This window comes from Malania oleifera, chromosome 9 (genome assembly GCF_029873635.1).
Source record: "Malania oleifera isolate guangnan ecotype guangnan chromosome 9, ASM2987363v1, whole genome shotgun sequence".
Classification (NCBI taxonomy): Eukaryota; Viridiplantae; Streptophyta; class Magnoliopsida; order Santalales; family Ximeniaceae; genus Malania; species Malania oleifera.
The window spans coordinates 27444094-27516182 of record NC_080425.1 but is presented as its reverse complement, the minus strand read 5'-3'; the positions used below and the strand labels follow the sequence as shown (position 1 = coordinate 27516182).

The following is a 72089-nucleotide window of genomic DNA, read 5'->3' as shown; positions in this document are numbered from 1 at the left end:
CTCCTCATTGGTGCCTTACTTGGCCTGCGTTTGAAATGCCTTAAGCATTAAGACGCTCTCACTTATCTTATCTTCTATCATTTCTATAGCTAATTTATTGCAAATATGTTCATTTCTTAATTTATCCTTTAGTGTTTTACTACTCATCCACCTTAGCATTTGATTTTTGGCAATTTTAACTTTTTGAATATGCTGTTTCTTAGTTGTCTAACATTTTGATCCATATAACTTGGCTGGTCTTATGGCTGCTTTGTAGAACTTTTCTTTTAATTTTAACAGTATTTTACGATTACATAGTACACCTGAAGCGCTTTTCCATTTTACCTATCCTGCATTAACTTTGTGTACTACATCCTCTTCAATTTCTCCTTCTTGTATAATAGACTCTATATCGAAATCTACTAGTGATGTTAATATCTTGATTATCTTAATCTTATTATTTATATTCCTTAGAATATGGGTGAAATTGCATTCCATATATTGTCTTATTTCTATTAATTCTAAAATTTCTAGACTCAAAAGTTGTTTGCCATAATTCTAACTTAGATTTTTTTTTTTGTTGCTAAAAGAGGGCGGCACCTCCATTTATTTATTAATAAACCATCACTTTTGGCGGAAGAACACCGTGGTTACAAGTTAAAATCAACTAACCAAACTAGGACAAACCAAATTAAACATAACTAACAAAGGAGATAAAAAACATAAAAACAACAAAAAAATAAAACGAAATACACCAAACGAAACTTTAGAGATGAACTAACGACGAACGGAAACAAGACCGCACCTATCCATCAAAAGGATACCTTTCAAATAACGTGGTAGAAGATGTTGTTCTTCATAGATTACATTGTTTCCCATTTCTCCTTCTTTAGCAAGAAAATCAGCCGCACTATTGCCTTCCCTATACTGATGCATCACCGTGACATTCACTCCTTCTAACTCTGCCACGAGCTCCTCCTAAAATTCCCAAAGATACCACAAAGTACATCTACATTTCGAAGCCTATCAACTACAATTCGTGAGTCACTTTCAATAATCACATTAACATAATGCAAACATTTACACAAACGAATTCCTTCCCTGATTGCTTTTATATCCACACTATTATTCGTCCCATTGCCAAAATAACTTGACAAAGCCGCTTTTACCATGCCATGACAATCCCGAATAATTCCTCCACCTCTTGAAGTACCAGGATTACCCTACAACTCCCATCACAATTAAGTTTTATCCACCCTACTGGAGGTTTAACCCATGAAATAATTTTCCAGGCCTATCGCAAACTCTTATTCAAAATCTTAATGTTCGACTTCTTCAATTTTTGAAAAGAAATTATGCTCTCAACAATAAAACTAACCCATAATCGAACACTTCTCCACATCTGATCTGCACTTTGATAAACTCCTACCATTCTCGCTTTACATTTTCGATTCCAGAGGCACCGCGTAATCAAACATGGAATCAGCCCGATTAAAATACCTTTAATAGACGATTTTTTTGCATAGTGGAACTAATTTGCCATTTTATTTTTCCAAGGAAGAGATCGTTGGAATGGAATACCCAATGCCACACTAGCCCGACGCCAAACCTTTGAAGCCACCTTTTCTAAAGAAAGAATATGATAAATGTTTTCTTGACTTCTCTGAATGCAACAGTCACAAGTCGAAACCATCAATATTCCTTTGGTCTGAAATCTATCATCTACAGCCAAGCATCTAAACCAGACTCTCCATAAACACATTGAGATTCTTCTAGGCAATAAAGAATTCCAAAACCAATCATTCCACAAAAAGTTATCACTTCTGCTCCTCATTGCCTCCCAAGCTATTTTTGTAGAAAAATTACCTTCCAGGGCAGGCTTCCAGATAAAAATATCCTGCCCACTTTTACCCGCCGACACCTGTTGCAAAATTTCCCTTGTTTTATTAGCACCAACCAATTCGGGTACTAAATCAAAGTTCCAATTATTATTTAGCCAGCAATCCTTAATATACAGTTTCTTGTTCAAAATATCCTCAGTGCTCACAGATAACGGGTCTGATGACAGCCACCTGTCGAACCAAAAAGAAGAGTTCCCACCTCTCACCAAAATTTTAACATTATCCATAACTTCTAGAATAGTGGCCATAATTGATTTCCAAAACCAAGAGTCATTTGGTCTCCCCTTCCTTGTTAATAAATTCTCATTTCTGCAATATTTAGCTCTGAAAAAATATGCTCACAGATTGTTAGAAGTGAGCAATCTGAAGGCAAATTTCATGAGAAGAGATTTATGAACTTCCTTAAGATCTCTCAGGCCCAGACTCCCTTCTGAGGTAGATTTACAAAATTTCCCCCAAGAGCGCCAATGAATCTTCCTTTTATCTTTCACCTCTCCCCATAAAAAATTTGAAAGAAGAGAGTTAATGCGAGAATATGTGACCTGCGAAATCTTAATAACAGACATCAAATGAATAGGCATGTTCGACAACACATGTCTTAATAAAATCAATCTTCCACCTTGCGAGAGCAACTTAGATTTCCACCCTAGAATTTTCTTTCTAATCTTCTCCACAAGAAGCTCCAATGTCCTGAAAGACAATTTTCCCGACACCAAAGGCGCACCCAAATATGAAATAGGGAATTTATCTTCCGTGAAACCCGTGATTTTTAATAAATCACGCTTCCTAGCGGGAGTGATGTATTTTGAGAGGAATAATGTTGACTTAGTCTTACTGATTTTTTGACCCGACCACTTCTCATACCTTTCCAGAACGTAAGCTAAATTTCTTATAGACCTCTTCCCACCATTCTCAAAAATAAGAATATCATCCGCATATAACAAATGCGAAACCAATGGGGTCCCAATCGGATGATTAAATTTACCAATCCGACCAGTCTCATAGTTTTTCCTAAGCAACCTTGTCAAAACCTCCTCCATTATGATGAATAAATAAGGAGATAGTAGATCCCCTTGCCGCAAGACTCTCGTAGATTGAAGAAACCCCTTAAAAGTTCCGTTCATCAAAACAGAAAACCATGGAGACTCTACACAATTTTTTATGAGCTTGCAAAACCTCTCAGAGAAACCAAAAGCCTTAAGTACCTCCAGAAGAAAATTCCAATTCACTCTATCGTAAGCCTTAGCCATATCTAGTTTTATCATCACATTGCTGCCAACTATTTTTTTGTGCAAAGACTGAACCATTTCTTGAGCTAGTGTAATATTTTCAAAAATACTTCACCCAGGAATAAAAGCGCTTTGTTCGTGTGAGACCAACTTATCAACAACCTCGGTTAGTCTAAAAATAAGAATCTTGGAAACAATTTTATAAGCCACAGAGCATAAACTAATTGGCTGAAATTTATCAAAGCTAGAAGGATTATCCACCTTCGGAATTAAAACAATAAATGAAGAGGAAAAAAACTTGGAAAGAGTAGTGCCCTAAAAAGAATCCATTGCTGCCTCTTAGAGATCTTTTTTTACAATGTCCTAGCAAGATTTATAAAATTTAGATCCAAATCCATCCGATCCAGGACTGCTTTCTTTGGGAATAGAGAACACCGCTCTTTTAACTTCTTCTTCTGTCGGATCAGTGCAGAGTAAATTATTATCAACATTTGAAATTTGCTTTTGAATTAACTCGGAGAGATAGCATGGTTCAACTGCTGAAGACTTTGAAAGAAAATTCTTGAAAAAAACAGTTGCCTCATTATGAATTGCTTCTGCACCCTCCAATATCCTCCCATTGTTCAGAACCATACGATCGATACGACTCTTATTCCGCTTTTGATTGATAACTGAATGAAAGAATTTAGAGTTTTGATTCCCCCCAGTTAACCATTTTTTTTTTTTTGTAATTTGACCTAAGCAAGATGCTTCCCTTTTCTCCCACACCTGAATCTCCACCTTAGTAGTCAAGTAATCAGCTTCGACATCCTCAAAAAAATCTGCTTGTAGTTGATTTTCTAGATATTCCATCATTTCCTCAAGAGCTTTTAAATTTTCTTCCACTCTCCCAAAGACATTTTTATTCCATGAGCGTAATGCAACTTTAGTTCTCTTAAGGCGAATAGCAAGTTTCAGAAGACTCGAGGCCAAGTCATCCCTGATCCAGACATCTTTAACGTATGACAAAAACTTATCATGCAAGCTCCACATATTTAAGAACTGAAATAGGGTAGGGCCATACCGAGAGAAAGACATATTTGTATATTCCACCATAGGGCTATGATCTGATGATTTCCAACTCAAATATTTGAATTGAGCCGAACCATATAGGTTGGAAAAACCATTATTAATAAGAACACGATCAAGCTTAGTCCAACTATGAGCCACCCCTTCATGACCATTGCACCATGACATTCGTGAGCCTGTGTTTGATAAATCAAAGAGACCACAATGATGTAAGCAGTCATTAAACTCCATCGTAGGTAACAGTGGTCTTGGATTTGCACCAATTCTTTCAGTATCCATTCGAATTACATTAAAATCACCCATGACCAACCAAGGAAAATATGATTGGCACTCCTCTAGTTGCCTCAATAACTCTATTATTTCAACATAAGAACATTTGGCATAGACAAAATGATTACGCGTCAAAACTGCGTAATTGGACAACTTAACCCGAACTTTACTGTTTATATTTATAATTAAATTTCTAAAATTGTCCAATATTTTAATAAAGTGCCAAAATTATCATTCTTGAACTTTATTGCACTATTTATGAAGTTTTGGAAATTTTTTGTCGCAGGAAAATTCCCGGGAACCAAAATCGATACCTGTTTGTATTTCATGCATAACTTTTCTGTCTGAACTCCGATCGAGACGATTCAAATTTCTAGAGAAAGAGGAAAGGATTATCTACAATTTTTGTGTTTTGAGTTTCGTGAGATACGGGCTCCAAAAGAGTTAGATTTACGATGAACAGAGAATGAAAAAAATGAAAAAATATAACAATACGGGTCAACTCTTTCCGAACGGGTCGGGTCGTGGCTTCAAGGATCCTAGGGCACCCAATTTCCCCTTTTTATTCCTCTTTTTCTTCCCCACACACAGCAGCCCACGAGGGCTTCCCCCTCTCCCTTCTCTTCTTCTTTTTCAATCTTTCCTTCTCTCTGCATCTCAGTTATTTCTTTACTTCACCTTATCTTCCTCTACTTTTCTTCTTTCTTTAACCTCTCTGTTTTTTAGCCTCTCTCTCACTCAGCTTCCTCTTCCCTCTGCAACTCCCTACAACAAATACCATTACAGTCGCAACAGCTTCACGGCACAGCAGCAATACTAGCCGAGCACTCTGCTGTTGCCATAGCAGCAGCCCCATACCAGCACCCACAGTAGCAGCCCATGCACCAGCTTCCCCTACTCCAGCTCTCCTTCAGCAGAGTAGCAACACAGCAGCTCCAAACTCACACACAGCAGCTGCATCTGCTACCATGGCCGCCTCTCTCTCTCTCTCTCTCTCTCTCTCTCTCTCTCTCTCTCTCTCTCTCTCTCTCTCTCTCTCTCTCTCTCTCTCTCTTTCTTCTTTATTCTTTTCTTTTCTTTCTTTTGTTTTCAATTGCAACAATATATTTCTTCTCTCCTTTAGTTGTTTGTTAGAATTTTGAAAGATTGTTTGAATGGGTGTTAAGTTATTTTAATTTGTTTAGAGGAGTTTAATATTTATTTATTTATGTTTCTTTTAATTAATGTTATTATTAGATTGGATGGATTTAATTTAACTCCTTTTATTTATTTATCATTCCTTTAGTTCCTTTTATTTATGTTTTTATTGTGTTTTATTTTCATTTAAGTCAATTGATAGTTAAACTTTGTTTCGAGTTCTTGGTTCGTAATTCTTAGTTCATGTTAAAGATTTGATTTTTATTCCGCGCGTGTGTGTGTTTGATTGAGTTTCCATTCCTGCGTGTTATAATTCCTTATTCAAAGTTGTCATCTTTAATTAAGCGTGTTTCAGTGTTTCCTTAAGTAGACTAGGATTTCCGTTATTGTTATTTAATTTAGTGCGTGCTAGTTTTAGGACTTTAATTTGCATGTGTATTTAATTTGTTAAATTAGGTCTCCACAATTTTGAAAATCTCGAATCTGAACTGAGTTCAGTACCTTTTTAATTTCGATTGGAAGAACGTAAATTTTGAGATTAAAATGCATTCCCTGAGAAGACGATCTAGCCCTTGGGCTTAATATTACACGACGTAACTCCTATACTTGGGATAGCTTCCGAGCTGCTCATTTTTCGAGTGAGTCACAAAACTCACCAAAATTCTTTATCCATCCTTAAAAAGCCACCCAGAAATCTTCTGAGTCGTGATTGAAATCACCTCAAAGGCATCTATATCCTTCCAAAATAGCCACAATTTACTGTCTTAATTTTCAATAGATATAAAATGGTGGTAATTCAAAAAATTACCTAGCATTACCATCCGCTCCTCAGCCGCGAACGGTTCTAAAATAGCAAACAACCCAACATTAAACTTTTTAGTTAGCATCTTTAACCTGCCTCTAGACCTACCCAACCCCTTAATATTCCAGAAAAGAATTGTATTCATCATAAATTTAATCTATGCTGTCGGATGAGAACCCTCTGAGATTTCCTCACTGAATTTTTTACGGAAATCCATCCATGCCCTGTATCAGACTCATACATTTTTTCTTTACCCTTTAAAACTGATATTCCACCTTCCTCCCTCTTAAACGAATACCCCGAGCCAATTCCTCCTGTTGCAAACCTTAGTACTGACCTTCAGTCAATTTAGAACTATCCATGTGATCCATTTCCTCTTAAGATAGAGGTTCATCTTTTGAAACTCGAGGATCATCATCATATCTGATTTCTTCACACTCCCCTTCATTCCTCTCTATTGAATCTTCATTCCCACTATTTTCTAATGCTCTCTGCGGTATATCAGATTTTTGCCTTTGATGATCCCCATTTTCTTGAACTCCAGGAGTTTCCGCTATTTCAGGGCCCCTACCATTAATCTTTTTCGTCATATGCACATTACTGGGTCCTGCTTCTTGCACCACCTTCTTTGCTCCTTCATCCACGTCAGAATTGGTTTCTATTACACCGTCATTTGTCTTTGATTTCCATATCTTTTTTTCTTGATATTTTTCCTCCTCCCTTCGCTTCCTTCCTACCCTGTAAACAATCGAGGTATGTCCTTGCCTGCAACATTTAGAACAGAAAAAACCCATCTTTTCATATTTGGCCTCTTGCCAAAGACATTGTTTCGAAGATAAAATAAGAGGAATTCCCTTTACCGGCCCTATTGTTAGGTCAACTTCCACGCAAATACGTGCCCCCGATGCTCTCGTATGATTAATTGTTACATTATCAGTTCCAAGATAACAATCAAAACGAGTCACTATTATTTGGAGAAAATTCGTTTGGTAAAGATGCATTGGTAACCCTAGTAAGAAAATCCATTAAGAAGCCAATGGGGATTCTTTTTTGGTATCAAAATCTTTGTCCACTTGAACATCCGAAAAGATTTGCCTTCCATAATTCTACCTTCCCTTGCCCAACCATGCAGAAAGTCACGTTCGTTTTTCATGTGAATTAACACGTGATAATCATCCATAACACTGACCATTGGAATTTCCGTCAAACCCCATGTTTTCACAATCAAAAGCCGAATTTTATCAATAGATGACCGATTCCTTAAAAGTTTCATTACTAATGCAAAACAAAATTCTTCCTCAGCCTTATTATCTCTGCTTCTGAGAAAATAAATCCAAATTCCCCATTGATATTAACGGACAATTTCATGGAAATTTTGAACACAGGCATCTCCACTTTTTGACTCACAATTTGCAGATATGACTGCACCTCGGGACTAGCCTGGACAGCATTCCCCGTCGACGATGCGGCCATCGATGGGGGACGACACTGTATTGCAAAATATTGAGATTAAAGCCAAACTTTTCTAAATAAAAAATAGATTGACCTGCATTGTTTGGCGACTCCTTGAGCAGTAACGGCTTTTAGTTTTTGTGATTTGTCCTTGACGGCGATGGCTCACGATTTTTGGCACAGCTCGTTGTTTTGTGTTACCCCTCATGTGTCTCCTCAGAAAAAAAAACAAACCTTGAGTCTTGGCATTTGCTTCGTAGGGAAAAGCAGTGACGGCGACGGGAGAAACACAGCGGCGGTGCTGGGAAGCGGCAGAGAGTTGTCGAGCGTGGAGACTGCTGTGGCTAGGGCTGTGGTGGCAACGAAGGGCGCACTGGCAGCAAGGTAGTGGCAGGCCGAGAGTGGATGTTGGCGGCCGGAGCTGGAAACATTGGAGAGGATGGGGGTTCTGACGAAGCTGCAACAGAGGATGCTTGCTTGGGTTGCTTGAGCAATGTCTGGCAACGGCGCTGCAGTGAGGCTACTTCTGTCGGACCTGCAAGAGAGTTCAGATGAGTAGAGGCTTGGAGGTGAGGCAGCTGCAAGGAGAGATCCATGATGAAGATTGAAGATGACGACGATTCGCTGGGTTCGACAGACAAAGGGCGATTGTGTGGCGGCGATGGAGTTAGTTTGACGGGCTGGTGGTGGCTATGGCTGGTTGTGTTGGTTAAGGATTTGTGGTTGTGGCCGGAGACTTAAGCAGAAATGGCGAAGCACCTTTCGAGTGTGGTTGGCTTATAGAGGTGGTGATGACGGTGAAGATGGGACAAGGGAGGGTCACCAGAGGACAAGGACGAGCCGCGGGAATGAACAGATCTGGTCTGACGACGGAGACGAACGACATGGGTGGTGGCGACGACGACGAGGGGCGCTGATGACGGCGACGACGTTCTGGCTATCTGGGTTACAGGTTGGAGGTTACTTGATATGGGGAGCTTTGCAAACAGCGATGACGGCGAGAGCGAGTGACGGAGCGGGGAGGCAGAGCAGGGAGGCTGCTAGGTCTAAACGTGTGTTCTAACTTAGATTTTAACTCCTACTTTCATCAATAAAAACAATATCATCTGTAAGTAGCGTATACCAAGGGATCTCGTTTTGGATATTCTCAGTAAGTTCATCAATCACTAAAGAAAACAAATAGGGGCTCAAAATTGAACCTTGATGTACACCTATTGTGATTGGGAAATCTCTAGACTCTCCTTTTGCAGTCCTAATGTTAATTGAAACTCCATCATACATATTCTTATTGACATCAGTATATTTACTACATACTTTTATTTTCTAAACCCCACCATAAATTCCCTACGTATTCTATCATGTGCTTTCTCTAAGTTAATAAAAACCATATGTAAGTCTCTCTTCTTTTCCTTAAATTTTTCCATTAACTTTCTTAGAAGATAAATAGCTTTTGTAATCGCTACCTAGCATAAAATTGAATTGATTCTATGAGACCCTTAATTCTATTCTTATTCGTTGTTTAATTATCATTTCCCACAATTTCATCGTATGATTGATAAGTTTTATTTTGTGATAGTTTTAAATTAGGTACCAAGTTTACTTAGTTTTTTGTTAGGTACTAAGTACTCTATTCTTATGCACTGTTATAATTTTTAATTATTTAAGTAAATGTGTAATTTTATATCTAATTTAATGTTGCAAAACGTATTAAAAATTTTAAAATAATTAATATTTATCAACTATTTACTTGGAGTAAATAGCCTTTACCTGAGCATCACATGGGATTTTAGCACAGGCAAGTTCACAGCTTCATGCAAGTTCTAGCATCGAGTATTTGGGAGTAGGCACTGTGGATTGCTCAGGCATTTAAACCATTTTTTTCTCCTTCTAAATTTTCTCTATTTTTCTTGAGATTTGCTTCTCCCTCATTTGGTTTAACGACATTAGTATATGAAAGCTTAAGACATATGTGGATATTTGATGGTGTGATACTATAGTTACGGTATTTAGATTTTAAGGTTGTCCAAAAGCTGAAAAGCATATGAATTCTTGTTGCATGTCTTCACCGATGTGCTTTGATAAATCTGTCAATGCATTTTCATGATAGGTATCGTATGTGAAAAAAAGAGCACGACCAGGGTTGATCGAGTTTTTTTGTACTCAATCCCCTCGACATTTTGAAGGAAGTGAATGGGACCAAGGCGTTTCATGTAAACGCTTGGAGCCTTTGTCGCCTGAGCAGGTGAGTGACAAACGTGTTATTGTGAAGTTCAATTTCATTGATTACGGTGGTGGAGGTTACATATTTAATCTTGAACTCATCCTTTTACATGCTTTTTTTTTAATGGCTAAATAAGCACAACACTACAAGCACACAAACTTCCCAAATGAGAGTCGAACCTTGGCTTCTCCCAATGAGGCTAGGAGACGAATCATGGAGCCATGACTCACTTGCTTCTACATGTTTAATTTCGCTATAAAACCCTTGCTATATTGCGTGACTGAGCGATCATTGTTTCTGCTGGTGTATCGTATCTCTCAGATGGAGGAGTTATTCTCTTTGAAAAATAATGGGACAAATGTGGAGGCACGCCTGGCGAACCAGGGCCAAAATGTCGAGGCTCACCAGGAATTACAGATACTTGGAATGACTTGTTCGTAGCTCACTTAAACGATGTTAAGGATCCAAATTAATATATATTCTTTTTCCCCCCAAAATGATACTGCATTCTCTTTTTCTTTTTATTTTATTTTTATTTTGTAGTAATAGTATATTAAATTAAGCTATTCCTAAAGGACTAAAGCCAAAATCATGTTAGTCTTCAAAGTGACAAAAAACATAATGTCAATTCTACCTTTTATTATAAATTCTTAGAACTTATAATTTACCATTTATCTCAAAAGCTAAAATTGAATGTCATCTCTTCATATTTCACTTGATTAATATATAATATCAATAGTCTCCTAACCTTTTGTGATTCTTGTTCTCCAAATAATTTATAGCCCTTTCCAAATTCTCCTTTTTCTTTTTCATTTGATCTCTTTCTTTTCTCCATGACCTTCAATTTTTCCTTCAAAAAACCTTTCCCCTTCTAATTTTTAACCTTTAGTGGACACACCATTGTTGAAATCAAGCGATTTTTTGCAATGTCCGAGTATCATAAAACAAAAAAGGAAATTCAAAGTAGACTTTAACATATATTGGTGAAATCCATTGGATTATTTTTGGGGGTGAAGGGGAGGGGGGATGCCAAGGTGAAGTTTGTGTACTTAATGTAGTTGTCATGTTCAAATCTCTAATACAAATTAGAAAGTCTTTGACTCAAAGATAAGTGACAAACCACCAACCTTATAATACGAAGCAACCCGAATATCATTACCGGTCTTAGCAAGCCAATAGCAATGATGCCTTTTAAAGTTGTTTTCACGGTGTAGTAATTTAAAATCTAAGTGCTTGTGAGATGGCGGGAAGCATTTGAGGAAAATAGAGAATACAAAGTGTATTAAAGATGCATCACTAGACGGTGGAAAATTGAAAGTACGAAGTGTATTAAAGATGCATCACTAGATGGTGGCATTGCGCAAAAAATAGGGTGGTGAAATTTTAACAAGTGAGAGCTAAACAGTAAGTGAAGATGAAAAGAAGTTTAAATTTGAGTTTTGGACACATAAAATTTTTATTTTAAATAACTATATGATTAAGGGTAAGATCAACATTTTAAATTTTATCATTTGAGGACTATAATATATATATTTTTTACTTTACTTTTAAAAATGCTTTAATTTGTAGCATGTAAAATTTACCATATACAACATATGTGGGCGTAACTAATATTTTTAGATATGTTAATGAAACAATTTCAACCATTAGGTAGCACCATCTACCTTTTAAAAAAGGTTAGAAACTGATGAGATTTTTTATTGACACAAGCGGACAAAAGAAGAGAACCCCCCCTCTCTCTCCTAGCTAGGTTGTTGTGTAGGTCATTCTTTTTTCTTTTTCTTTTTTTCTTCTTTTTTCATTGGAGTCTTTTCATGATGGAGCTAGTTTTTTCTTTTATTTTATATCTCATACTCTCGAGTTTTTCCCAAATTTAAAATTATTTTAATTTAAAATATTTGAGAAACGTTCGGGTGAAACTTTACTTCCAGAATTGACGTGTCCAAAAAACGTTGGATGGTCCAATGTTTTTTAAAGAAAAGATGCTGGACCATCTAGCGTATTTTAATAAAAGACGCTACACCAAGTAGCATAACAAAACACTTTATAAGTAAAATCCAGGAGTGTATAATTAATTTGTTCTTGTAGGAGAAGAAAGAGTACTTAGTATTGGAAACAAGAGAAATTACCCAAAGAATGAGATGGTGTGAGGTAAGCTTATCTAAAGGAAACCCTAACAAGAAGGAATCGCCACACAACACCACTTCAAGAAAGTTTTAGCAAGTCAATTTTCCTTTCTTTGCCTTATTCCGTAGGGGCATAAAATCATCAAATCTAAGTTTAGTGTAAATCAAAAAGCTAACACCCACATTAAGTTCAGGAGAAGGACAAATTTATGATCTTTCTATGGCAATCCACACACACTCTCTCTCTCTCTCTCTCTCTCTCTCTCTCTCTCTCTCTCTCTCTATTAGGGTATCTTCCCTAGTCACCAAAACTTCCTGCCTTGCATCTTAAGACCTAGGCTATATTCCAACCCAGTCATATGGGACTCCACCATGGTAAGGTGAACAGGTGGCAACCAAAATGTTCTTTAGGTTTAGCAAACCTTTAAATTGGGACATCTAGTAGGGGCTAAAAAGCCTTCTAGTTTAAGACTTATTATCAACACTATTTTTGAAAAGCACTTCTACATAAGTGGTTCTAAATGATCCTTAATTCACATGACATCTTCTTGTATTGTGTTGTTCCATGCCTCACCTAAATAAATATTGGTGGTGTTTAGAGCCTTAATTTGACTATTCAAGCGGTTAGGGTCACACATGCCTCCATATTTTAATAATTTTTGAATAGTCAATTATTTTTTAGTTTCATATTTCATGTCTCATTCTTTGTACTTCCTGTCAATTTTGTGCCCTTGTCTTTCTTCAATTTTAGTTTCATTAAGTAGGCGCATGCACACATTTACTCTTACAAGACAAATCTTATTATACTTTGGCATGTGTATATGTGGGTATGTTTGTAACTTGATTTATTTGAAGAAATTTGTCATTTGATACTATTTTCAATTTAATAACATTGATCTAATAGCACTTATTGTTGATTTATCTTTGTTGTGCCCTTTTCAGTAGCAATTACTCCTAAATGCTTTCAAAGAATTCTCTTCCATTGTCTCCAATTTATTTATTTATTTATTTATTTATTTTGTAGAACAACCATTTTTCTTTGAACATTCTCTGAAGAAGCCATTAGAAAAATCCCAAACAATTGTGAGATGGTCGGTTTGTGGGTGAAGCTAGACAGCTACTTGATTACGCGTCTAAATTGTGTAATTAAGTGTTTTAATTTATGCATTAAAGATTATTCTCGGGACGTCCCGGGAGCGCGTGTGCCCCGGGCGGCGAGGTTAAAATCAATTTAATATTTTCATGGAACAACATGGATATCGGAGTCGCCACTAACCTTTAGTGCGGTTAGAACACATGATTACTACCCCGTTAGGGGTAGAATCGGTCTACATTACCAGAGTTGGGGTCGGGAGTTCGGTTACGCGAGGGGAAGGTACGAGCACCCCCTACGCGCCCGTTCTTACGAACGGTACCTAATTAATTTGAAATTATCCCTAAGTTAATCTAATAATTCTTTAAATTACTCATTTTTTATGAATTTATAAATACATGTGAAAAATAAATAAATAAATAAAATAATAAATAAATAAAGATGATATATACATATATATTCCCTCAGAGCTTAGGGTACGTGATGCCCGAAGGCTCATACCCCCGCAATAAAATCATAGGGATATAATTAAGAAAATACACTCCCAAAATTTTGAAATTATATATAAAATTTTTATAGAAAAATACTAACATGGGAGGTTTTTAATATATGGTAATAGAATAATAAGCCTCACATACCTACTAACATATTATGAATGTCAAAATAAGTAACTAAATACTATATATATTAATATATTAAGGATACTTAATACTAAATATAGTAAGATTCTAATAATGATTATTACTAAACATATTTATATACTAAAAATAGCTGATACTAAAAATACTAGGATACTAATAATTAATACTAACTATATTAATATACTAAAAAAAATAAATAATTGATGCTAAACATGTGATTAAAATGCTAATTTACTAAACATATAATATCCATTAAACCCTAAATCACTAAATATATAATATTAAAAAGAAAATACAAAAAAGGCTAAATATGTAATATTTACCAATATGCTAATATGTGATATACATATAACTAAAATTATTAATTTACATATAATGTCAATGAAACACCAAGCTATGAAATATGTAATACCACATTATCACAATAATAAATTTACAATATTATAAAAATGCTAATTAATATAATAAATATATGATATCAATAAAAATTCTACCACACTAACATTAATCGTTTAATATATATACAATAGATACCACAAAAATCTAACACTACAATATGAACATTAACATCAATAACCAAATTCAAACTTTGAATGTTAAAACGACAAAAAATTCTACAATAATAATAATAATCGTTCAACCATAAACACAACAAAAATGTAAACATGAATATCAACATTTAACGAATATTACAGCGTTATAAACCCTACACCATGAATATTAATTGATGTATAACAACAAGACAAACAAAGCATATATATTAAACATTAAAGCAAACATTACAATCCTAAAACCTTACAATAACAACCCTAGAGTATATGTACACATTATCATAAAAAAAAACTTTGAAACTACCCCAATCAATTAATAATCTCAAACCCTAGATAAATATAAACAAGAAATAATGTGACTAGTTCAACACCGATAAAAAAAAAAGTTTAACTTAAATAAATCAAGCATACTAAACATATAAATAATAAAACATACTAAAAAAAAAACTCAAAATATTATCTTATCAATACTTGACCCTAAATAATACAATACCAATTCAATGTATATATACATATACACACACACATGATACAACAACAATTATACAATAATATTAAATGTTTAATACGTACAACGAATACAAATATATGACCTTTAAACACAAACTCTAACGATTAATATTTCATAACAGTAATAAATTTATTAATAATAAATACAACAAGAAACAATATAAACATGAGTATCAGCTAAAAGATCTCACCACAATATTATATATGTAACAAATATGATAAAAAATTTAAACTTTAAATATTAGAACAAGTTCTTACAACAAAAATTCTATAAATACAACAATTATAATATAAATATATAGTAACCATATAAAATAACTAGTATTAATCATATAATATACATGTATAATTTAAAAACTTAAAATTTTAAATGTTAAAACCCAAACAGTGTGCGTGTGTGCGTGAGAGCAGGGAGGCTTACAGCGGGGGAGCGTGGGCTTTTTGTGGAGATCTGGAGAACAGGGGGCTGCCGGAGAGTGCAAGTGGATGGCCGGAGAGGGATCACTGGAGAGACTAGGAGATCAGCCAAGCGTGCCGGCGATGACAGAAACAGAGGAGGCCGTGATCCGGCTGTGCTGGCGTGAGGGCGGTTGCAGGTCAAGGTTGCTCCTCGGGTCGTGGCCGTGAGCAGCGACGGGTGCGGCCGTGGGAGTCTGAGTGCTGGGGTAAAGGGGCTGGCGGCAGAGGTTGCTTGAGGCGCCGGGGTTGGAGCAGCTGGAACAAAGGGGGCAGCCGGGTGGAATCTGTTCGGGTTGGTGGTTCTGCTGAACTACCAGAAAGATGGCCGGAGGTTGCTGTTGTTGCAGTGGCCTGGAACAACGAGAGAGAGGCGGGAGGCTACTGCGGTGATGGTGGCGGTAACGGGGAGCTGTGATGAGTGATGGTATGCGGAGGATGATGGGAAGGAGATGAAGGAGCAAAGAAAAAAAAACAGAGGGAGAGACCGGAGGCATGGGAAGAAGAAGAAGAAGAAGAAGCAAATTTTTTTCTTTTTGGTATGAATGGCCCCCGCGCCGTTGTACTGTGCGCCCCCCCCACCTTATAAAAATAATTTTGAAAAAAAACCCTAAAAACATTTCCTTTTTTGGTTTATGGTATTTTTCTTTTTTTTTTGGAAATAATATATACTACTATTATGGTAATAAGGAAATAATAATAATAATAATAATAATAATAATAATAATAATAATAATAATAATAATAATAATAGTAATAACAAAGATAAATAAATAAATAAAATAATAATAATAATAATAGTAATAATAAAGGTAAAAATACTGATAATAATAATAATTAAAAATAATGTCAATAATAATGAAAATAATAAATAATAATAATAATAATAATAAACAAAATAAATAAAAATAAAAATAAAAGTAATAATAATAATACTAATGAAAAATAATAATAATAATAATAAATAAAATAATAGTAATAATAGTAATAAAAATACTAATAATAATGATAATAAAAATTAAAAAAAATAATGAAATAATAAATAATAATAATAATAAAATAGACGTAAAAAATAAAAATAAAAGTAATATTAATAATACTAATGAAAAATAATAATAATAGTAAAGAAAATAATAATAATAATAATAAATAATAATAATAAGATTAGTGAGAAATTAATAATAATAATAATAATAATAAGAATAAATAAAATAATAATAGCAAAATAATAATAATATTTAAATAATAATAATAAAAATAATAATAATAATAATATTGGGCCTGGGTAAAAATGGGGTGTCTACAATTATATTTTAATTAAATACCTAATTATGCTCAATATTTTAAGATTGAGTTTTATTTATAATATTTGGATTTTATTGAATAATTTATGAATTTATGGTATTTTATTATTGCAGGGCAACTATTGGACGTTAAAGCCAATGGTACTTCGTAATTTGGGCATAATTCTCCCATCCAATCTCTAATAGAGGTGATTCAAAATTCTGTGGAAAGTCGAGAAAGTGCTCTACAACTTTTGTGTTTTGAGCTATGAGAGATACAGACTTTAAGAAGGTCAAAATCCTCATTGTGCACTGGAAAACAAAAAAAGAAAAAAGAAGAAACAAGAAAATTAAAGAAAAGAAAAAAAATAATAAAAAAAATTATGATTTGACCTGGTCATGCAGCTGGGTCCTCCTTGCGTATGCTGGGTAGGGTTGCTATGCGAGGGGGTCTTTGATTCCTTTATATTTTCATTTTCTTCTCAACTGGCCACCTTTCTCTCCATCTCTTCTCTTCCTCTGTTTCTCTCCTTTGTTCCTTTCTCTTCTCTCCTCCTTGAGCTTCACTCTTCTCTCTCAACACTCTTCTCGGCTCTCTTTTTTAACTCTCCCTCTCTCTCTCTCTCTCTCTCTCTCTCTCTCTCTCTCTCTCTCTCTCTCTCTCTCTCTCTCTTCTTCCTTTCTCTCTTTACTCTCACTGCTGCTGTCCTAAAACCCAAGAAGTTCCCCCCTTTCCTGCTACTGTGCTCTTCCACTATCCAAGGTGCTGCCCGTGCTGCTGTGCTGTCTTACCTGCAACCCGAGAGCCTTGCCAGACTCTCCTTCTTACTATGTTGCTGTTGCTTGTTGTAGAGAACTACCTTGCCGAAGCCTCCTTGCTGCTTTTGTTCCCTATTGCTGAAGGCTCACATGGCTACTGTTTGCTCATCTGTGTTGCTGAAGAGAGCCTCCTTGTAGAGGCTGCTACCTGCTACGACCAACAATCCTCTCTCTCTTTTTCTCTCTTTTTTTATTTCCTTCTCTCATTCTTTATTCTTGCTCTTAAATATTTGAATGTTTATTGTTAATTTTTAGTAAAATTTATGTTCAAGTTTTGAACTTTTGAATTTTTTATTGGGTGATTATTATTACAGTATGTTTATTTTCTTTCTCTTCTCAATTAATTTTAGTATTAGATTTAATTTTTTCTTGAGTTATTTTTATCATTATTGATTAAAGTTTGGTTTGATCTCTAATAATTTAAAAGGAAAAAAAATCTTCTTTAAGAATTAACTTTTGTTGGGTTCTATTTAATTTAAGTTCGGCTTAATTAAAATATGAATTTTTATCATGTTTCCATTTATTGTTTAGCTGTTAAAGTTTTAATTTTGGTTCAAGTTCTTGATTGCATTAAAATTTTGGTTTTTGTTTGAGTTTGTGTTTGATTGTGTTTTTTTTTTTTTAATTGCATGCTTAAGTTTTTGCTTAAAGTAATTGTCTTTAGTCTTTTTTCGAAGTTCAAATTTGGGTTTTAATTCTTACTTGGCTGATTAAACGTAGGATTTTCGTTTCTCATTATTAAATTTTGTACGTGTTAGGATCCATAATTTAAATTTCATATTGTTTTTAATTCGTCAAAAGAAAATAATAACATCTCAGAAAACCCGAATCTAAACTTTGTTCAGTAAAACTTTCTTTTCTTATTTTTTTTTTTTTTGGGATTACATGAAATTTGGAATTAAACTGCATTCCCCGAGGAGTTGATTTGACCTTTGGATTAATTATTACACGACTGAACTCCCATGTTTGTGATAACTTCCGAACTGCTCATTTTTAAAGTGAGTCACTACTCTCCAATAAAGAGGAACAGACAAGACACCAATATGTTATTAATATTCAAACACCAATCTTTCTCTCTTTATCTTCTCTGTTCTTCTCTCTCTCTCTCTCTCTCTCTCTCTCTCTCTCTCTCTCTCTCTCTCTCTCTCTCTCTCTCTCTCTCTCGATTCTCTCTTAATTTTCTCATTCTCATTATGTTTTTCTTTCGTTTTTTTTGCAGGTCTTGGTCGAGAGAACAAAGAGCATCAAACTCTCTAAGGCACAAATCTAAGCAATTAAAAGGTAAATTCCCTTACTTCTATCCTTTTTTCAAATATTTTTTTTTTCTGCTTTGATTTCAATTTCTTGGGGTTTCTTCAACTTCACCAGATTTTCTTGGGAACCAAATAGATTTAGGCTCTTGGGTTAGATTAACTTAAACTGAGTTAAGTTAATCCAGAGTATTAAATTTAAGCAAGTTAAGCTTGTGATTAATTGGGTTTAGCTTAATTTGAGTTGAACTGAGCTTAGGTTGTGGGTAGGACTGGTTGGGCCGACTTAATTGGGCTAAGCTCCATTGGGGTTTAGTTTAATTTGAGTTTGGGTTGAGTTGAAATTAGGCCCATTTGGGTTGAAAATAAAAAAGTGAGCTAATTGGGCTTTGGGGGGGGGGGGGGGTGTTAACTAATTGGGCTAAGATTGGTTTTAGTTTACTTAAGTTAGCATTGACTTAGGTCCAAGTGTTTGGGTCAGACCCAGGACATTGGACCCGGGTTGGGTATTCGGGCTGGTTGACTTGGACCCGGGTCAAATTAACTCAGTTTTTTGGGTTGGATATAAGGCACTCAAATTCGAGTTATTGGACCTGGATACGAATCTTCATCTAGATATAGGTACTCGAGTCTAACTTTTCCGAATTCGAGTCAAATACTTAGGTTTTTTTTGGAATATTCTAGAAAAATTTCAGGATTTATTGATTTCTATTATCTTCAAACTCTAATTATAGAATTTTAAGTTCAACGTTCAACTTACCGAAAATTTAAACAAGATTAATATAAAATTAAAAAATACCAACCTCTGCTCCCTAGTTCTCTAATTTGAAACCTTCTATTCTTTTGCCTGAGCCCCTTATTCTTTATTGTCAATCTTATGCTAATCTTGCCCTTCAATCTCTTCGCCAATTTTCATTTAACCTTTCTGATTCTCTCTTTTAAACACAAGGTCTCCCAATATTTCTTTCTCAAAATTTCTCCTTTTCTCTGCCTAGTTCTCTCTCAATTTCTTTGCAATGAGAAATTCCCACCTCCACCCCTCTCTCTGTGTGTCTGTTCCCTACCCTTCTGAAGCCTACTATTTGTAGGCTTGGGGGATCAATTCAATCATTTCTGATTTGATAAATCAGAATTAAATTAAATTGATCAATTTATGCTTGCATTAAACTATGATTTCTCTCACATGTTACTTATGCAAATTCCTGCATTTCTGATTTTCATTTTTTTACTTTTGTACTTATAGGTTTAAATATGATGAAGATATTGGCTCACTTTGCTTCATTTTTTGTTTTTTTTTTTAATGTATACAATTTTTTTTTTCATTTTTTTCCATGTATTCAATCCCCCCCCCCCCCCAATTTTTTTCTTGTATTTTCCCATTTTAATGGATATTCACATAATGAATAACAACCCCAAATTATGTTATATAAGGCCTCGAAAAAATGGGATGTACACATGGTTTGACTACAAAAATAATAAAGAATTTTGAGAATATATACCAAGCTTTGAATTTGTGTAATTTTACCAAGCTTTGAATTTGTGTAACTTTCAAAACGACAACCAACTACTACACAAAATTCATATACCACAAAAGTTAATTATTGAAAAAAGTAGCATTCAGATCAGAAACATGTTGTTTTCTATGTGTGTCATTTAAGAAAATCTGCACCATTTGGCCCACTATCCCTTGTCTTGTGTTTTTTTTTGGGTACATTGAATAATGGAAGGAGGAAAAGATGCATAGTCAAATGACTAACTTTGTTGAATATGATAGTTTTTTTTTTTTTTTTAAACTTCGCGTATCCAATGTAGAAAAAGTCATTATCAATAGTAGCTATTGTGCTTAAAAAAATAACTTCATTGTGCCATAATGTTTTATTATGAGATTGCCACTGTCCAAACGAGCCTTCACTTATGTGCATCTCACATACAAAATTTTTATGATAAGTTGGTGTTTGATATTAGGTTTGAGTTACACAATATGAACTAGTCCATCTAATCATCTCTCTGTCTACTTTTTTTTCCACTATTTTCTAAGGTTTGAACCTATATATCTAACACTATCAGCATTGCTTTTGTTCCTTGCACCAATAATTCAAGCAATAACCTGCAAGTAAGGAGAGAGAGAGAGAGAGAGAGAGAGAGAGAGAGAGAGAGAGAGAGAGAGAGAGAGAGAGAGAGAGCATCTTGAAACCCGATCGATGGTTTTTGGAATCTTCTCTAATACTTAAGTTAAAGTGGTCTTCGTATGAATGGATATTTTTAGTGTTAAGTAAGACATATCAATCAATTCTATAAAGGATGTAAATCTAGTTTGAATTCTCTTTAAATAGAAGGTCATATATTTACTTTCAATTACGCCTTTTTATTTTGAACAAACATAAAAATTTAAAACTTCAACCATTAAAATATTTTTTAGCAAATATTATCGTTTAACTACATCATTGTTTATCCATTCTAAATTTGAAGCAATGATCTTCAAAATTTTAAGGTCAAATAATTAGATTACTCTTTTATTAAAGAATAATTAGAGATTATATATAATTAAATGAATTAAAATCTAATGGAGGTAGGTATTTTCAAAGGCAATCATAATAAATCTTTTCGGCGGGAAATGCTGCACCAATCAGCCATGTGGAGATGACCAAGTTCGTTAAGGTGCATGGGGAAGAAGACATAATTTTCAATTTTTAATTGGGCTTGATTGTCGCCTCATAGCTTGGGATAGTGATTTGTCCTCACGGGCATTGCTACTGTAACATCGGGAAAGACTAGAAAAGTTGCATCCAACGATAGATGCCATTTGATGTTGATATATAATATATAATAACAATAAAATTATTATTATCAACATCATAATATCATTATATAATAACAATAATAATAATGGCAAAAATAATAATAACTGTAGCAATAATAATATAATAAATTATTATTATTATTATTATTGATAACTCGGTTAGTTATCATCGCGTCACTTTAGATACTATGGTGCAACACTAAACTCGGGAGTGAAAGCAACCGGCCCATTAATGCACCTGTAGCAATTCACCAACATAATACCTCAAGAAGAAATCGAACTTATGACTTTTTTGTTGCTATTGCTGTTGTTGTAAAAGTTAAAGTTTAAATTTTTTATTTTGATTAGATAAATGTTATGTCTAAATAGATATTATAATAATTTATAATTATAATAAATATTTATTAAAAAAAATAATAATATTACAAAGTAAATTAGAAGTATGTTTTATACATAAACTTTAGCCTCCATTTATCATATGTACTATACCTGCCAACCATTTATTATCTAAAAATAATGGAAAGCATGAGGGAGTTAATGGCTGTATTAAAATTATAAGATAAGTATTATTTTTGAGCTAAACCCCAAAGAGATTTATATTTTAATTTTAAAATTTAATTTTTTTTTAATTTTTTACTATATTATCAATCCTGTTTCTCTTACAAATAGTAATTTTTAAAATATGTTTGTGCCTGTAACTAGAATAAAGGAAGCTCTTAATTTTTAGAGAAAATATTGAAGTGTAATAGGGAGATTATGCACCGAGAGTTTGGATTCCAACCATGTAAGATGCCTTTTATAAGACAAATCCTTGAGGCCAGTGAGCCAAAGTAGATAATACCTCCCTGGAGTTGAGCACACGACCATTACACTTGGTATTAGATGCCATGAGAGTGCTATCATGTTAGTGGATCTACCGTAGAGATACTATCATGTGAGTGGATCTTACATACAGGTGTAAGCCACTTTGATGAGGACGTCAAAGATCAGACGAGAGAGCCTATTATGATCTTGCATCGGATGTGTGGTGAGATCACACTGACATGAACGTCAGATGTGTCTTAGAGAAATCATACCGATGAGGACGTAAGAGTTTATCACGATCCCACATCAAATGTGTATTAAAAAGATCATGGACTTATAAGGGGAGTTTGGATTCCAACCATTTGAGGTATTTTTTATAAGACAAACCCTCAAGGCTAGTGGGTCAAAGTGGATAATACCTCACCAGAGTTGAGCACATGACCGCCACACTTGGTATTAGAGCCGCCATGAGAATGCTATCATGTTTGTGGATGCATCCTAGAAGTATTATCATATGAGTGGATCCTGTAAGCCACTTTGACGAGGATGTCAAAGATTAGACGATAGAGCCTATTATGATCTCACATTGTATGTGTAGTGAGATCACGTTGATGTGAATGCCAGATGTGTGTTAAGAAAATCACGCTGACGATGACGTCAAAGATGGAACGTAAGAGTTTGTCACGAACCCACTGTATTAGAAGGATGTTGAACTTATAAGGAGGTTTTGGGTTTGCGAATGCATGTGAGTAAATCGGAATGGGGTCCCATGGCGGAAATAAGCAAATCCTAATCTTGGATTCTTGAGTTGACTCCAAATTCTGGAAGTTCATTCTATTCAGTCCCATTTTGCGGAGAAAAGGCCTTCTCATCACCCACGAGACGTTGTCTGCCAACAACAGACACAAACAACATTAATAATATTATTATACTAGCAGAGTTTTTTTAAATCAATTATCAACTAACTAATAGCACATACCCTGAGATTAACAAGATCAGAAAATAAAAAAAATAGAATTATATCTTTGAAACAAAATATGTAGTTAATGCATATTTCAATTTATATAACTAATTTATGTTTTTTTTAAAAGTAAAAAATAATATATATGTAAATTTTTTGTGATCACTGCTATATATGTTAATTAATCATTTAATTGCGCCACACAATGAGAGATTTGATTATATAATTTTCTAAGTATACTGCAACAAGTAATTTTTATGACTTTGGTAAAATATTATTATAAAAATTATAATTTAAAAAATTGTAAATTTTTTACTATCTCTAAATAAATTATTAAAATTTTTTTTATTATTAATTATCAACTATTAGTGTATACCTTGGGATGCATGAGATCACGAATGAAAAGTAAAAGATTGTTGGGATGGAGATCACGAATGAAAAAATAAAAAATTATAAATTGACTAATTTAGGATAACTTTTAAATAGAACATATGATCAACTTATGTGCTGACTTGTAATTTAATAAATGCATTTATTTTATGTGGAAATGATCAAATTCTTATATTATAACTGCTCTATTTTGAGAAATAGATATGCCACGAACCAAATACAACATTAGAGTAAAAAAATACTAACTTTCCATGAGTTTTGGTGAGAAGATGTAGATATCCCTTGAGGTATCAAAAACTATATGAACTTCAAAGTTCAAACCATGCGGACTTCTCTTAATGTTATAATTCCTAGAGGTTTTGAAAAAATAAATATAAATTTCTCCTCATTTTTTTTTTGTTGATAAAATGACAAGTTAGGAAGGTAGTATAAGTGTCTCAAAAATCAAATGTGAAAGGTGATAAAAAAATTATGAAACCTCATGAGAGTTTGGTATCTTTTTACTAAATCTTAGGGGATGTCTGTATCAGTTAACTCTATGAGTGATCCCGTTTTGATTATGACAAAACCAATGTTTCTCACCCGTGCACTGAGTTTCTTGAATAGGTTCATCTTTAGTATGTACTGATGGTAGGAACTCAAGGAGGGCATACGGGCTGCAAAGATCATGATTCATATATATGGCATTTGAAGAAGTGGAAGAATGAAGACCTATTTAATATTGTATTTGCATTCATTTTTTGTTTGTTCTGTAATATAATATGGTCTGTAATAACTGCATCACATGCATGATAGGAATAAATGATCAAGACCAAAGATTGATCTTAAGGACCACCTTTCGGTCTATTAAAACCGGATTTTTGGAACAAAGTAAAAAGGCCTTAGATGGACCTTAGGTTCCCACACTTAGTGCCCAAGACCTCACTATAGTTCACATGTCATCTAGGGTAAAATTAAAATCAAGAAATGGACCTTAGGCTAAAATCATAGAGTTTTCAAGCGACTTAACCAGACAAGTTAAATTGCCTCGGTCGACCGAACCGTGGACTGGTCAAATAGTTGACCTGACTTCGGGCTACCGAACTCAAATGACCATAGTGTCCATGGGCGACCAAATTTGCACACTTGGTTTTCCAACAACTCGGGCACCCGAACCACACGTTCAAAGTACCCCCGGGCGACCGAATGTTCAAGCTCGGTAGACCGAACTTGAGTCCAGGCAACCGAACCTCGGACAAAATGGAAAATTGACGCGGTTAGCAAATCGAACACCCATTCAAGCACCCAAACTTCAAATTTCACTTTTTCCAATTGTATCTGTTCGTGCAACAGAACCTATGGCTTGGTCGACTGAAACTCTCGAGTTGGCCAAATTTTTACCATAATTAATTAGGGTAAAACATGGTTAATTTTTTAACCTCATTTAAATTTTTTTTAATAATTCCCTATGTGTCCCAAACAATTATATTTTTGGCATTGTCTTTATATATGAGTTCATTTGCAAAAAATAAGGGTGATTTAGCAATTTCAATTAGCAAAAAATCCTCTAAATTTTCTAGAACATATTTTTTCTATACTAAACCCATACACTCACTTTTTACTATTCCCTTGATAGATCAAGTCTCTAAAGAGTGTTTTTGAGTGTTTCTAGTGCTTAAACTCTCCTTGTTATTTATTGCAATATTATTTTTGATTGAGAGTTTTAGCTAGGGTTTTTCCTCCGATTTAACTAATAAATTTTTGTGTGGGAAAACCCTCGTAACTAGTGAGTCTTTGCATCATTGTTGCAAGACTAATCAAACTTGTAGTTTTTGATTTGCAAAATATTTTTCACAAGCTTATTTATTTTTCCAAATATCTCTTGAGCTATTACTGTGACAACCTACTTAATAAACTGGATTTTTTTTACACTGTAACATTTGTCGCGACGTCCCGGACCCGGCCCAGAGAACCAATCTCTGGTTTAAAAATGGGTTCGGCTTGCGAACTGGGAAAAATGAATGTGTATTTTGAAAATGTGAATTTTCGTGAAAAAACGATGTGTGGTGGAGTCGCCACTAACCTTTTGAAGTGTGGTTAGAACACTTGATTACTACCTCGTTAGGGGTAGAATCGGTCTACGTCACCAAAGTTAGGCTCGGGAGTATGGTTACGCAAGGGGAAGGTATTAGCACCCCCTACACGCCCGTTCTTACGAATGGTACCAGATTAATAAAGAGTTTTCCCGAAATAAATGTAATAAGCCTTTAAAGATCACTCCCTTTCAAAAGTCAAAAACAAAATGAAAATACTATATAGGTATTCCCTCAGAACCGGGGCAATCTAGTACTCCGAAGAGTCAATGTTCTCGTTGGCAATCATCGGGAAGGAAAATCGAAAATAGGATACAAAATACGCTCCCGAGGATTTTGAAATCTATAGGTTTTTTTTTTTTTTTTTAAGTATCAAAAATACTATTTCGGGAGGTTTTTGAGATTGGTTCGGGATTGGAATGAATTTTTCTTGTGCCTAAAAAGATATTTTTGTGATTTTTCCTAAGTGTGAAAATGATTTTTGATATTTTTCCCGAATTTTCAAAATAACACAAATGAAATCAATTGAAACCAAAATGTGAAAATACTTTGGGAATTTTTGAAAATTTCATGATTTTTGTGAATTTTATGGATACAACAATAATATACAAGCGAAATGGAGAAAACTGGGGTGAACCAGTTTGGGAATGGTGAGCCGGTCAAACGTTGACCAGTGTGGGGGGGAAAAACCAGTTTAAGGTCTTGGTCGAGACCAATGATTTTCTGGAATTTTCCAATGTCCTTCCGAATACAACAGAATTTTAGACAACAATCACGAAAGTCATGGTTTTAAAGATATGCCTTTAGAATGTATTTTTGAAAATCTTGAATGTAGGGAAACAAATCTAACCTTTGCCAAACATGTTAGAAACTTTCTTGGATTTTCTTCAAAAATTTTCAAAGGTAAATAAGTTTCAAAGCTTTAAAAATTTTTGAATTTTCTTTGAAATTTTTTCTGAATTTTTGTGTCTTTTATGAAATTTTTTTGTTTTTTTGTTTTTTTATGAGTTAAAAGGAAGCTATTTAAAGTAAAGAAAAGTGAAATAAAGTCAAATAAACCAACAGAGGCCGATTAGGGAAAGGGGGACAGAAATGTAACATAGGAAGAGAAAGTTCATTGGTCTTACCTATCGTCTTTTTCTCCTTCGGTCTTCTTCTCCTGTCTGTGAATCCGCAAGGTTAGTCTACAGCGCCTTCCCGAGGGTTGTTCTTGAGTTCCGACTCGAGGCACTAGGGAGTACCTTCTTCAAATGGAGTGACCCGGTACCGGTAGGAAAAGGGATCAATCGATCGCTTGATCTTCTTTCGTTTTCCTCTGCTCCGGTCTTCTTTTCCTGTTGATGAGTCTACTAGGGCCGCTCTACAACATCTTCCCGAGAGTTGTTCTTGCGCTCTGATTTGAGGCACTACGGGGTGCCTTCTTCAAATGGGGTGACTCAACACCGATAGGAAACAGGATTAGTCGACCTCTTGATTTTTACTCAAAAAAAGACTAACTTCACAAACTCGTGATAGAAAACTTCAATATTTGAAATCTTCTCCTTACCACCACTAAGAGCTCTCTCCTTGTGCTTGGAATGAGAGGGCTATATATAGGCTTAGCTTAGGGCAAGCATAGGAAAGAAGACATAGGGGAGTCATGATGGGGGGAACCAAGTATGGGGGGAAGAATGATGAAGGGAAATTAGCATGGGAAGAATGATAAAAGGAAGAAACATGACATGTGGTGAGTGATGATGGAGGGAACAAAGTATGGGATGAAGAATTATGAAGGGAATATATTATGGGAAGAATGATAAAGGGAAGAAACATGACATGTGGTGAATGATGATGGAGGGAACAAAGTATGGGATGAAGAATTATGAAGGGAATATAGTATGGGAAGAATGATAAAGGGAAGAAACATGACATGTGGTGAATGATGATGGAGGGAACAAAGTATGGGATGAAGAATTATGAAGGGAATATAGTATGGGAAGAATGATAAAGGAAGAAACATGACATATGGTGAGTGATGATGGAGGGAACAAAGTATGGGATGAAGAATTATGAAGGGAATATATTATGGGAAGAATGATAAAGGGAAGAAACATGACATATGGTGAGTGATGATGGAGGGAACAAAGTATGGGATGAAGAATTATGAATGGAATATAGTATGGGAAGAATGATAAAGGGAAGAAACATGACATGTGGTGAATGATGATGGGGGGACAAAATATGCTTGCATTTGACAAATTAAAATAAATAATAATAATAATAATAATAATAATAATAATAATAATAATAATAATAAGAGGGTTCTAGAAGCTGTGCGGAGCCCATCGGAGATGTGTGGGGCCCACGCACCATGTGGGGTCCACAAGCCGTTTGAGGGTTACAGGAACCCGAGCTAGCAAGGCACCGGATATGTGGATCCGAGTTAGCACACCAGAGGGGGTAACGTGCACCGGATGTAGGAATCCGAGCTAGCGTACCAAGAGAGGTGGGGCCCACCAAACATGTGGGGCCCAATGAAGATATGTGGGGCCCACGCACCATGTGGGGTCCACGAGCCATTTGAGGGTTATAGGAACCCGAGCTAGTAGGCGCAAGCATGCCAAAGAGGTAACGTATATCGGATGTAAGAATCCGAGCTAGCGTACCAGAGGGGGTAACGTGCATCGGATGTAAGAATCCGAGCTAGCGTACCAGAGGGTAACGTGCATCAGATGTAGGAATCCGAGCTAGCGTACCAAGAGAGGTGGGGCCCACCAAACATGTGGGGCCCAATGAAGATATGTGGGGCCCACAAGCCACGTGGGGTCCACGAGCCATTTGAGGGTTATAGGAACCCGAGCTAGCAAGGCACCAGATATGTGGATCCGAGTTAGCACACCAGAGGGGGTAACGTGCATCGGATGTAGGAATCCGAGCTAGCGTACCAAGAGAGGTGGGGCCCACCAAACATGTGGGGCCCAATGAAGATATGTGGGGCCCACGCACCATGTGGGGTCCACGAGCAATTTGAGGGTTATAGGAACCCGAGCTAGTAGGCGCAAGCATGCCAAAAGAGGTAACGTGCATCGGATGTAAGAATCCGAGCTAGCGTACTAGAGCGGGTAACGTGCATCGGATGTAGGAATCCGAGCTAGCGTACCAAAGGGGGTAACGTGTACCGGATGTAGGAATCGTACCAAAGATGGTAACGTGCATCGGATGTAGGAATCCAAGCTAGCGTACCAGGAGAAGTGGGGTCCACAAACCGTGTGGGACCCAATTTGAGATATGTGGGGCCCACAAGCCATGTGGGACCTAAAAAGATGTGTGGGGTCCACAAGCCATTTAAGGGTTATAGGGACCCGAGCTAGCAGGCACAAGCATGCCAAAAGAGGTAACGTGCATCGGATGTAGGAATCCGAGCTAGCGTACTAGAGCGGGTAATGTGCATCGGATGTAGGAATCCGAGCTAGCGTACCAAAGGGGGTAACGTGCACCGGATGTAGGAATCCGAGCTAGCGTACCAAAGAGGGTAACGTGCATCGGATGTAGGAATCCAAGCTAGCGTACCAGGAGAAGTGGGGTCCACAAACCGTGTGGGACCCAATTTGAGATATGTGGGGCCCACAAGCCATGTGGGACCTAAAAAGATGTGTGGGGTCCACAAGCCATTTAAGGGTTATAGGGACTCGAGCTAGCAGGCACAAGCATGCCAAAAGAGGGTAACGTGCATCGGATGTAGGAATCCGAGCTAGCGTACCAGGAGAAGTGGGGTCCACAAACCATGTGGGGCCCAATTGAGATATGTGGGGCCCACAAGCCATGTGGGACCTAAAAGGATGTGCGGGATCCACGAACACCATGGGACCTATAAGAATGTGTGGGGTCCACAAGCAGTGTGGGACCTACAAGGGTGTGTGGGGTCCACAACCAATGTGGGACCTACTAGAATGTGTGGGGTCCACAAGCAGTGTGGGACCTACAAGGGTGTGTGGGGTCCACAACCAATGTGGGACCTACTAGAATATGTGGGGTCCACAACCAGTGTGGAAAGGTTTTGACATGAGGTCTCCTCGGAAAGGCCTGGTTAAAATTGGGGTGTCGACAGCTGCCCCTCTTTATAGGTCTTGTTGCTTTGGGGTAACAGTAGGAACTCTCCTACGTTATTTATAGCAACAGGCCTATAAAGATAAAAGACACCTATTTTAGCCAGGCCATACAACTGACCACATGTCGTGTTCTGAGTAGAGTCATGTGCTAAGTAGGAGGATGGAGGGTGACCCGGATTGAAGACCTGGCATGATCTAGTCCATCCTGGGAAAACATAGATCGAATGGTTGAGGAGGGGTGCCACGTGTTAGTGACTGAGGGGCTGGTCAAATGTGACCCTGATCAAGGCGTGGCATAATCCTGACCATCCTTGGAAAACACAGATCGTGTGGTGATCAGGGTGGCCACGCAGACTTTTTGTGTGTGGGGGGAAAATGAGCCACGTGTTGGTGACTGATTGGCTGGTCAAACGAGACCCGGATCAAGACATGGCACAATCTTGACCGTCCTTGGAAAACACAGATCGTGCGGTGATCAGGGTGGCCACGCAGACTTTTTGTGTATGATGGAGAATGAGCCACGTGTTGGTGACCGATTGGCTGGTCAAACGTGACCCGGATGAAGGCATGGCACAATCCTGACCGTCCTTGGAAAACACAGATCGTGCGGTGATCAGGGTGGCCACGCAGACTTTTTGTGCATGATGGAGAATGAGCCACGTGTTGGTGACCGAGTGGCTGGTCAAATGTGACCCGGATCAAGGCATGGCACAATCCTAACCGTCCTTGGAAAACATAGATCGTGCCGTGATCATGGTGGCCACGCAGAATTTTTGATCGGACGGATGATGGGTTGCCACGTGGTTGAATCTCGTGGCTCCGAGGCATTGGATATTTAAACCAAATTTTTAGTTCTGTTCATTTTACTGCATTTCATTCTCTCGAACGCCCTCTCTTTCTCTCTTCTCTCTTCTCTCTTCTTTCACCCTCTCTGTTCTCCCCTTTCAATCTCTGTTCTCTAGGCTTATTTGCTGCAAACTCAAAACCCTAGCCCCTCCGTGATTTCTTTTCTACTCTTGCCTATCTCCAAGCTCTCTCTCTCTATATACCGTTCTTCAAAGACCTTAGATCTTGGCAAACTTAAGATCCCAACACCTTTAGAAGTGATCCAGCTCCGATTGGCCTCCTATTCTGTTCTCACGGTCAGATCTGGAGAGATCTGGTGAAGCCCAGACAAATGATGGTCACCGGGAGTGGCCCGGTAAGGAAGATCCGCACAGATGCAAGGGGAGTTCTTCCGAACTCCCAAAGGAGATAAGTTCTTTCTTCCTTCCCTTTATATATATAAATATATATCTCAATGTTGTGTATGCTTTATTACTGATTTGTTGGAAATTTAGGGCTTGAGGTATTTCTGGTTAGGAAGTTAGGTTTAGGGTTTCATTAGGGTTTCAGTTGGGGTGGTGAGGTCGAGGATGAGTCAACTCATCTTCGAGTTGAGTGAACTCGGGGGGTCACGGGCGAGCCACATGGGCTCTATCACGTGTTCAGGTCACGTGCGGTCTTTGGGATGGAATTGGGCCCGAGTTTGCTTTTCAAAAAAAATGGGCTTTGATTTTTTAAAAATGGGCCGGCCCAATTCAGAAAGAAACAGAGCCCAGTTTATTTAAAACAGGCCGGCCCAAAAGAGGTCCCAAGTCATTTTTAAAATAAGCCGGCCCACTTTTTGAAAAACAAAAGCCCGTGTCTTTTAAAATGGTTGGGCTTGAATTGAGTTTTAAAATCGGGTCGGCCCAAAAGAGGTCCCAAGTCATTTTTTTAAAATAAGCCGGCCCACTTTTCGAAAAACAAAAGCCCGTGTCTTTTAAAATGGTTGGGCTTGGATTGAGTTTCAAAATCGGGCCGAGCCAATTCAGAAAGAAATAGGGCCTAGGTCATTTAAAACAGGCCGGCCCAAAACAGGTCCCAAGTCATTTTTAAAATAAGCCGGCCCACTTTTCAAAAAACAAAAGCCCGTGTCTTTTAAAATGGTTGGGCTTTGTGCAAAACAAACCGGCTTCGGGTTCCTTTTTAAAAAAAAGAAAAACAGGCCCCAAGAATAAATGCGCCCCCACTTTCTTCTTTTTCTCTTTCTTTTCCTCGAGTTTAGGTATTATGACTGCTCCACGTCTTTCAAAATCCGCCTCGGGATTATTTTTCGCCGCCTTGTGAACATAATCCTCCACTGAGGGGACTGCACAACTCCCATAGCTTACCTCGCTCACAAATTTTGGGGGCTTCTCGATGCACGTCGCCTCTTTCGTCTTTCTGTCAGACACACACTTAGCATGGCAATCCTTTTTATCCTATTTAAACGGACTTCCTCTCACACTTAAACACCACCAGCAAACTCCACGTGCAATTGTAACCCATCTTTGGCCATCCTCTGTTACGAGAAACCGTACCTCGACCATCTCAAATCTCTCAACACTCCTAAACGTTTCTCATGGTTGGGGCCTCATCTTCCAAGCGGGTTCCTGATTTGAATGTGGCACCAGAGGTGCCATTCTGTTCTAATGCTCTCGGCTCCTTCCAACTCTCTCCTCAGTTCCAAAAAGAAATGCTGAGGAATGAGACAGTACTGGCCTCGATGTCTGATCCCGGCATAGCCAACCAGGCACTCTATCACAGTGCCCAGGCGATGTCCTCAACATCTCACCTAGCCCGTCGTCTGCAGAGACAGAACGAGACTGTGACCCTCCTTGGGAATGAAACCTACATCTTACGGACGAAATACCAAGAGGAACAGCAGAAAACGAGGGAGTTAAGGCAAGAAAATAATATGTTAAAACGGGAGGTTGATGATTTGAGAAAAATGGTAGCAGTTTACTCCAACGACCTTGGGCCTAGAATAGCTGAGTTAGAGAAAAGCCGGGAGGACATCCAGCGGGAGCAAAAACGGCTCAAAATCATGGCGTATGGAAAAGGTCCGACTTCTCGTTCTTCAGCCTGAAATGAAAATCCGTCTGTACGTGACCTGGAAAAGATCATTTTTTTTTTTGTTTTGTTTTTGTTTTTGTTGTTTTTTTTTTTTTTTTTTTTTGTGGGTTTTGGGAGAGTTCTGGTTGTAATCTCCCAGGACCATGACTGTAACCACGGTATTCCTCCGCCATAAGTGAGGGCAATTAATAAAATCTGAGTGTTTTCTCTTTCCCATTTTTTTGTTTTTTTATTTTTATTACTGAGGACAATAGTGTTGCTGGTACACTGAACCGGGTTGTAATATCCTCTGAATGGCTTGTTATGGATGTAAAAATTTGGGTCCCGAGGGTACAACAACCAAACCCCTACGCTGATTGGCTATGGATGTAACAAGATTAATCAAGAATTTATTCAATCAGGCAAGTATGAATGAATGGTGCTCTACTGCTATATGTATGCGTGTTACTAAATTGCGATGCTTGAATGCAGGGGCATGTTGTTATATATACATGATGCCTGTTATATAATATGTCTGTATGCTGCTTCCTATAATGGGAATGTCTTTCACTAAATGCATGAGGATGCATGAAGTGCATGCATGAAATGTATGAGGATGCATGGCCCTTCTTCTCGATCCCGGATCTTGGCCACACTTTTAGGTTCTAGTATGGCACGATGGTACTCGACTTCGCCTTAAATGGAACTCAACAACTGCCCTGGTTTCATCCATACACTATTAGTCTTTACCGCGTTTCGGATTCCAAAAGGGTTTCGAAATCTGGCCCAGTGCTTTTCTCGTCACGGGTCTGACCATTGTCAAATTTCTACAGGCACTCAAAATCTGCCCCAGTGTCTGACTGTCAGTACTTTTTCCGAAGATACTCAACCTTTGTTCTGTCAGCGCTTTCAAAATCTAAAGATGCTCAATTTCTGCCCCAGTGTCTGGCTGTCAATACTTTCCATGATCTTCTAAACTTAGGGATTGTTTAAGATCTAACTTGGTAGTTAATCACTGACGCTTCCACAGATTCCCAAACCTCAAAGGAGTACGCCGAATCTGACCCAACATTCCTTCATTACCGATGTTTGACATGCTTTAGGCTCCCCATTGGTGCCTGAACACCCTCCTGGTGTATTAGGTTCCTGATTTTTGACCTCAATAAACGGGGAATCACTAATAATGAGAATAATCATGCATTTATGTCTTTAATGTGCTGAATCAGGGCGTCAATTTGTGCGAAATAGTTGTTCTGTTACATTCAAAATTTATTCAGGAAAAAGATAAGTTTTACAACAGCATCCCTTGTTTTAAAAGGTATCGACATTAATTTGTGAAAACTAAAACCTCTTGTTTTCGCGAAAACTGCCCCTGTTTCAACTAGGAGGAGACTGGCCCTTTTGGTACTGTAAGGTTTAATAGTGCCTTTAGGTCCATTATTTGCTCAAGGTTTATTTTGGTACTTTGCTTCACATTTCGATCTCTGGATGGTCTTTAAGACTCGGGACGAAACGTAGGCTTAGGGATTTAGGTTTTCAGAAGAATAAGGAAACCAAGGCTCAAAAACCCATCCCATGGCAACAAATCCTGCCCCAGTTTGGGGCGAGACATTTTTGCGAGAGTTTGACCGAACTCGTCCTTTTGAACAAGCTGCCTACGTACCTTTTCAGGATCAGGTCATTACGTAGTTCAGACTCGTCATTGAGTCTGACAAATCATTAGAGACAACAACGTATACCAATCTGGTCAGGACTTCATTTGGACCGTAATGTAGGCTGGGGGGGTTATAGGTTAAAGAAGAAAAAGGTTAAATAAGGCTCAAAATCATAATTTTCATTAAGAGTAATTTGGTCAAGGATCACATGCGTAGTATGTCCTTTATTTTCTTTCTCTTTTCTTCTTTCTCTTTCCATGTGCTTTTACTGCTCCCTTTTGTTTTTCTCTTTCATGAAGGGATTTTGTCATTTTGTTTGAACTTCATTTGGGACTGATTTCTTTTAAACTGCCCCAGTGTGTGGTGTGATCCTTTGACGGGTTAATCAATAAATGAATTTTTCAGGCTCAAAAGGGCTTGCAAGAGATTTCTTCTTTGAATTTCTTTTAGGTAGCTGAAAAATGGCCTGCCATCATTTTGATAGCCCATTGTTGTCTCGCATGATTTGTCTGACCCTTGAAAATCCCAACCCGGTTTAAATTTTGGGAAATGACTTTTTCAAAGGAGATGGTTTTGATTTCAAAGCTCAAAAAGGTTCATCAAGTGATTAAAAACATTAGGTTCTTTAAGGGAGCTGGTGGTCCAAAAATGGCCCTCCGTCATCTAATCGAAACAATGAGCAAAGAGGGAACATATGAAATAACACTGTGATCCTTTCATTAATTTCTTTTGGAGATGTATACAACCATTAGGCATAATATTTCTTTACAGCATCAGAGTTAACAGGGTGCAATAGGTCAGTTCCGTCCATATTTGCTAACAGTAAGGCACCTCCTGAGAACGCCTTCTTTACAACGTAAGGCCCTTCATAGTTTGGTGTCCACTTGCCACGAGGGTCTGTATGAATCGGTAAAATCTTTTTCAGCACTAGGTCCCCCTCCTGAAACTGTCGGGGCCGCACTTTTCGGTTAAACGCTCTCATCATCCTTCTTTGGTATAGTTGTCCATGGGCCATGGCGGCCATCCTTTTCTCCTCAATCAAGTTTAACTGGTCATATCGGGATTGTACCCACTCTGCCTCAGCCAACTCTACTTCTTTTAGAACTCTTAGAGATGGGATCTCAACTTCTACAGGGACCACTGCCTCCATTCCGTACACCAAAGAGAAGGGAGTAGCGCCCGTGGAGGTTCTAGTCGTAGTCCTGTAAGCCATTAGGGCAAAGGGAAGCTTGTCATGCCAATCTCTGTAAGTTTCTGTCATCTTCTCCAAAATGTTCTTAATGTTTTTGTTGGCTGCTTCCACTGCGCCATTCATCTGTGGTCTATAAGGCGTTGAATTGTGATGCTTAACCTTGAACTGATTGCATAGCTTGGTCATTACTGCGTTGTTCAGGTTCTTGGCATTATCCGTGATTATTCTCTCAGGAACTCCGTACCGGCAGATCAACTCTCTTTTGACGAAACGACTCACTACATTCTGTGTGATACTGGAATACGAGGCGGCTTCTACCCATTTAGTGAAATAATCGATTGCCACAAAGATGAAACGGTGTCCGTTACTGGCTTTTGGGCTTATTGGCCCAATCACATCCATGCCCCAGGCTGAAAAGGGCCAAGGTGCGGAGAGAACATGAAGTGGGGCTGGTGGGACTTGGATCCGATCACCGTAAACTTGGCACTTATGGCACTTTCGGGCGTAGTCAATGCAATCTCTCTCCATGGTCATCCAATAATAACCACTCCTAAGTATTTTTCGTGCCAATGAGTGGCCTCCAGCATGGGTACCGCAGACTCCCTCGTGAACCTCACGCGTGACTTGTTGGGCTTCCTGTGCCTCTACACATCGTAGGAGGGTCATGTCATGATTTCTTTTGTACAAAACTTCACCATCTAAGAAGAAACCCATGGCCAACCTTCTAATAGTCCTCCGATCATTATTGGATGCCCCTTCGGGATACTCATTTTTCTGGATGTAGGTTTTGATATCATAAAACCACGGTTTTCCGTCGGCCTCCTCTATCACCGTGCAGTAGGCAGGTTCGGGTTGTACTCTGATATGAATAGCTTCGATCTTCACCCCTTCTTCTACCTTGAATAAAGCTGCCAGTGTGGCTAGTGCATCAGACATTACATTGTTTTCTCTTGGTGTGTGAGAGAAACTGATACTGTCAAACCTTTCTATTATCTTTTGAATGTACTCTCGATACGGTACTAACTTGGAATCGCGAGTTTCCCATTCTCCGGTTAGCTGGTGAATGACTAAGGCCGAGTCTCCTCTTACTATTAGTCGCTTGACACCCCGATCTAAAGCGGTCTGCAAACCCAATATACATGCCTCGTATTCGGCTATGTTGTTAGTACAAGGGAAGATGAGCTTAGCTACCACCGGATAATGTTTCCCATCTGGTGATATGAGCACTGCGCCTATCCCACGTCCCCAAACATTGACTGCCCCATCGAACAACATCCTCCATTCTTCGAAGTCTTCTTCCTCTTGGGTTAGGGAGTTTATATTCTGGTCTGGGAATTCGAACTCCATAGGTTGGTAATCCTCCACGGCTCTTTCAGCTAGGTATTCGGCAATGACACTACCTTTGATAGCTTTCCTGGTGACATAAGAAATATCATATTCCGTCAACAACATCTGCCATCGTGCTACTCGTCCAGTTACTACGGGCTTTTCAAACACGTACTTGATTGGGTCCATTTTGGAGATCAGCCAGGTGGAGTAATACAAGGTGTATTGCCTCAGCCTACTGACCGTCCATACCAAAGCGCAACATGTTTTTTCCAGATCAGAGTACTTAGACTCATAATCTGTGAACTTCTTACTAAGGTAATAAATGGCCCTTTCTTTCCTCCCGGTCTCATCATGCTGGCCCAATACGCAACCCATGGAGTTTCCTGAAATCGCCAAGTACAAGATTAAAGGCCTTCCGGGTACTGGTGGCACTAGTACTGGGGGATTCAAAAGGTACTCCTTTATTTTTTCAAAGGCCACTTGACACTCTTTGTTCCACTTTTCTGGGTTGTTCTTTCTCAGCAGCTTGAAGATGGGTTCGCAGGTGGTGGTTAATTGAGATATGAACCGAGCAATGTAGTTGAGCCTACCTAAGAAACTTCGCACTTCCTTTTCAGACTTTGGGCTAGGCATCTCTCGAATGGCTTTGACCTTGTCAGGATCTACCTCAATCCCTTTCTCACTTACTATAAACCCCAATAGCTTCCCGGACGTAGCACCGAAAGTACATTTTTCGGGATTTAACTTCAATTGGCACTTCCGGAGCCTCTCAAACAATTTTTCCAAGTTTAACGCATGGTCTTTCTCATTTCGCGACTTAACGATCATGTCGTCGACATAAACCTCAACCTCCTTGTGCATTAAGTCATGAAAAAGGGTTACCATAGCCCTCTGGTAAGTGGCTCCGGCATTTTTTAGTCCAAATGGCATGACTTTATAGCAGAAAGTCCCCCATAATGTGATGAAAGTTGTTTTTTCCTTGTCCTCAGGTGCCATCCTAATCTGGTTGTATCCGGAGAATCCATCCATGAATGAAAATAAAGCATGCCCTGCAGTATTGTCCACCAACACATCAATGTGTGGGAGAGGGAAGTTGTCCTTAGGGCTTGCTTTATTTAGATCCCGGTAGTCGACACAAACTCGTACTTTACCATTCTTCTTGATTATTGGGACAACGTTGGCCATCCATTCAGGGTACTGGGCTACCTCCAAGAATCCTGCCTCAAGCTGTTTCTGTACCTCCTCCTTTATCTTGAGTAACATCTCCGGCCGCATTCTCCTCAGTTTCTGCTTTACTGGCTTTGAATCTGGGTGAAGTGGGATCTTGTGGGTTACTAAATCCGTATCTAAACCTGGCATGTCTTGGTACGACCAGGCAAACACGTCTCGGTATTCCCTTAGTAATTCAATCATTTTGTCTTTTTCTTCACCCTTTAGTAGTGCTCCTATTTTCACCTGCTTGGGCTCTTCCTCAGTTCCAAGATTAATCATGACGGTGGGATCGCTACTGGTCAAGGTTGGTTTTTCATCGGACTTTAACATTCTTTCCATTTCAGGGGACAAGTTTATTTCTTGATCTTCAACTTCGGTTTCATGGATTAGATTTTCAAAGTTAATGTCAATTACTTGGCGAGGGATTCTGGTGTTGTTATTTTCTTTATTCCTGCATGAAATTAACAAACAAATTTCGACAGTTGACTTCCAAAATGCACATAAATGACAAGAAATGCATGATTCATTTTCATTAAAGAGCTTCCCCGATTTTTCAGTGGCCAGGGGAATACAAAAGAAAAGTAGAACTAAAAAAATCCTGAAACAAAGATCATTACATGATGATATCTGGTAAATCAAAAGAACTCCAGTTCTGAAGCTGTACTCCTGGTTGGAGATGATGGATCCACTCTGTAGAAGTGTTCGACGGGACTTCAGCATCCAATACTGATATACTTAATTGCCGCAATTCTGCCTCCAGGTTGGATTGACTGCTTTTTACGAAGGTTTGGCTGATGGACGGGACGTACAGTCCTTCCTTGGAGCTTGTTTCACCAGTGATTCTTTCCACCCTCCGCATCTTCTTCTCTTCAACTTTCTTCCTTCGATCTGCCACCGTAGGTATGTAGCCAAGGCCATATCTGTCTTTGACTTCCTTAAGCATTAACGGCTTTCGGATCCCCTGTAGGTATTTTCCGAGCCCTTTTTCTGGATGGTACCCCTGTCTGATCATTTCGGACGCCATCATATGCACTGCGGCAGGGATCTGAGGGTGTGGGATTTGAGATCCTTCTACTATAGTTGTGACATTTATGATCTCGAAGGCTCGGAATGAGTCCTCCAATGCCTCCTCCGTGACTTCCACATAAGGAGTGGAAGTGGGCTTTGTTATCATAACATCGGTTTCACCATATACACAAACCAATTTCCCATCTACTACAAATTTGACCCGTTGGTGCAGAGAAGACGGAACTGCCCCGGTGTTATGTATCCACGGCCTCCCCAACAAGCAGCTATAAGACGGGGTTATGGCCATGACTTGGAATGTAATGTCAAAGGTGACTGGTCCAATTTGCACAGGAATTTCAATAGATCCCACCGATTCCCTGCGGGTGCCATCGAAAGCCCGCACAGTCAAATTGTTTTGCCTTATGTAGGACGGGTCAACAGGCAGTTTTTGTAGGGTCGTCATGGGCATGACATTCAAAGATGACCCATTATCAATCAACACTCGTGCAATCATGTGATCTCGACATTTAGCGGAAACGTGCAACGCTTGATTGTGCCCTTGTCCTTCCACGGGGATCTCCTCATCAGCGAATGTAATGTAGTTGGTAGCCGTAAGACCACCAATCACATGGTTAAAATTATCGATGCTGATGTCTTGGGGAATATAGGCCTGATTAAGAGCCTTTAATAGGGCTTCCCGATGGGCTTCCGAGCTCAACAACAGTGATAAAACAGAGATATGGGCTGGCATCTTCTTCAATTGATCAATAATGTTGTATTCACCGTGTTTAATAATCTTCAAGAATTCTTCGGCTTCCTGAGATTGAACTGGCTTCTTCAGGTTCCTATTCTGTTCTTGGCTAGGTTGCACCTTCTCCAAGACCTTCGGCGTATAAACCCTTCCACTTCTGGTTATCCCTCTTGCTTCAGCAGCACTGCTAGTTTCTCCTTCGGTGCGTACTTCACAATTGTACCTCCATGGCACTGCCTGGTCACTGTGGTATGCGAAAGGGCGAGGGGCTGAGATCACTACCCGAACTGGGGCCTCTGAGACTCGTGGGGTTTTTCCCATGATGGGGATAAATGGTCTATTGGTGAATTGGGGATGGTCAGATTCCCCTATGACTGAAACTTCATTTGTTTTCTGAACGCGGCTAACTTCCACTCGTTTGCTGTCAATCAAGCTACTTAGAAAAATCCGGAAAGTCTCACATTGTTGTACTGATCTTTTCATAGTATTTTGGCATGTGCATGGGGGGCCTTTAGGGCAAATAGCCTTTAACCCTGCTAGGCCTGCCGTTGTCAGTTCACTATACACCCAGTCTAGCGTCATTTGCTCCCATCTTCTTTCGAATTTTTCCCCATCTTGTTCCCCGATCATTCCGACATTGTCCTTCCCATGGTCAGGCAAAGGATTCTCTTGAATACCAACCGGCTTCGCATCGAATGACAACCAACCCGCATCCTTCAAATCTTGCACCTTGTGTTTGAAGGCCCAACATTGGTCAATAGGGTGCCCTGGAGAATTGGCATGGTACGCGCATCGGACCTCGGGATTATACCAGTGTGGGGGAGGATTTGTGAGAGGAATCCCGGGGATGGTAGATATCATCCTTTGTTCTAAAAGCTGGGGGAATAAGTCTGCGTATGACATGGGAATCGGTTCCAATCTCCGAAAACTCTTGGGTGTATTCCTCGTGTGTGTTTGCTGGCTCGGGCGAGTTGGTATGTTCGGCTGGGTTGGCACAAGCGTGGGGGCCACAAACTGGGGTCTGGGGCCCATATGCAGTGTTTGGTTTACTACTGGTTCCATGTAGAAATTTCGCCTAGGTTGTTGACTTCGGCTTCTCTGTCTTAGGCTTCTCATAGGTCCCTGTACCATTTGGGTCTCTTCTTCCTTTTTACCTTTGACCCACTTCTTACTTGGGCCATTATCGGTAGTGCCAGTCTTTATCCGTCCAGCTTTGACGTCGGCTTCCACTCTGGCCCCTGCCGACACAATGTCCATGAAGTTATGAGGAGTGGACCCTACTAGATGTGAACGGTAGGGATCTTTTAACGTCCCTACGAACATCGATATTGCCTCACGGTCGTTGACCGGAGGGTCCACTTGAGTGGCCGCGTCTCTCCAACGGTGTGCATACTCCCTGAAAGTTTCTGTTGGCTTTTTTTCCATTTCAGAAAGAAACATCCTGTCTGGAGCCATTTCCAAGATATGACGATATTGCACTTCAAAGGCATCGGCCAAGTCACCCCACGTGCGGATCTGGGCCTTATTCTGTTGGACATACCATCTAGCCGCTGTCCCGGTAAGACTGCTTTGGAAGCAATGCATCATCAACTTCTCATTATCGGTATAGGCGGCCATCGACTGACAATACATCCGGAGGTGGGTCTGAGGGCATGTGGTCCCGTCAAACTTCTCGAAGTCTGGCATCTTAAACTTTGGAGGAATGACTACATTAGGGACTAGGCAGTAATCTGAGGGTCTGGCGGTACTGGTGGTCCGAGTCCCCTCTATGGCCCTTAGCCGTTCTTCTAATTCGTCACAACGGTATTCCGTCGCAGTCTTGCTTGTCCCTACACCCGCAACCGCTGATGAGGGCATCCCTATTCCTGTCACTGCTGGGATAAAAGGTGGCGTGCCATGCGGCGGTTTCTCTAAGGTGAATGGGGGCGGACCAGAAGATTGCCCCTGAATTGGCGTAAAACCGGGCGGGTGGATATTGTCATTTTCTTCTTCATGATCCTGATCTTGGACTGTCTTCCCTTTGTTCAGCAATAGGTCCAATATCTTCTTTACTTGATTGCTCAGCTCTTCCTGCCCCTGCTCGATCCCCAGAACACGGCTCTCTAACTGTTCTGCCATGGCCTTAGCTTTTCTGCGGGTGTTGTATCGGTGCGTACTTGCCTCAATCTTGCTGGATCTCAGTCACGTCCAACTTGTTTCCGCCTCCCTGTTCATGAAAACCCGCATCCTTCAGAATAAATGCATGTAATGGATGTTTATGAGTATGTATGAAAAAGGTGCAATCATGCAGTCCTATGTGCTTTAGCCAAGGTTTTGAAAAAAATCCTTATCATTTCTTTCAAATTTTCATACAACTTTTAGTGAGAAAAATAGAAAACTTCCAACTAGTCTACACAGGTGTCAGATCCTGATTTCCTGGTCCGCTCTTAATGAGGTAGCCTGAATCGTCTGGGGTTGGTTCTGACTTTGTGAGAGCTGCACTTTCCACCTTCTGTTTCAGTGCTTTGTACTGGGCTTCCCAATAGTTGGCCTTGTTTACACAAGGCTCCATCTTTTCAAGTACTTTGTTGAAATAGTATCTCTGTTTTTCATACTGCTTCTCTAGGTCTCGTATGTACTGAGATTTTTCCTCAATTTCTGCTCTTGACTCCCTCAATTGTTGGACTTTTTGATCAAGCATCTTTTGAAGTCTCTGCTTCTCTTTTCTCAAAACTGCCGATGCTTTCTTTGATGGCGAGCCCTGAATCTTTGGTCGCTTGCTTGGTTCAAGTTGAGGATCTACTGGACCCTGTTTTGGAAACTGTTCTCTGGAGGTCATTCTTTTAGACGGACACATCGCTTCTCTCGACCGTTTCTCGTCTGTCAGAGTTTTTTCCTTGCACAGGAATCGAGGGTCCACCCTGTCACGTTTGCATAGTTCATAAATCTCCTGGGACTCCCGAGTTCTGACTGGTTGCTTCGACTATGTACACATGCCTCCATGATACAAAGAATTCCCGGATCTTTCTTTGGCTATCATCATCCTCATATGTGAACCGAGCGTCCGCCAGTCCATGGGTCATGGGCACAAACTGTGTTGCGCCTACTTGCCTTCGGAACATGAGTGGTGCATAGGATATTCCACCCCAGGGACCTAGCAGTGGGACCCAAGGAAGGTTTCCACATCTATATATCACTTTGGGCTGGTCGATCCACGGTGCCTGCCATACAATCCCCTTGCTGACTAGATTGTGAAGTCTTGTCTTTCCATTCAGTCTGCTGCAATGTTCCTTCCTACTCCCAACGAGCTACTTCGAACTCTGCTAAAGTATTTCTGATTGTTGAGAAAGCAACATCGCGAAAGAATCCCTGGTCAATGGCAATGGCTATCATTCCCCCACATAAAAGCAATGCACGACAAAAGCAGTCAAACGAGCATGTCTCCTAATTCGGCATCTGTTAAGAGATCGGAACGTTTCAGCAAGAATACCGTAGACTGGGTTTTCACCCCTTCCTTTACTGTGCTACGAGGCAATTGTGGCATATCGATGATTCTAGTTCCTTCGGGAAGAAAGTAGCGTAATGCTAACGCTAGCAGATGCAGTTGGACTTCTTCCTTTCCTTCTTCTTCATCAACTCTTTCACTGCTTTCCAAGTGACCTTTGAGTCTTCCAGGTTCTGGACCTTAAGCTCGTGGCCCTGAACTCTTTGTCGTATAATTTATAGAGTTATTACACAACTCACATAAAAAAAAGTTTTAAGCGCATTAATAATCATCTATAAGCTCAACAATTAAAAGGTGGATTCGCCATCTCACAAGCAATTAGATTTTAAATTACTACACCGTGAAAAACAACTTTAAAACGCATCATTGCTATTGTCACTCATCTTTGAGTCAAAGACTTTCTGATTTGTATTTGAAATTTGAACATGACAACAATATTTAAGTACACAAACTTCACCTTCGCATCCCCCCTCCCCTTCACCCCAAAAAATAATCCAATTGATTTCACCAATAAATGTCGAAGTCTACTTTGAATTTCTTTTTTCGTTTTATGATACTCAGACATTGCAAAAAATCGTTTGATTTTCATCCCAACAATGGTGTCCACTAAAGGTTAAAAATTAGAAGGGGAGAGTTATTGAAGGTCATGAAGAAAAGAAAGAGATCAATGAAAAAGAAAAACGAGAATTTGAAAAGAGCTATAAATTATTTGGAGAACAAGAATCACAAAAGATTAGGAGACTATTGATATTATATATTAATCAAGTGAAATGTGACAAGATGGCATTCAATTTTAACTTTTGAGATAAATATGAAATTATAAATTTTAAGAAGTTATAATAAAAGGTAGAATTGACATTATGTTTTTTGTAACGACTAACATGATTTTGGCTTTAGTCCTTTAGGAATAGTTCAATTTAATATACTATTACTACAAAATAAAAAGAAAATAAAAAGAAAAAGAGAATGCAGTATCATTTTGGGGATGAAAAAGAATATATATTAATTTGGATCCTTAACATCGTTTAAGTGAGCTACGAACAAGTCATTCCAAGTATCTGGAATTCCTGGTAAACACCAGTGCATGCAGTCATCATGTTTCTTTCCACCAGCAGCAGAAGGGTGGGCATCTGCTCTGAATTCACTAATATGGGTAATGTCCAGAACATGGAAACCAGACCCCGGGAGTGCCTTGTACAGGTGCAGGTTCGCCAGGCGTGCCTCTACATTTTTCCCATTATTTTTCAAAGAGAATAACTCCTCCATCTGAGAGATACGATACACCAGCAGAAACAATGATCGCTCAGTCGCGCAATACAGCAAGGGTTTTATAGCGAAATTAAACATGTTGCAGAACGCAAGTTTCATATAGAAGCAAGTGAGTCATGGCTCCATGATTCGTCTCCTAGCCTCATTGGGAGAAGCCAAGGTTCGACTCTCATTTGGGAAGTTTGTGTGCTTGTAGTGTTGTGCTTATTTAGCCATCAAAAAAAGCATGCAAAAGGATCGAGTTCAAGATTCAATATGTAACCTCCACCACTGTAATCAATGAAATTGAACTTCACAATAACACATTTGTCACTCACCTGCTCAGGCGACAAAGGCTCCAAGCGTTTACATGAACCGCCTTGGTCCCATTCACCTCCTTCAAAATGTCGAGGGGATTGGGTACGAAAAAACTTGATCAACCCCGGTCGTGCTCTTTTTTCCACATATGATACCTATCATGAAAATGCATTGACAGATTTATCAAAGCACATCGGTGAAGACATGCAGCAAGAATTCATATGCTTTTCAGCTTTTGGACAGCCATAAAATGTAAATACCGTAACTAGTATCACACCACCAAATATCCACACGTCTTAAGCTTTCATATACTAATGTCATTAAACCAAATGAGGGAGAAGCAAATCGCAAGAAAAAGAGAAAATTTTGAAGGAAAAAAAAACGGTTCAAATGCCTGAGCAATCCACAGCGCCTACTCCCAAATACTCGATGTTAGAAACACAAGCATTGCATGTTTTATTACTAATTATGGTTTTTAGAATGGTTAACACTGGAGTCGGAGAGTAAAGGATGGGGTGCATGAAGCTGTGAACTTGCTTGTGCTAAAATCCCATGTGATGCTCAGGTAAAGGCTATTTACTCCAAGTAAATAGTTGAAAAATATTAATTATTTTAAAGTTTTTAATACATTTTGCAACATTAAATTAGATATAAAATTACACATTTACTTAAATAATTAAAAATTATAACAAGTGCATAAGGATAGAGTACTTAGTACCTAACAAAAAACTAAGTAAACTTGGTACCTAATTTAAAACTATCACAAAATAAAACTTATCAATCATACAATGAAATTGTGGGAAATGATAATTAAACAAAGAATAAGAATAGAATTAAGGATCTCATTGAATCAATTCAATTTTATGCTAGGTAGCTATATATCTTCTAAGAAGGTTAATGGAAAAATTTAAGGAAAAGAAAGAGAGACTTACATATGGTTTTTATTAACTTAGAAAAAGCACATGATAGAATACCTAGAGAATTTATGGTGGGGTTTAGAAAATAAGAAAGTATGTAGTAAATATACTGATGTCAATAAGAATATGTATGATGGAGTTTCTATTAGCATTAGGACTGCAAAAGGAGAGTCTAGAGATTTCCCAATCACAATAAGTGTACATCAAGGTTCAACTTTGAGCCCCTATTTGTTTTCTTTAGTGATTGATGAACTTACTAAGAATATCCAAAACGAGATCCCTTGGTGTATGCTATTTACAGATGATATTGTTTTTATTGATGAAAGTAGGAGTTAAAATCTAAGTTAGAACTATGGCAAACAACTTTAGAGTCTAGAAATTTTAGAATTAGTAGAAATAAGACATTTTATGGAATGCAATTTCACCCATATTCTAAGGAATATAAATAATAAGATTAAGATAATCAAGAAATTAACATCACTAATAGATTTTGATATAGAGTCTATTATACAAGAAGGAGAAATTGAAAAGGATGTAGTACATAAAGTTAATGCAGGATGGGTAAAATGGAAAAGTGCTTCAGGTGTACTATGTGATCGTAAAATACTGTTAAAATTAAAAGAAAAGTTCTACAAAGCAGCTATAAGACCAGCCAAGCTTACGGATCAAAATGTTAGACAACTAAGAAACAGCATATTCAAAAAGTTAAAATTGCCAAAAATCGAATGCTAAGGTGGATGAGTAGTAAAACACTAAAGGATAAATTAAGACATGAACATACTTGCAATAAATTAGCTATAGAAATGGTAGAAGATAAGATAAGTGAGAGCGGCTTAATGCTTAGGGCATTTCAAACGCAGGCCAAGTAGGGCACCAATGAGGAGGAGAAACTGGTTATTGTTAATGGTACTAGAAGAGGTACGGGTAGACCTAAATTATCTTGGAATGAGGTAGTGAGAAAGAATTTAACAGCACTTAAGTTAGTTAAGGAAAATAGCCTTGATCATGTTAATTGGCAAAAAAGGAATGCTTACCCCATAGTGGGACTTAAGGCTTCTTGTTGTTATTGTTGTTGTAACTGCACATAAGGACCATCCAAAAAGAGTTTGAAGAAGTTTTACAAATATAACATGCTTGAGATTTAACTCAAAATTTTCACTATATATATACATGATTAAGTTCTAATTCGAAACCGTTTCGATATTAAAAATATATTTTTTATGTATAAAATGTTAATAGGTAGAGGGCATCTTATTTTTTGCAATTTGTTATCACTGTTTAAATTTTTTAGAAGTGAGCATAATACTTTTGCAAGTAATAATAATAGCAATTACAATAATAGTAATAATCATAATCATAATAACAACAACAACAATAATAATAATAATAATAATAATAACTATAGCTAGCTTGAAAACTGAAAAAAATTGTCTTCATGTGTCCATTGTCATATATCAAAATGTGATGAACATTAAAAAAAAAAAAAATCAATTTGGAGCATAAGAGATTCTGCGAAAGATTATTCCTTATAACATGTCTAAATATAACAAATCATGCATAGTGCATACAAATAATTGATCTACACATTAATTAGTGTGTGTGTGTGAAGCAAAGTTGAAGTCAATTCTTCGAAGGAAGAAAAAATGTTGGTTGTTTTTATTGTTTTCAGAGCAGCAAATCTTAGGGGCAGTCATTTTTTTTAATATGAAAAAGAAGATATATTAAGAGATAGAATATACAATTAGAGAGAGGATACCAAATCTTCAAAAAAAAGAAAAAGGAGAAGAAAAAGCAAAAACAAACAGGATTCTTTTATAAAAAAAAAAACCCTCTTAACCCTTCCCATATATAGTTCACCAAACACTTCAAATTAGCTAATTCCCTCTAACTCTTCTTCACCTTAGATTTACCAAGCCTAACTTTGTTTCCTCCATGATCAGACAAATTGAGGCCCAAGTTATCCAACGAACTCTTAAGTTTGAAGGTCCTTCCAGAAATTTCTTGAGCTGGAGTGACCAGAATTCCATCATATTTCTTTTGCTCTTCATTAGAAACATCATCCTCAAAAATACTAATTCCATCTAAACCTTCTAGAGGAAGGGACAGCACATAAGATAAATCCCCAAGATGACCAGAAGAAGAGTCGGAAGAATAACCATGCTTATCCCAAATTTGATCCACAACCCCATCACAATCAAAATCACTACCGCCTACACTAGCATGACCCAAAATATCCTCTCATGAGTCATCATTTTCATTTTTTAGTCATGGTTTTAAATAACAGAAACGGTCCACATAACAGTAACGGTCGCGGTGTAACAGTTGCACGGACGTTACATAACAGGTAGCAGTCACTGCATCCATTAATTCACTTTTTGCTTTAGAAACTTATAGATTCACATGTTTTGATCCCAAAATCCTATATACTAGTGCTTTAAATGATTTTTAGTAAATTATTAATCAATTTAAATATAATATATACTACAAGTATTTTTCATGTTTGTTGCTTTAGTTCCTATTGGCGGGAAGAAGCATACATTTGCTAATTTTCACTACTTTATTGGTTATAAGTGAAGTTCAAACTAAGAAATAATAAATATAAAGAAATATAATTATGGAATGGCATCTTTTGTACTCTCTTAGTCTTTAATGGAATTATTGTTATCCAAAAAACAAAATATAGAATGTCCATATGTTAAACAAGAACAAAAATGAATACAATATCATGTATTTTAGTCTCCAAACTAGATGTACATGAAAAAATAGAAAAAATAAAATGAAATTGAAAGAACTTAGAATACAAACTTTGTAATTTAATAAGAGAAAAGGTTAGGTTTGCTCTGATGGTAGGTATTGAAAAAATGTTATATTAAATGTCAAGGAAAATAAATCCAAAAAATGAATTTTTCTTATAAAAAAATATTAAATATACCAACTTAAAATTGAATTTCTAAGCTTCAATAAAGGGAAAAAAAAGCTCAAAAACCTGTTTTAGTCATTCACAGCCGATCTGGCTAACAGACCGGAGCACTGCCTCTATATTTCCCTATAACAGTCTTAGAAGCAATCGATACTGTTACGTAACGACCGTTACATGCTTACGCACCGTTTTTTAAAACTACGCTTTGAGTTGTAATCTTATTTCTTAAATATTTTCGTTGGTTAATTGTAGATTAATTTTTTAAGAGTATTTAGTTTATTTACTTGACGAATTCTATGCTTGGAAGTTAGCTGTAGTTTAATTTTAGTTCCTTTCTGTCACAGTCAGTCAAGTCCTAGTGTGATTCGTAAGTGTGGGATTGATAAGGATTGCAACATTCACAAGCACAGCTCACAGCATCTTAATTTCTCCTTTTCCTTCCCCCCAAAACCCCAACCATTATTCCATCTTCTACCCATTAAAGTCTCAAAACCCTTCGAATGTTTTCCATTTTTACCACCATAAAACTGTACCTATCAAAAATCCTTGTTTTTCGCAGCAAGAATTTCCAGCAAGCAGTTCAATATATTCCATCCCTTCTTGTCACCAAATCCCAACTAAATCTAATCCTAGTTGTTTCAAAACCATGGTCCTACTTTCTGCCACAACTACAACAACAACAACAACAACAAAACCAAGCTTTAGTCCCACTAGGTGTGGTCGGCTATATGAATCCTTTTCCGCCAATAATTTGGTAAGGATTCATATCATAGTGATCTGACAAATTTTACGCTGGCTGTCAGCTACCTAACGCAACCCTGCTCCTTTACCCCAACTTGGGACCGGCTGTGTGTGAAAAAATTAGGACATTAAGTGCATCACAACTACTTTCTGCCACAACTACAAACCTAAATTCCCTTATTTTCTAACCCAAGCACTTCTAAGCCCATCAATGGGCAGATCATCAGTTTGGTATTAGAGCTGGGGTTGAAACTGATGGACAACCAACAATGAAGAACTTTACATGTTTATATTGCAGCTAGGGACTTTGATTTTAGTGTGGGAAATTTCTGGTTAAATTTTAGTTAATTTAGGGTTATCTTGTGTATTTTAAGTATTTTGAGGTTATTTTGTAATTATTTGTTTTAGTTGCATTGTTGGATGTACAAGTACTTGCTTGAATTGCATTAGTGAAACAGTTATCATGTTTGTATCCAGATTTCCTGTTCAATTCCCTCTCTCATGAACACTCTCCCTCTCCTTTCTTTTTGGTTGCTTCTACTTTCCACTTCTTCCTTCTTATTCCCTTTCTCCTTCTGTTCTATACTGTTCTCCTCCTTACCACTGTTTCAGATCTTCCAGTTCTGCATTTCTCTTCCTATTTCTAATTTCTCTCTCTCTCTCTCTCTCTCTCTCTCTCTCTCTCTCTCTCTCTCTGTTCTTCTTTATCTTTCTACTTCTGTTTCTATGTCTGTCCTACATCAACTACTCATCTTAGATCAGTTTGGTTTCAGAGTAAACTTCTATTCATCCAAAATCTTCCTTAACTGATCCATCAAAGTTCTAACTCCCAACAATCCCCACTGGAGGATCATCAAAATTCGAGCTACATCCACCAAACAACTGCAATTTACTCCCACAGACTTAATTGCTGCAACAACTTCAGAAAAATGCAGGAAAATCACAGGAAACAGAAGACTATTAGTCTGCAACTTTTCTGAAAATTACAGTCGTGCTCCAGAATTTCGAACACCAATTTCCAGGCATAGTTTGACAACACTTCCCTCACCATCGAACATAGAAACCCCAGAAACCACATCTCCAGAAATTTCATAGCGGACTGGTGAAGCCCCATGCGCCAACTGAAACTTTCTTGATTAACCTTCAAAACCACACATTTGCCATTGTTTTATTGATGCACCAACAGACTCACCATTCTCTATTCTATTACCAGCTGGAATAACATCACTGGAGGAGCCTCACTTGTGACACACACCACTGGATGCCGATTATGCATGCAGGGAATAGTCCCAAATTCTCCTGCATTTCCCAGAATTGCAAGAACTTGAGTTTAGCCATGATGGTTTGGAATGTCTGCCTTGGCTTTAAGATATTTTGACTTGTACTATAGGATCTTGGACAGCCAATGCAAATTTCATAGTTCTAAAGGTTTGCCGGCATTCAGGCCAAGGACCAGCTGCATGTTGTAGATTTACTGCAACAGACTAGTTTTCCTTTGCAAGATTCAGATGTTGGTCTGATGAAAATCCAACTTCAAGCGATTGACACATATTTTGGAGGATAAATTCACGCTGCCAGCACCTTGGCAACTTCCAGAACTTGAAATTTCAACCTCAACCTGCAGCATGAGGGTGATCATGTTTTGAAGTTGTTTGAAGAAAATGGGCTGATTGTATATAGTTCACATTTTTCAGTTATATTTTGCAAGGAATTGGCTGCCATGGTACCATTGACATTTTGGAGAAAGAACTTGCACTACCAACACCTGCTTCAGGTTTGTTGGCAAAATTTTCTTGAAGCATCTGCGAGAAAGTGAAGGGAAAACAGGAAATAGTTGAAGAATCTCTTACAACTGCAAAGTCCACATAAGAGGACCATTTGATAACATTGTATGAACTTACACTATTTGGACCCCATCAAAATTGATTTAATGTTGCTTATCTATTTGGTACTTTCTTTGAATTTGCATTGGTCCATATTTGCTCTCTGATAAAAAGAAAAAAACGATGAGACAATTCCATAGATTTAGTTTCCGCCTAGTTGGCAATTCTCAAAAATTGATAAAACATAGGAGCCCTTAATTTTGATGGTTGTTCAGGTCCTCAGTTTTTCTTAGATTGTTTGGAGGACATGGAGAGTTATTGTAATTGGTTTGGGCTATGTGACCAACAAAGTATCTACCTAGCTAAATCAAAATTTCTAGGTTTAGCAAAAAATATTGGCAAAAGCTGAAAAGGACAATCCATTACCACTTGGTCTTATATGAGATATATTTTGAGAGAGAAATGTCAACCCCCTTTCTCATAAGAAGCAATTAGTGGCCCAATACTATAGTCTTAGGCAACTTTCTTCTAGAGTCACTCATTATAACTTCAAATTTAGAGACATTATTTATTGATGTACTCTTACTGAGGAACCTAGAGTGGTGACTACGTTTGAAAAAAGGGTTGAGGGATGAAATCAGAAAGCATATGATTTTACAAATTCGAAAATATCACACTACTTTATCTGAGACTTGCCACATGGCTTAGGAAGCTCAGAGATTTCTCTAGCTACCAACTCATAACACCACTTGGTATCTTAGAGAGTTTCATTTGTCTAGATCAATTTCTCAATGGTCACAAGGTAGTCCTAGGCCCGCCCAAGATGTTCAAGAGAAACCTCAACTTGTTGAAGATAAAAAATTAAATATCAGAAGTGTCCATGCAAATTGTTACATAAATGTTCACACATTATTAGTACAAAACTTTTTTGATTCTTAAATGGACATGAGTCATGAATCTTCTCAGAATAAGACCTTCAACTTGTCATTGGTGATCCTAAACATTTTTGGAGCCTCTAAGCCAGAGACTTGACTAGTAAGTGGCCTTGGCTGTTAAGACTGGCAATGAACTTCAAAATGAGTAATCCACTACTAAGACATATATGTTTGTCAACGACCATGCTTTTCAACCTCAATGTTCCATTCCTAACCCAAAGAATGAGAGGATCAACTGGTTCCACTAGAGTTGGTTGAAAATTATTTAATCATGGACCCCATTGTTGAAAATCATCTTGCGATTAATTCTCCTCTATCTAGTAAATTTGTGCCCCCATCCCTCACATCTTCTCCCTCCACATCTTTAACCAAATCTAGTGAAACATTGTCCATTCTGGAATATGAAATGAATACGTACTTGTTTGAGATGCCAATAAATTTAGATATTAAATTGACTTCTTATTTTGGAGGACTTATTATTTTATCAAAAGACATTGCAGCCTTCTGTGCTGCTTGCAGTTGGAGGATCTTTTAGATACTCTCTAGTGGTGATTGACAATGCAATGTAATTTTTACCACCTTTTGATTTGCCTACATGTTCAACTTTGTTTCCACTCATGGAGTTAATGCTACTGTGACATTTTAAAACTTGAGATCAAGTTTTCTCTAACTAGGGGGGTTTGATGGAGAACTACCAATGGAGAACTATAGGATCTGTTTGGTATGGTATTGTTTTTGCACTCTGTTTCGGTTTTTGTTTCTGCAAATTGAAGAAATAGATTATGAAAGTGCATTTGTTTATGTTGCCAGTTTTCCACTTTTGTTGTCAGTTTTCAAGTATTTGTGAGCAAGTTGTTATCATTTTCGGTCGTTTTAGCAACCTATAGCCAGAATATTTTAATATCCAGAAATAATTTTTTGTGGATTAAAACATTCATTTTATACAAAATTTTTCACAAAAATTAAAATTAAATGATCATATGAATTTTAAACATAATTAAAATAAAAAATGTACATAAAATTTCAAAAAATTCTAAAAAATAATAATAAAAGCCACTTATAAAATATTTTTACTATTTTTCAGTTGTCATGTACAATAATTTTGTTCCTAAAAAATGACTTTTGAACTATAATAATTAAGTAAAATAATTATAATAATTTTATTTTTACTATAGTATTTTTAATTTGGATTATTTTATACTATTATTATTTTAACGTATTTGAATTTGTTTTAATTTTAGAAATATTAACCAAACATGTTGCTGGTTTTCAATTTTCAGTATTTGTTTCTGTAGTTTTCCTTGCATGTTTATATTGTAGCAGGGAATTTTATTTTTATTTTTTTAGTTTGGGAAAACTCTAGCTATTTTAGAATTTTAGTTAATTTAGGGTTATTTTTTGTATTTTGAGTACTTCGTGATTATTTTGTAATCATTTGTTTCAGTTGTGTTGTTGGGTGTATAAGTACTTGTTTATATTGTATCAGTGAACAGTTGTCAGAGTTGAACCCAGATTTCCTATACATTTTCCTCTCTCGTGCAGACTCCCTCTTATTTCTTTCTTCTTTCCCCTTTCCACTTCTTCCTTTCTCCTTTGTTCTATTCTGTTCTCCTCCTTAGCACTGTCTGCATTTCTCTTCCCATTTCTAATTTCTGTTCTACCCCTGTTCAGTTCTGCTTTTCTCTCTTCCTCTTCTTCTTTAACTCTTTGTACTTCTATTTCTATATATGCCCTCCATCATTTTTTCCCTTCTAAATTTTTCTTCTCCTTTCTCAGTTTCTCTCCCTCAGTTCTCTCTGTTTCTGATTTCTGTTACTTGTCCTACATAAGAAATCATGTCTACAAGGAGTGGGAATACCTATAGAAGCCAACTGATTAGTGCACAAAGAAATGAGTTCCTTGTCAAGCTAGTGAACAGGCTGGGATTCCATTGAAGAACAGTTTCAGTTGTTGAGCGTGCAGATGCAGAATACTAATGGAAATCCTAAAATCATAAAGATAGTCAGGAAAATAATGGTGCAAACTAGGAGAAGCACTGAGACCATGCAGCAGAGACTTCAACTGCTGGAGGGAGAGTTCCTAGACAGCCTTTACAAAGCCAGGCAGCCATTTTGCAGCAGCCTAAAGCATTCATGGTACTAGAGGTTTGAGCTATATTAGAACAAGGAGTAGATGACTGACAAGAAGAGAGAGTTTTAAAACTCTAGATCCAGTGGAACCTAGATGGATATAAAAATGGACAGAGTGTACTTGCTCTTGAAGACCCTAGTGGAGATTGGCTGCACACTACTATATTCCATATAATCATTTGCATTGTTGAAATTGAGTATGTAAGGTGACTATGGTAACAGTTCTAACATTGTTTGAAAGGAGTTCGCTGAAAATCTGCAGCTCAAAACTGAAAAGATCCTGTCCATATTGAGCTTCCTAGATTAATGATGCCATCATTACCATCAACCATCGATGTCTTGTACCTTTGGAGGGACACTACCGAGATGGCTGTATATGATGTCATCTGAATAGAGCTGGCACAAGTTTTATTAGAAAGACCTTAGTTGTATGACACATTGACAATAATGCGACAGGAGGAAGGAAGAGTACAAGCTATTTCATGTAGCAGATGTGCCAACCTTAATCCTCTAAATGTTGTGATTGAGCATGCTCCACATGCTGAACAAAGAACATCAAAGCTGAGTCACCCAAAAGGAAGACACAGGACATCAGAAAGGCAACCAAACGTGCTGGCCTGATTTAGCGCCAGACCCAGCCCTTGCACCAAAAAGAGACTATAGTTGGAGGATATGCATTGACAGCAGAGCCATTAACAAGATCATAATTTCCTATCTCACGGTTGAATGACATGCTTGAAATGCTTAGTGGTTTTACCATCTTTTCAAAGATGATCTTAGTGAATATCACTAAACCAGAATCATACCAAGCAAGGATGAAAAACAGAATTCAAATAAAAGATGGTGTACACGAGTGACGGTTATGCCCTTTGGATTAACCAAAGGCTCAAGCACATTTATGGGATCTACGACAGGTATTTCATTCTTCTACTAGTGAATTTCTGGTTAGTCAATGATATTTTGATTTGTTACAAGAATATGTAAGAGCATTTCTAAACCATCTTCATCTAGTGATGGAAGTTTTTATGTGATCAAATTTTTATGTGACAAAAAAATTTTCAACATCTTAATTAAGTGGTAAAGAGTGTCCCTGGGCCTCTTTGTCTCTCTAATGGTGTAGAGGCAGGTCTGGGAGAGGTTAAGGCAATACTTGACAGGCCTATAGGCCCTATATCAATGGTGTGAAACTTCCATGACCTAGTGCAACGGTCCCAGCCCCAACTCCCATCAGGTTTTGTCTGGCTTTGACACGAGTCTCATGGTTTGCCCCATGAAGGCACCTTACAAGGTTGATATGTAAATGATCCTTATATGGCCAAGATCTTCTATCTACACGCTTGATATGAGATCATTATAGGCACCCCTACAGTCTCTGAAGCCACACCTCATTAGAGTGGCCCAAACCTCTATGTAAGACCTACACCTGTATGTAACATCCACCAACATGGCATTATTGCCAGGGTGGCTCAGATATCAAATGTGGCAGTCTTGGCTCAACTCCATTGAGGTCCACTTTAGCCCATTGTACATCATGGTTTTACCCCATAAAAGGTGTCTCACAAGGTTGACACTAAATCATCCTTATACGGCCAACATAAGCGAGATCGTGACAACTAGCTTCATTTTACACATGTTTCATTCACAATTTCAGTTTTGTTATGGCACCTATTAATCAAGGTCTTAAATCTCAAATTCAACTAAAATTTCGAGGGTACAAAATTACGAAAATTCCTATGTCAATTTAAAAATGATTGAAATTAGTAGTAAAGCATCGAATTCTTTTATGAAACCTTAGAAATTGTTAATAAATATAATAATGCAAGATTTAGAACTAAATTATTGTATATAAAAAAAATATACATTTGTGACATATATGGTGTATATGGTGCAATATCATAAAATAATGATTATATTCAAAATATTCAACTAATATAAATAAATATTTTATATTACAAAAAAGGATAATTTGGACATAGATAGTAAATTAAAAACTTGTAACTAATATCTAAGTTTGATATTTCATGCAATTTCAACAGTCTGCACTTGCAATAATATATATATATATATATATATATATATATTATTGAACACAGATTTTCTATTTGGGTTTTAAATCTCAAATTTTAATTTCAAGAATTTTTTTAAAAATTTCAACAAATTTCTCTAAAGAATGATTCATGGAAATTTCAATGGAGATTTTGTAAGGTGAAAATTGCCTGCTGTTTTGATTTCAAGGGTGTTGAAAAGAGAAAATTTTGACAATTTCGTGGAAATTGAATTTTATGAATGTCACTAACTACACGAAAAGGGCACAACTAAATTGGGAAAAGGCTGCTACCAAATCTTTTAAGTAATTGATGCAGTACGAATAACGCACCGATTTTGCGACCATCATTTTGAAAATGAGATCAATGACCAACACAGTAATGCCACCAGGTTGGTCAAACTGGTGTAGTTGGACCGGTGATGTCAGTACACACACATGCATGCATGCACAAACACACAAAAACAAAAATAAAATAGCAATAATCTCCTATTAGTGAATTAAAATAAAGAAGAAACTGAAAAAACAGTTATGACTGTTTTTGCACTACCTTATTTAGTGTTTAAAAATAGTTAACTCTATTAAGAAACAAACAAATATTAAAAAGCATGACTAAATTGAATTAGAATTTGCTTTAATAGTAAAAGGATTAAAGGTTCTACATGTTTATGCACACATGCGCATGTGTATTTGTGTGGAGTAGGTTACACATATATACCATTGGTCAATAACTCAAACATGAAAAAAAGCTAGAGCAATTGTAAGTGTACTCATCCTCCTTCAGGTCTTAGGTTCTAAAACCTGCAGCATCATTGACTCATTTTTTTGGTAGCAGGCTGATCAAATCAACTAGCCCACCCTCACCAAGCAAGGCCAAATCATCCAGGTTTGGCTGGGTTGACTCCAGTCCATAAAGTTCCTAGTTTAGAGGCATCACCGGGATCAGCAACAGAACCCATTCCTGTTCCAACCTGGTAGGCTTGGCCAGTCCAGTCAAGGTTTTGAAAACCATGCTTGCAACTACCAGAGTACGGAAAGGTGTTTGAAGTTACTAGCGATGCTTCACACATCAGAGTTGATGGTGTTTTTAAGGTAAGGAAAGAAGCTGATTGTCTGCTACAGTGAAAAGCATAATGAAGCTGAGCAAAGGCTACCCATAAGTTGGGATTCTATGATGCTGTTCAAACCATTGAGCATTGGAAGCATTACTTAAATTGTAAGGAATCTGTCCTATATTCTGATCATAAAGCATTAAAATACGTCAACTCACACAACAAACTAAATCCCCAACATGCTAAGTGGAGTGCTTTCCTAGAAGAGTGGAAATGCCATCCATTGTCAGTTTCAACATGGACAGTGATTTCCAGCAAATTGATCCAGACCTTTTCAGCATTATATCTTTCATACAATCGACACATTCACCAAAATCAAATGCTTTCAAGCTGATAAGAACTAAAGAAAATTTAAGCCAATATTTTGGAAGAGGAGAAAAAGTCAATAGCTGTTGTTTCCTGCTATCTACAATAATTACAAACCCTAACATCTGTTGTTTTCCCTAACTCAAGCACCCCTAGGCATATAGGCAGATCTTTGCTTAATCTGTCCTGCATCAGTGTGTGCGAGCGTCTGTACATGCATGTGCGGGTTCAACTTTGATTTTAGAAAGATTTACTTTTAATAAAATGATTCCATACACTAATCATTTTATTCCTATTTTGATTTGGCAATTTTATTTTGGAAGAAAAAGTAAACATATTTGCTAGTTTGAGGAAGAAAACACATTTACACCAATTATACATTCAATAAAGATTCTTCCAAGAAGAAGGTACATTAGCCCAAGTATTATTGAACTAAAAAATTAAAAACATTTACTGCATGTTTGATACATATGAATGTAATGGAATGGAACCGGGAGGATTGGAATTGTGCTTATCACTTGATTTCATCATACCCTCCATTAAAATAGTTATCCCATTCCTTTCCTACCCCATTCGATTCCACAAACCAAACATGATGTCAATAAAGATTATTTTAAGAAAAGGACCATTTGCCCACCTATTACTGAATTTTAAAAAAATTAAAATTATAGAAAATAGGATTAGAGTTTTGAAACATACAGAGACCTCACCCAAAATTAATTTTATATAATGTGTTTCTGAAGTGGGTTTCAACCATTTCTCTATTTACAATACAAGCATGTAAATTTTTTAATTAAAAGCTTTAAATCTTATTAATTCCATTTTGAATTTTCAAACAGAGGATCAGGTCATACCATGTTCTTTAAGACCATATCAAGACCAGCATCAGGCAGTATCGGAGGCATCAAAGGCAGACCCTTTTCAAAGAACAGCATGGGTGATTTAACCGGATCAAATTTTGAGGGAGCCCACCACCTATAATAAGTACAAGAATGCCCAAATCAAAAATTTAGAAAAATCTGTAAGTAAAAAAATGTTACTAGTATAAAACATAAATCCGTTCAATGTTAGCATACACAAAAAACAAATAGCTGGGGCATGCAACGACATTAATTGCATGGTTAGATTATAAAAAACTCGCCACTCATCGGCAATCCCAAACAACCCCCCCCCCCCCCCCCCGGCCAGCACAGGGAAACATTCTAAAAGCAACTTGTCAAGCAATCCTTCAAAGAGGCACAGAGATATTGATCTGTTGATGCAACAAGAGGGAATAAAATTTGCTTCTCACATGGACCCACAGCCACAATGCTCTTGTTTGCCACTGAAAGACACTCTGCCTTCAAGCCAATCGCATAATCTAATAATCCTACATGCTTTGAGAACCTTGGAGGCTAGCATTTCTAGGCATATATTTACAATCTCAATTAACTGTCCATTAAGCAGGAAAAAAAAAGTACTCTTCACCTTAAAACTCAAACAAAACCAGCTGTACTGTTCTATCAGCCATTATCACGCTCTAAAAAGATTGGAATTTTCTGTTCATTATGACAAGACCAAAAAAAGGACTCAGAGTTGGCTGGCTGCAGCAGGGCTTTCCTGAATTTATTACAATGCGGCTAATTTCTTAGAACAATAGGGGTTTAAATCACAAACTGTTTTTGAAGGGCTTTCTATGGAATTCTTAGCCTTGCTGGGCTGCAATGGGACCACCTTTCTTTTCAGGCCCATGCCCATCCAAACTAGGGGACTCCATACATATGAAGTGGGCGTACAGCAGAGCCCTCCTCAAACTAAGCTTTTTCATCAGAAGACTGCAAGCATGGAGAGGACTGTGCAGGAGTGAGTGTTGAGACAATTGAACGCAGCAGAATTGGTCTTGGTCAAAGCAAACAGATTGACGAGTAACAGCATTGTGGTACTTCCTCTCTGACTGGGGTGCTCAACGTGAATGAGCTACATGAACCCTTCTCCAGTGGGCTGAGAGGTGGGAGAAGGGAAGTATTGAAGATTAATGAACTTACAAGAGAAGTTTCTAGGGATGATGGTAGTCAAGAGGCCCACACGAAAGGTAACAGTAAGGCTGTTCACTGTGGGAATAAAGATGATGCAAGTTCCAGGAGTAACAAAGGGTGATTGGATGGGATGAAATCCCCAGGTTGCCAAAAAATCAGCAACTTCAAAGGTTTACACTCGTCAGGGGCGTAAGAGTAGGCCCAGTAGGGATAAAAAGGCAGTTGAGGGGTTTCCAGGGATGCTGAGAGACCAAGTTCCTGAAGAATAGTGATGGCAACTTTTTACATTGAGGATTCAAATAGGTCAAAAATAGATCTAAAAAAGAAGGTCCTATCAAAAGGAAGAAACAGGGAGATGATTCACGAAAGGAGGGTGGACTATGATGGAGGGCTACTTATAGATGAAGTTTGTGCACAAGTAGGTTTTGGATCAAATTATTCAGATCTGAGGGTGTGCATTTCTTGGTTCCAGGAATGACGAAGTAGATGAGAGGGAGGACAATATTGAGCAAAATCACACCAGTTTTTCTCCTTTCTTTGTGTCTTACTTTCAAAATTTTGTTGGACAAAAAGAGTATGCAGTTAGCTGATTCACAGAGAGAGGAAATTCACTTGGTTGGCGGTAAAAGGCCAGGACCAACTGGAACTAGTGAATTTGCAATGCTCTATCAACTACGATGCAAGGGGTTTGAAATGAGGTTTTCTGGTAGCTTTCTGTCAGGGGTTGGGCAGTTGTGTTTTGGATTTTCTTAAGGTTTTTGTTTGGGGAGTGAGCAATCATGGTTTGGTTTGTCTTTCTCTTTGCCGTAATTTTCTTCATTTTTGAATATATCTTGTACTTTCTTTCTTGTATTCTCTTTTCACTTAATATATCTTCTTTTGTTCTCTAAAAAATCCAACGGAGACACTTCAGCTTCTTGACAGTGGTTGGTTAAGTTACAAACCTCTGCTTTGCACTGCAACTCCTCCCAAAGTTTCTTCCAACACGAATGGCTCCACGACATTTGGTAAAAATAGATCATATGAATTCCTCCTTTAGCGGTATACTCATCGCTGAAATGACTTGCCCAGAGGCACTAGCTCTCATACGTGCCATAACAAAGTGATCGGGTGCCTAGACCTTCACCCAAGGATTCAAAATTTTCAAGAAGAGAAACAGCCACAGATCCTTCAACTAACAATGCTCCTCATCTCAAAAATGTTGTTTGGTTCTATCTATAACAGGCAAAATTTTCCTCACAAACGTGAAGTGTTGTTAATCGATACAACGTTCTGATGATTCATTTGCTCAATTAATGAAATATCAAAAGAGAAATCCAAGGCTCCAGGTTTGAAAAAAGTTAGGGTACAGGAAAACAAATCTGGTTAAGGGAACAAGGAAAAGCAAATGAGTAGGGATCAGGGTCGAAGATCTACAAAATGGACGCTGAGTTAGGATCGACTGACATTGCAGGCATGACTGCAAAGAACGGAGGAGGGTAAGGGATACAGGTGGCAATATTCAGACAAAAACATCCAATTGTTGGAGAGCAAATTTTACAAGAGAGAATAATGTTGAATGGTATTCAATTCATATTATTTAAATATAATATTGTACAATTTTATTTAGCATGTCTTGTCGTGCCATTTCCTATATATTAAGATTTATTGTACTTTTGTATCTATTGTCTGTAATGTAGTATCTCATGTCCATGTTCATGCCTGTATTTTATGGTCATAAAGAAAACAATATTCTTATAAATAGCTTTGAATGTTTGTGCTTTAATTTAAATGTAATTATAATAGTACAATATCGAATTATTTAAAATAAGTTTAAATTATAATATAAACTATTTAAATATAACTCATGGTCAACCACTTGCAATCATGTGCACTGTATGTAACATATTTACAGTATTGGTCAAAAAAGGAGTATTTGAAGAAGCTTTTACCGGGCTCCTTTAAAACTGATTTGAAATTGAATCAAACAGTTGAAGGATTATTTTTTCTTGAAGAAACTATCAATTTCAATTCTGTGTCAGCTCATCATTCAGAAAATCCAAGTTGCCCAATTCGGTTTGGTCAAAATCGAACCAAACTGAACCAATTACACTCATATGTAAAATAGGGAAATCTTGTGGATGCTGATCGCTTTCATAGCATTAGGAGATTGTCTACCTCATGATCACATAATGCATCCTCCTAGAAGGCTGACAATGCTTTACATGCCTTACAATGATTATCAGTTTGCCCCTGATCTCTCTCCAAGACAATTTAACCTCAGGGGAACATAGAATCCTCTCGTCTCAATCTCTCCTCACTACTTGGATTCTCAATAATAAGGTGCACCTAATCTTCCCAGTCAATATTATGCAGTTCTTTGAATGCCAAGCTTAATGGTAGAGAGTGGAAACTCCTCTCTCTCCATCCTAAAACATAAAATTGATTCTCTAGGATGTAGGAGTGAAGGTCGGGCATTGGTTCTAACATCATCATGCATAGCATGAGCCCTTGTCATGTCAACCTATATCCCTTATTCTTTTTCACCACTATGCCAAAAAAGAACCTCTCAAAATTATACGGTCTGGCCAACTTTATTTCTCTTGTGCAGTTGCAAAAACACCAAATTTACAAATCAATAATTGTCTTCAACTGTGATCCCCTGAACGAGTAACCTTCCTTGCATGGCAAACTTCATGCTAAGGAGGTGATCTCTGTCAAATAGAATCTTCCTCCTAGTATCATCCTCATAAGTAGAACCATTCTCGTCAATACTCCTAACTCTTCATGGTAACACTTTCACATGTGTAATCTCCATTGATGTCGCAAATCCTACAACCCAAAAATGAATGGCAAAAAGAGTCAATCCAAACAATAGAAACAAAAGGAAGACACTCAGAAAAACCCCATAAGGACCAACTCCTCAGGGTTCTTCTCCGAGGTAGTCAAGCCCCAGGAGAGCAGCCCATGGGAGCAAGCCCCTACGAAGCATCCCCGCAAGAACCAGCCACACTAAAGTAGACCCCAAGAGGAACAAACCCTCGCACTTCAAAAAAAAAAGAAGATGCAATTCTTCCTTGGGTCAAATTAAAAATTATTTTCGTCAAATCTTGTCTTCGCTAGAAATTGAGCGTACGGTTGTAAACAAGCAGCTCGGGATCTCAACTCGTTAAGTTCACTCAGGCTCATTCATCATATAAATGAGGCAATTCCCAAACCCAATTTTTAGAATGAACATGAACAGATTTGACTCATCTCAGCTTATGAGAGACTCAGTTACAGGCCTGATTGGGCTTGTTTAATAGGCTTAGATTAAGCTCATTTATGGGCTTTCTTGATAAGGTTGACTTAGGCTACTATACTATTAAGGGCGTGAACGTAGTGGGCTTCATAGGCTTCGTTGGAATGTCTGGGCATGGACTTGTTTATCTCAAAATCCATAACCTGAATTTGGTGAAGCTAATGCCCAAGGCCGCTGGCTTGGTGGAGGCCATAATACCCTAAAGCAGTTTTAGCAAGAGCCCCTTTTAACCTTTTGCATAACAAAACCCTAAGAGCCTCTCGCCTCTCAAAGTGAGAGCTTCCAAAAGAATGATGCTGTTTGTGGGTTCCAAAAGAATCATACCATTTGTGGGCTCCAAAAGTATCATACCATTCATGAGCATTTGAGTAGCTTGGCTCGGTATGGGCTAGTGAGCTCGTTCATTTTCATAGATGAACAAGCTCAAGCAAGTATATTCAAGCTCGGAACCTCGGATAGAATTCAACTTGAGCTTGAGCTGGTTAAAATTTTAAAAAACAAGCTAGAGAATGATAAAGCTAGCTCAGGTCAGCTTGGCTTGGCTTGTTTGCAGCCTTAGTTGAATATGAGTTGATCTCCACTATTAGCTTCACACTCCTTTTTTTCTCTGCCCTCTTATTTTTGCACTCTTGCAAGAGTTCAAAATTGCTAGCATGAGCCAATCCAACTACAAAAACTGTCGCAACGCCTCTATTCCTAGTCTTGGATGTTTTAGAGTCTTCTCTTAGTGACTTCAATGACTCAATAAGGGGGGTCTTCACCCCTTATCTTTCTCCTAAGTTGCTTAAGCGTCTATCATGCATTATTTGTGACACCTATTCCTCTATGTTTTCTCTCACCTTAACCATGTGTCATGACTCTCTTGGCTCAATAATTGATCACTATCTCATTGACAGTGCTGTGGTGTGGCATCCTCTTATTGGAGGAAGACTCCTCACACTCTTTTGCCTTTCCAATATTAAAAATATATACTCCCCCCCCTCCTTAAATTCCCACTAGTTTAGAGAACCCCTTCAACCATCAGACACCAACACCTGCAATCATAAATGCTTGAGATTCTTGGGAATTGTCTGTTTCTACTTCTGAGCCCTCTCTAGAACACCCATTGCTTGTTTGCAACACAAACCTTCCCTCCCTTCTCAATAGCTCCACAGATGACATCTGCAATTTTTACAAAATCTCTTCCCCAAATCATCTACTTGGAGACCAAAGATTGACGCCATCACATTCAGCAAGATTAATAACTTTACTACCCAGTGGCTAGAGAGCCCCTTCAATGACAAAGAAATTCTTCATGCCCTTAAGGATTGTATTGGTGAATCAGTGACAGAGTTCCAAGCCTAGATTCACCATGGCTTCTTTCTAGCTAACCAAGACTTCCTCAAATCTAACATAGTCAAGATTTTTGAAGATTTTCATGCTTCGGGCAACTTTGTGGATGGCATTAACTCTATTTTTGTTGCCTTATTTCCTAGGAAGGAGATATTAACATCAAATATTTCCACCCAAGGTGCTCACTTTGGGACTCAAAAAAGCAACTCCAAAAGTTAGGAGACAGCTCAAGCATGCCTTTGTTGGAGGAAGGTAGATCATGATTGCAGCCCTTATCGCCTCAAAAATTGTGGATACCCACCCTAAAAGTGAGGAGAGGTTGCTGTAAACTTGACATGGAGAAAGTTTTTTATCATGTTTATTAGGATTTACTTCTTTGTCTTTTATAAAGTGGGCTTAGGTAATTCATGGTGCAAATGGGTTGGACAACGTATCATTACACCATTCCTCTCCATTATCATTTTACCGGTCCCTCTCTAGTTTTTCCGCCTTAGAGGCTTGTGGCTAGCTTACTCCCATGTTCCTTTGCTTTTCATTATTGCAAATAGAATTTTCAGTCTTTTGTTGTAAAAAGCCATAGGGGCAAGACTCTTTAATGGGCAAAATATCAAAAGAAACAAAAGGGAAATGATGGAAGTTTCTCACTTCCTCTTTGCAAACAATACCACAATCTTTTGTGAGGTGGAAGCTCAACAACTTCTGAATTTGAGATGCATCCTTCTTTGTTTTGAAGCAATTTCAAAGTGGAGAGTCAATTTGAGGAAAAGTGAGCTCATCCCCGTTGGAGATGAGGCTGATGACATATTTTTGGCTGACATTTTGGACTGCAAGTTGGGACCTTATCCTTTTAACTATTTAAGGGTTCCCCTGAGAGCCAAGTTCAAGGATAAAAGAGTTTGGGACCCATTGTTGAGAGGTTTTTGGGGGGAGGGGGGGTGCAAACTAGCCGGTGAAAATGAAATTACCTCTCAATAGGTGGAAGATCCACCCTCATCAAAAGGACTCTTATAAAACTCACAATGTACTACATGTCCCTCTTCCCCATTCCATGCTGAATGACCAAAAAGCTAGAAGGGCACCAAGAAAAGATTCCTTCAGAGAAATCTAAGAAAGGATGTCAAATACCGTTTGGTTCAATGGGGGGTTGTCAACCAACCTATTCAAAAAAGTGGCTTGGGTCTCAAATCTCTCACTCTGTTCAACAAAATCATCCTCAGTAAATAGCTCTGAAAATTCATGAATGATAAAATCTATTGCTTCAAACATGGACTTGATCACATGAGTGGACCTCCAAGGAAGTTAGAGAACCCCATGGGGTTGTGGTGCAAAACAACAAAGATGAATTGAGCAAATGACGCACAACAACAATGCCAAGTGAAAAATTGGAATAGGAATAAATAGGAGAAGGGAAATAGAAGAAATAAGGAAGAGGGAAGAAAAAAGAAAAAAGAGGAAGGAGATATAATGGGGAAAACACATGTTCACTTCAATTTTCTAATTCACAAAAACTACCTCTTACATGGTTTTCACATCCTATATGTAAGAAAGCCTAAAGATATACAAGAAAATTACAAATAAACACTACAATACAAGAATTCACAAAATGAACCCCTAAAACATACATATACTACAAACAAGCCACAATAAAAATAAGCCTACCACTAATAAACTGCACGCACATCACATAATCACCAATAATTAACAGAACACATGTGAGTTTAGGACCCAACAATCCTTTGACCATATTCTTTGAAATTGGTCACCAAATTGGGGAAAACTTATCCATCCATATACCTTTTCCTCATCCTACATCAGGCAGATACCTGGAAATGGATTAGGAAAGGTTGGGAAGATTTCTTTGACTTCTTTCATTTTGAAGTTGGTAATGGACTAATGGGGACACTGTTTTCTTTTAGCATGACATGCGGTGAAGACTCACCCCACTTAGCACTCAATTTTCCAACATTTTCAGTTCAGCCTATAAAGAGGTTGCTCTGATAAGTGTAGTTTTTCATCTTTCAAACAAAAGACTAATTTGGGACATTCCCCTCATGAGAAATGCCTAAGACTGGGAGCTCTACGCTTCAATTGATTTTTTTGGCTGCTCATATAGCAGTGTTGCACATCAGACTAATCATATGAGCTTAAGTGGACACTTAACAAAAACAGCAGACTCACAGTCAGCTTTTTTTACAGGAATTTAAATAAGCTTGCTGTGGTCAGAACCAATTTCCTCCCGGAAAACCATCTGGAGCCAATTCCCTCCCAGATATCAACCTTCAGAAAAGGAGGATATCTCTTGTTGAAAAATTTTATTTGCGTGAAGAAGATGCCTAATTTTTGAATCACATATTCACATCCTAATTCACTGTTCCCTGGAATAGAAACCTATGGAATCTTCTATTGTTCTCATCAGTCAGCTTTTGGGTTACAGCTAAGACTGTGGAGAAAGAGATTTGGGCCTGGAGAGGCATTTTGGTCTAACTGACTGTATGTTGTATACTTTACACAATTCTCTATTTTTCAGACACTAAGTATCAAAGGTGATATTTTTCTTTTAGGCCTCTTTGATTGTATCCAGCCTATCCAGGTGCCTTGTTGCCCTTTAATGAGTTGTCCATTTTTCTATCAAAAAAATTATAACATTCAGTGTAAGGAGTTCCCAAGCAGAAAACAATCTTACCAGTGCCCCGTGTTAAAAATAAGAACATCATGGAAAGTTGGAGCCTCAGCCCAAGTACCATCTGGAATATCCACATCAACTCTAAAACCCTCTTTGTATCCAAGAGATTCTAGCTTGCCACCATTACCATTAGCTGACCACCTGCATAAAATAGGATGGAAATTTTTGTTAGATGTAGCCAAAACATATAGAAGTGCACATTGTAAGAAAACACATAAGAACTTTGATTGGGGGGTCCATTCCTTTTATGCAATGCAAAAGAACAATCTTGTGCAAAAAAACATTTTTTTACGTATAGGAAGATTTATTTTCGTCTGTATTGCGTCAGTGAGAACATAGCAAGAATATTATAAAAATAATAAAATAGGCAATAGAGACAATAATAAAACCACTGCTCAGTAAGTCCTTTTATGCAATGCAAAAGAACAATCTTGTACAAAGAAATTTGAAAAAAAAAAATTAAGTACAGAAAGATTTAATTTCATCTGTATTGCATCAGTGAGCACATAGCAAGAATATTATAAAAAATAATAATAAAATAGGCAATAGAGACAATAATAAAATCACTGCTCAGTAAGATCAATGATTTAAAGACTATGATTACAGTATGATCTATAAAATTTCAACTTATTTTAACATAAAATTTTAATATATCATAGAACTGAGTTCCTACTTTCTAGAGCTCACAGAACAGCAAACCCAATGTTAGTTATACCTCATCACAAATAAATGTATATTTTAAACATCCAATGCTAGCTTCTCCTACAATTTTTTTTAAATGGGAGGATACAAGTTATTGTGTCATTGAGAGAAAACTTTTACCATGAGTAGGAAGCCAACTTCCATGAAAATGCACTTTAGAATTGAAAAGCACTTCATTTTTCATAACTTATGAAGAAGCACGGCACACATATCCAATCCAATGAACACTTTCAAACTTGTACTTTTTTATGACAAGCTTGAACTTCCAAAAACATATAATGATGTACTACAAATGATAATTGGGAATCTTAAAAGCCTAGAATTCCACAAAAAAAAAAAAAACCTATAAATTTATTTTCATAAGTTGATAATACAATATTTGTGAGTGGAAATTGGATACAATGAATTTGTAAATCACGAATATCATTTACAGAATAATTGCGGAACAATCTCAGTAAAACAATTGCTTAATTAGAAAGTAGCATAGCAAACACAGCTTACCTACCATAACGTGCCAAAATATTAGTTCTATGATACGCAATCGTGAGGTTGTACTGAGGAAATGTAAATCCACGATCAGCCCCAGCAGGACGCCACTTCTTCACTTCACTCGATGCCCGTCTCAAAGTACAAAATAGAGAAACAAACATATTCCTATTTAAGGAATCCCCAATAAATCCTGTGCTGTTGACATTCATAAGGTCTATAGAAAGTATAATGCAATAAATGAAAGTATAAATAAGCTTTACCATGCAATTGAAAAGACAGCAAATAAGTCAAGAAAATAGCTTGTGCTTGCACAGAAACAAGTTTTCTACATAAACACAACTAACTTTACTCGGTCACTGAGAATACAAAGCAAAATAGGGAAGAAGTACTGCGTCTTCTAAATACCTCAGCCATATTGAACAAAATGAAAATGAAAAACTCAACCAAGTCTAGTAGTTAAATAAAGACTTTGGGTTTCCTGAGACTAATAGTTGAGGATCTAAAACTCAATCTCTTTTTCCTATATTTTCTCAGCAACTAATAGAAGATTGTATAAATTAAAAACTGATGAAAAAACTAATCCAACTAAGCTAGTTATGTCAATTGTCCTGAAATAAGCAGAGAAAATTAAGTCCATAATTTTGACTTATTTTCCTGCATTTTTCTATGCGACCAAACAAAATTCACAATCTGAATTAAAGATATGAAGTAATTGTATCTAGCATTCGAAAGATCCAGTCGAATAACCATTCAACCAATAGTTAAATGCCCATTTATTCACTACATTATTGTCTGGTTAGCATCTTGAAAGTACGTTCATTGTTTATGAAATCAAATTTTTCTCTGATTTCTAGTTAGAAAACCACAACAAAGTACTCCCAAACATCGAACCAAGCATTACCTTAGTTGTACGTCAAAGTTCACATAGATAAATTAGCGAGAGAAAGAGAGAAAGTACCAATGCTAGTGTCTCTATAGCGCTCAAGGAATTGACGGGGATCAAACGGCGGAAGATCACAGTGATTGGGCTTCCAGCGCCATTTGATGAGATGGGGAGCATTGGATTTGTTGTTAGCAATGCAGTTCCAGCCCTTGAAGATCTCCTTGCAGGTGTGATCGTAGGGAGGAGATCTCGTGGTCGGGTCGTAGACCCACGACCCGTCGTTGTAGTCGCAGGGTCCGTCCCCGCCCGATCCCTCCTCTGCTTCCGTAGTGAAGTTTCCAACGGGACGAAGAGGAGGAGAGCTCCTGGAGGTGGATCTGAAGAGTGAGAGAGCGAGTAAGAGAGAGGCCGCACAGAGGAGAGAGAAAAGAAAGACGGTGTTCTTTCTGTGACGGTGGTGGTGGCTGCCTCTGGTGGCCATCTCTCGCCTCCGAGTTATCGATTATTTTTGGTTGGTCGGTTTAGCCTATCTGCAACTTACGAATTAACAACACTCCATTTGAGTTCCAGAGGAGAAAGAAATGACATCGTGCATCCTGATTCCTGAGAGTGAGAGGAATCGCCCCCAGTTGGTGCTTGGGAACTCAACCAGATAGAAGGGGAAGAGAGACGGAGAGTGTCACATTCCCAACACAGAGAGCCAACCTGCTTGCAAAAGCCAATTTTAAAAATAAAAAAAAAAATTTATTTTTATGGAGAAATGACTCAAATGCCTAAAAATGAGTTTTTTAAAATTTGGATGAGAAGGAATAAAGATAAATAAGGGCAATTTGTTGGGAGGTTCACTAGACTAGACTAAACTAAAAATTTTTAGGTAGTGTTTGGGAGCCAATTTCGAACTTTGAATCTAAATTTATGTAGATTCGGATAAATTTTAATATACTATAGTTTATCCAAATCTAATACAAGGTTTCTCGAAAAGGTTAGCTCATGTTTGATGCAAGACCAATAAAATAAAACTGGTTAAAAATGGAGTATATGGGCATAGAGAAGGCTTGCCAACCCCCATCCCCAGAGTTTTTCCCCGTTTTATTTTTATTTTAAAATAATATATTAAATAATACCCTATTTGGGAAAATATTTCCCAAAATGACTCTAACGTAATCTTACTACTTGGTACTGCAAGATTTAAACACGTGAAAATCAAATCTCGCTGGACCAGATTTAAACACGTGGAAATCAAATTTCGCTGGACCGTTCAGCGAGATTTGCCTAAAAATAAAAAACGGTCATCTGCAATAGAAGAAATGGAAAAAATGGAACTTTTCACCTCCGCCCAAAACCCACTTCCCAAAACGTCAAATCCATCCATTGGAAAACAAAGCAGAGCTTCGTTCGCCGGCTTGTTCGTGGCCGCCAGCGAACATTGATATACTAAAGAACAAACCGTGTTTCATTGAAATATGACAAAATCTTATTCCCTATGGTCCTTCCAACACTAGCACCAGGGATCAGAAAGGGAAATCCAACGCCAATATATGCTTCATCCACAAGAATCATCCCAACTCCACCAGCTGCTTTGTAACGACTTGATTTAATAAAAAAAAAAAAAAAAATTTCCTTACATATAAACTGTGAAATTTCATTGCTCTAATACCTATTATTATAAGTCAACCGACATCTCGGTCCAGATAGGACCCATGAAAACTATGCTACAACAAACAACCTAAACAGCGAGAAGTTGTATACATAAAAACATATCCATATATATATATATATATATATATTTACAATACCAGAGTGTCAGAACATTCCCCAAGCTGTACATACACGACTATTCCCCAAAATACCCCCAACTGAACTAGGTTCAAACAACAATAATCTCCCCAAAATACTCACCCTCAGATAGGGCAGTACTGTAGCCCCCTCTATTTGCAAGTCTGATCTGCTTGCCTAATTGGATCGTCTGAAAAATATTAAATCACTAGGATAAGACAACGCTCAGTAAGACGAAATATGCTATTGCTAGTGTGTGGCATATGAGTTACATATTTATAATAATCTGATTTAGAGATATCATGGATAACCGAATCTGAAAGAAACATGTATAAATATTGTATAGTATAGCTCACACCTATATTACTTAACATAACTGTCTTTATAAATTTTCTATTCATAATACTTCTATCATTCATAGTTACATCTACTATTTCTGTAAATTTGAGTTTATGTATAATAACTGAGAAAACTTTCCTAGATGGATAACTAACTGTATGTCATGATTTAACCCTTCATGATAGGGTTGTGCGGCGAGTTGGCGGGACCTATCCTGGCTGGCCGACCAGGGTAAGTTAACTAAACTCCGACAGTTAGATCGGCCTCCTCAACCCTTATCTGAAGGGGAGCCTGTCTACAGCGTAGGCACAATCAACTACTGAATGCAACATACTATCTAAGTAATGTGGTTGCACTCTAAACTAAATATAGTTGCGGTACCATGCTCTGTAAAGTGATTTGTAATGGTCCATCAGGGTCTGATACTATATAATACATTTCTATATAAAATCTATATGTTTTACCATGATTCTGTATTAACTTTATTAACCATGACGCTGTAGTAAACTATATTACTTTATCAACTGTATTTCTATATGTCATGGTTTCTGTAAAACTGTGTAATCATGGTACAATGAAAAAATTGTAAAACATCCTCCTATCTGCAAATAATGTAAATCATACTCCTGAAAATACTGTAAAACATCTTTCTATATATATAGCTA

The 72089-nt window shown here is 37.6% G+C and overlaps 2 protein-coding genes across 5 annotated transcripts; both read right to left on the bottom strand.

Annotated features, from left to right (window-relative positions):
* Positions 1-35204: 35204 nt before the first annotated feature.
* On the bottom strand, positions 35205-42066 carry LOC131163399 (uncharacterized). The gene is made up of 2 exons (XM_058119992.1): positions 38807-42066; positions 35205-38484 (listed from the first exon to the last, which is right to left on the bottom strand). Exons 1-2 carry the CDS (start codon positions 42064-42066, stop codon positions 35205-35207), a joined length of 6540 nt encoding a protein of 2179 aa, XP_057975975.1.
* A 2343-nt stretch (positions 42067-44409) lies between these two features.
* On the bottom strand, positions 44410-70029 carry LOC131164623 (protein trichome birefringence-like 13). 4 transcript variants are annotated; one of them, XM_058121947.1, is made up of 6 exons: positions 69385-70029; positions 68439-68616; positions 67236-67376; positions 58780-58900; positions 45019-45153; positions 44410-44698 (listed from the first exon to the last, which is right to left on the bottom strand). In XM_058121947.1, exons 1-6 carry the CDS (start codon positions 69788-69790, stop codon positions 44435-44437), a joined length of 1245 nt encoding a protein of 414 aa, XP_057977930.1. In that variant the 5' UTR covers positions 69791-70029; the 3' UTR covers positions 44410-44434. The 4 variants fall into 4 exon arrangements, with proteins under 4 accessions (XP_057977930.1, XP_057977933.1, XP_057977929.1 ...); XM_058121950.1 differs by having other exon boundaries at positions 44410-44904; positions 69385-70011; XM_058121946.1 differs by having other exon boundaries at positions 68439-68640; positions 69385-70003.
* Positions 70030-72089: the final 2060 nt, after the last annotated feature.

Excerpts from the sequence above, each read along its gene's own strand:
- LOC131163399 (XM_058119992.1), bottom strand. The coding sequence starts at position 42,066 with ATGGCAGAACAGTTAGAGAGCCGTGTTCTGGGGATCGAGCAGGGGCAG. Across the intron at positions 38,485-38,806 it reads GATTTACCAGATATCATCAT|TAGCGATCCCACCGTCATGA; the intron begins GTAATGATCTTT and ends AACCTTGACCAG.
- LOC131164623 (XM_058121946.1), bottom strand. The coding sequence starts at position 69,790 with ATGGCCACCAGAGGCAGCCACCACCACCGTCACAGAAAGAACACCGTC. Across the intron at positions 68,641-69,384 it reads CTATAGAGACACTAGCATTG|ACCTTATGAATGTCAACAGC; the intron begins GTACTTTCTCTC and ends TACTTTCTATAG. Across the intron at positions 45,154-58,779 it reads ATATGGTCTTAAAGAACATG|GTATCATATGTGGAAAAAAG; the intron begins GTATGACCTGAT and ends TTTTCATGATAG.